Below are 70,391 nucleotides of genomic sequence, written 5' to 3' on the forward strand. Positions count from 1 at the left end.
TGATTTGTAGACATGGAAAAAAGACGTCTAATGTGAAATATATATGTGTGTGATATAATAATTAAAAAATATAGTAGTATTATATAATGTGGATTATAAATAAACTTTTTTCTTTTAAATAAGTGCAATTACGGAAGAGAGAGTAAAAGGGCCTCTCAGCCTCTGGACCAGCTCGACCTCAGGCTATTTGCATGAGCGACTAGCGATGTTTCCTCCATCAACATTTCGAATAGTGACTATGAATTTCCCTCGTTATTTTCAACGGAAAAACAAAAACCTTAGCTCTTTCCCATTTGGAGGTGACATACTTGAGTGAAAAAAATTGTGATGAAATTATCTCAAATTTGAATTCCAACAATAGTTTAGAAGCCGGCCGGTTTGAATGTGTTGTGTGATTTGTTGGCTCTTATAGAAAAGTCGAGTTGATAGCAGCATCTATCCGTACTTGTAAGGACTAAAGAAAAATCTGGCAAAACCCTAGAAATTAATTACATATATGCAGAGGCCCAATTGAGAGTGGTACATGTTTGATTGAGAGAAGTCAGATATATATGTTTATGCAAAGGAGGTGTCATTGTTATACATATATCATCTGCCAAAGCAACATGCATGATATTAATATGCATCAACCATCAATGCTACATACAAATGGAGCTTTCAATCCTCATGCATAAAATAAGCGCGTTCAGAATGAGTAGACTTTTGAATTCTTGAAGTCAAGGCTGTAAACCACAATGAATTAAAGAAGTGGTTGGGCCTCTTTAATATCTCTCAGCACATGTACACTACTACTCTTTTCTAGAGCTGCCCCACCATGTCCATTACTAAGCCTAGCTTCTTTGCTCATATTGGTTTATCTCCCAGCAGATATACATCTGTTTCATGGAGATTTAACGTTGTTAATAACGAACAAGATGAAACAAAACAAGAGGATTTTCAAGATTTAATTTGGACGTCAAAAACCAATCACCGATTTTAAAATATGTCGAACGAATTATTAACTGAATTTTAAAAAATGGAAGCAAAAAGAGAAGGATGTTTAAGGCACATGGCATAGCTATAGCTAATTAAAGGAACATAGGAGTTTGGAGAAAGTGTCGTGCATTTCTTTTTTAATTAATGTTGTATCTTTGGCGCATGGGGATTGCTTCCAACTCTGCCTTGATGTTGCATAATAGTATCAGTTTAGTATTTTTCTTTTTTTAATCTCGTAAGAATCCAACAATCGTTATCTTTAGTGGCGCTGGATAAATATCCCTTCTCATCAAATAATTTCCACACATTAGTTTAGTTGAAACGTAACAAATGATACGCGAAAGGGAGAGAGAAAAAGCCTAATTGATAAACAAAGTATTCCACAATAATGGGAATCAAACGTATACTATAATAATTTTAGCAAACGGTGAAGCCCCAAATACATGAACACAAAATCTTGGGTACACCCAGGTGTACCGTACAATCGGATTGACCCGTATTCAAAATAGTATTATTTATATGGTTTGAGTCAGGATATGGATTCAAATAAAGATACGGGTCAAACTCTAAGTGAATTGTACGGTACACCCAGGTGCACCCAAGACCACCTCATACATGAAAATGACAATATTCTTACTTACGGCCAATTTTCTCAGGAGCCACACTTGGCTTGGGTGTGCTATGGATTTGATCTATTTGTTTTTGTATGTACCCACCACTGTCACTTTTATTCATAAGAACAACCACTTTTACAATTATTATTTTTTAACATAAGAACTACTAGTATAATATTTTTATTTAAAATACAAAATTACTTTCATTTATAATAACTATTTTACTTTTATTCATAAAAACGGTCACTTTTATAAGACGGATTGAGTCAGAATTTGAGTTGAATTTTGAATCGGGTCTAGCCATTTTGGGCCCAACCCACACGCACAGTTGTGGCTACGCACCTATGCAAGTGTTTGTGTTTTGTCACCCCTTTGTTACGTTGTATTTTTATTTTATGTTTTAACATAAAACGTAATAATGTGACGTGTTAGGTTAAAAGAAGAAACATTATGATGTTCATGACTCTGCAGATCAACTTAAAAGAAAAATAAAAAAAAGAAGAAGAAGAAGAAGAAGCAGCCCGTGTAACTAATCTGTAACGTGTTAGTGCTTAATTATTGTTATATCTCATGCTTGTCTGTACCATTCGGCGTAATTGATAAGGTTGTTGGGTTAATTAATATGGTCTATTAAGTCAAAAGCAATTTCCCAAACTACGCATCAGTCGACAGTTGGGGGGCTACCTGAATATTTTAAATAACAATTAATTTTGAACAAACTTGTTATTCATAATTACTAGTAATTAATTTTGTTATTCTGAGCAGCCACTACCCCCTCATCCTATGGTCCATCCTTTACATCCCCAACCCAAGATCATCAAATCAACACTAACATATAGATGGCTGAAAACACACCTATGGATAAAAAGTTTACTCTATTAATTAGAAATGATTGAAATATGAAAATAGTGTAAGAGAAAAGGTGGAAAACAAGGTTGATTCGTATCCAAGAAGAATGAATACTCCTTATGAGAGTGGCGCGCAATAAGTGCGGCCTAACCTACTTTGGCCCTCCTATTTTGAAACTGCAAGACAAGTGCTGCGCTGCTATCCAACTCAACTGCCATCTGCTCCATAAATGCCTTTAATTTCCCCCCTCTTCCCTTCTTAAATAATAATATCACCCTCCATCTCTCTCTCTCTCACACACAAATTCTTCCCACCATGAAATCAACTTTTCTCCTTCTCATCTTGTCTCTTTGGCTCATCGCGGCCTTCGCAGCACGACAAGACCCCTCGTCTAAGGATCAGGCGGGAGGTTTCATGGGCCCGGGATCCGGCTTCGGCATACCCGGCATACCCGGCTACGGCGGAGGCTATGGAGGCTATGGAGGCGGCTACGGCGGCCCCACCGGAGGCCGTTCCACGCATGGCGTCGTGCGCCCCACCGTCGTCTGCAGTGACAAGGGCCCCTGCTACAAGAAGAAGCTCACCTGTCCGGCCAAGTGTTTCAGCTCCTACGGAGGCTCCGGGAAGGGATATGGCTACGGCGGCGGAGGCGGCGGCTGCACCATCGATTGCAAGAAGAAGTGCACTGCTTTCTGTTGATGAGGAGATTATGTCTCTCCCCTCTCTCTATATATATATACAATATGTATAAATAGTTGGTCACCGGATTTACTTGTTGCCAACGCCCTACTCATCTATATATACATATAAGCCGTAGTTGGACTCATATCATATTCCAATTCCACTGTATATTTGCTGCTTTGATTTTGTTGCATTTGCATGTCACAAACCTTATGCAGTGAATTTAGGGCTTCATAGTTTTCTCTATGATCTATCTACCCTATATAATATCGCTATTTCACTAACTCTATTTTCTTGCTTGTTTTTTACTTCTTTTTTTATACTTCACTCACCATAAATATGCATAGCTGCTTCCTCACCACTTTTAATGAAAAGTTGTTTAGAATACTGTTAACATAGATTATTGTTAGAAAATTGGAGGTGATTATATAGAGGTTTGAGTGTGGTGAGTGATTGTAGTGAAGTGGTGTAGAGAATATTGTGAGTGTAGTGTGTGTAGAAGATAGAGAGAATGATTTTAGAGTGGAGCTCTTGTCTCCAAAGAACTTAGATAATATTAGATAGAGTGATGTTTTTGAGATTGTTTGAGATTATGTTACAAATGGCTCACAAGAGCTCTATTTATAGGTGTGGGAAGATCTCTCTAGATCCCACTACACTAACTTGTATCTAGAATTCTCTACTAACATCCACTTAAGGAATTCTCTAGATACTATATAGAAAATATCTAATCTCTAGAATACTCATTCTTGTCCTAGTATTATTTAGAATACTCTAGATTAATCTAGCTAGTGGTGAATTCTCTAGAATATTCATAGCTTATTCTCACCTAGAATATTCTAGATAAATGCATCACACTTCAATACTCCTCCTTGATGCATTTATCGGTTACTCCAAGCATTCTTCGTAGAAACTGGAATCTGTCCCTTGGCAGTGCTTTTGTGAAGATGTCCGCCAACTGCTCTTCTGTTGGACAATACTTCATCTCGATAAGTTTCTTTGCTTCAACATCTCTCAAGAAGTGATACTTGATGTCGATGTGCTTGGTGCGATTGTGCTGAACTGGATTCTTAGCCATTGCTATAGCTGACTTGTTATCGCAGTAGATCTCTGTCGATGAGTCTTGCGGTTCGCCCATATCCGCTAGTATTCTTCTAAGCCATATAGCTTGACATGCTGCTTCGGCTGCTGCAACATACTCAGCTTCTGCAGTTGATAGTGCAACTGAGTCTTGCTTCTTTGATCCCCAAGAAAAAATTCCTGAGCCAAGCTTGAAAGCATAGCCTGAGGTGCTTTTCATGTCATCTTGAGATCCAGCCCAATCGCTATCGCTATATCCACTGATCTGTGAGTCAGACTTTGGTTTGTACCAGATACCATAGTTGAGCGTACCTTGCAGGTATCGGAGAAGTCTCTTTGCTGCTCCATAGTGGGTCTCCTTCGGACTTTCCATGAATCTGGATAGAAGGCTTGTTGCATACTTGATGTCAGGCCTTGTTGCCGTCAAATATAGTAGACTCCCAATCAAACTTCGATACTTTGTAGAATCCGTCGGTTTTGACCCATCTTCTTTCTTCAACTTCTCATTTGGAATGAGAGGTGTAACCACTGGCTTGCAGTCTTGCATCTTGAACTTCTTGAGTATATCTTCAATATACTTCTTTTGTGATAGGAAGATGCCTTCTTCCTCTTGACTTATCTCCATTCCGAGAAAATAGTGCATTAATCCTAAGTCCGTCATCTCAAAGGTGCTCATCATGTCTCTCTTGAAATCCTCGATCAATTTTGTGTTATTTCCTGTGACAATTAAGTCATCAACATAAAGAGAGACAATCAGGATGTCCGTACCTTGAGTTTTGATGTATAGAGTTGCTTCGTTCTTGCTCCTCCTGAATCCTTGACCGGTGAAATATCCGTCTATTTTGCTGTACCAGGCTCGTGGCGCTTGTTTGAGCCCATAGAGTGCTTTCTTGAGACGAAGAACTTTGCCTTCTTGCTTTGTGAACCCTTCTGGCTGCTCTACATATATCTTATCTGTTAGATCTCCATTGAGAAATGCCGACTTAACATCAAGTTGATAGATTTTCCATCTCTTTTGAGCCGCCAGAGCTATGAGTGCTCGAATTGTGTCCATCCGTGCCACTGGAGCAAACGTTTCTGTGTAGTCGACTCCTGCTACTTGAGCATATCCTTTTGCGACAAGTCTTGCCTTATGCTTCTGGATCGAACCATCAGGATTCAGCTTTGTCTTGAACACCCATTTGACTCCAATGACTTCCTTGTCACTTGGAAGATCCACCAACTCCCAAGTGTCATTCTTTTCTGTCATTTGTATCTCCTCCTCCATTGCTTTAATCCAAACTTTCTCTTTGGATGCTTCTGCATAGTTACTTGGCTCCAAAGAACAAAAGTTGCATATCTCATATAAATCAGTGGATTCATATAAATCTTCTAGAGTTCTTACCCGAAAAGGTGGAAAGTCTGGTGAGGAGTCTGAGTCGGATCCACTTGAGGTATTGGCTTCTGAAGAGGACCTTGGTGGGCTTTGTTGATCTTGTTCTCCATGTTCTGTGACTTCTTTTAGGAGTGTAGTTGTTGTCTGCCTTTCAACACTTTCTGTCTCCCAATTCCAGGAGGCTTGTTCATCAAATTCCACGTCTCGACTTGTCACCAGCTTCTTGGTCTCAAGATTGTAGATTCTATAACCCTTGGATTTAGAGCTGTAGCCGAGGAAGATTCCCTTCTCCGTCTTGTCCTCCAGTTTGTGTCTTTTTACTGAGGGAATGTGGATGTAGCAGATACTTCCAAAGACCCTCAAATGTTTGGCTGAAGGCTTTTGTCCTGACCAAGCTTCGATCGGCGTCTTGTTTAGCACGGCCTTTGTTGGACATCGGTTGAGTAGGTAGACTGATGTATACACTGCCTCTGCCCAAAACTTCTTTGGCAATCCTTTCTCCGCCAGCATGGATCTCGCCATCTCCATGACTGTTCGATTCTTTCTTTCCGACACGCCATTTTGTTGTGGAGTGTAGGCCACGGTTAGTTGATGCTCCACACCTTCATCTTCACAGAACTTGTCGAACTCTTTTGAGTTGTATTCGGTACCTCGATCGCTTCTCAGTTTCTTTATTTTGCGACCACTTTGGTTCTCCACAAAGTTCTTGAATCTCTTGAAGATTCTAAAGACTTCTGATTTTTCTTGGAGAAAATATACCCAAGTCATTCTAGAGTAGTCATCAATAAAGAGTATGAAGTACCTGTTTTGGTTTACTGAAGGTGTGCGCATTGGACCGCAAACGTCGGTGTGGACAAGCTCTAGTATCTCCTTGGCTCGCCATGTTTTCTCCGTTGGAAATGGTTGTCTGTGTTGCTTTCCGATCATGCATCCTTCGCATACACCTTCTCTTTCATTTAGAAGAGGCATATCTCTCATCATATTTTTCTGATGAAGTAGCCTCAAGGCATTTAGGTTGAAATGCCCAAATCTCCGGTGCCATAGACTCGTATCGTCGAGTTGAGCCACCATTGCCTTTTGTGGATATTGCCATTGAATGGGAAAGTTTCTATTTTTTCCCATTTTTACTACTGCAATATCTTGGTTATTTTTCTTGTCGTAAATTCGACAAGAATCTTTCTCAAAGTGGAGGGCATATCCATTTTCCATCATTTGGCCAACACTTAATAGACTTTGTGCAAGACGAGGTACTAGGAGAACATTTCTAATAAATCGCGTACCTTTATTAGTTTCTATGGCAATTGTACCTTTCCCTTTCGTCTCCACCAGTTCTCCATTGCCCATCTTCACCTTCGTCTTAACTGAAGTATCTAACTCACGGAAGATGGTCTCGTTGGATGTCATGTGGTTGCTGCATCCGCTATCGATGTACCATTCTTCTTCTCGTGCTTCTGTTGCCGAGTGACATGCATAGAATATGTACTCCTTCTCATTTTGATTTTCTGAATAGTTGGCTTGATGATTTCTTCTATCTCTGCAATCTTTTTCCACGTGCCCGAACCTTTTGCAGTTTTTGCACTGTGGCTTTCCTCGATGATAGCAATCCTTCTCCAAGTGATTTGTCTTCTTGCAAATTCCGCATGGTGGAAAATTTGCCTTGCTCTTCTTGTTGCTGGAGCTTCCTTCCTTGTGATTGCTTTTAAAAATTCCGCCGCTCCTTGACTTATTGCCTCTAACGTTGAGTTTGGACTGAAAGGCACTCTCAAGTGAACTTTCATGTCGCCTACTCAATCGTTGCTCGTGTGCTTCCAAGGAACCCATCAGCTCCGCGATGGGAATTTTTGATAAATCTTTTGATTCTTCAATCGCCGCCACTACTGGATCATACTTCTCGGTAAGGCTGATTAAGACCTTCTGTATAATCCTTTCATCGGAGATGTTATCTCCGTATGACCGCATTTGATTGATTATTTCCATTATTCTTGAGAAATAATCTTTTGCGGCTTCTGAATCTTTCATTTTAAGATTCTCTAGTTCTCGCCTTAAACTTTGTAGTTTAATGGTTCGAACTTTAATATTTCCTTGGAACTCCTCCTTAAGGATATCCCAAGCTTCTTTTGCAGTAGTGGCTCGAATAATTCTTGCCATGATAGAATCACTAACAGATTGTTGGAGAAGATAAAGAGCTTTAGCATTTTGTTGCTTTAATTTCTTACGTACCTCGGATGAGGATGTCTTGTCGATATCTTCTCCCGGCATGGTGATTCCTTCTTCAATGACATCCCAAAGATCATGGGATTCAAGGCAAGTCTTCATACGAACACTCCAATAGTCATAGTTTTCTCCATTGAATATTGGAGTCGTGATGGAGAGACTTGACGACGCCATAACGCCCGCTTATGATCGAACAAGCTCTGATGCCACTTGTTAGAAAATTGGAGGTGATTATATAGAGGTTTGAGTGTGGTGAGTGATTGTAGTGAAGTGGTGTAGAGAATATTGTGAGTGTAGTGTGTGTAGAAGATAGAGAGAATGATTTTAGAGTGGAGCTCTTGTCTCCAAAGAACTTAGATAATATTAGATAGAGTGATGTTTTTGAGATTGTTTGAGATTATGTTACAAATGGCTCACAAGAGCTCTATTTATAGGTGTGGGAAGATCTCTCTAGATCCCACTACACTAACTTGTATCTAGAATTCTCTACTAACATCCACTTAAGGAATTCTCTAGATACTATATAGAAAATATCTAATCTCTAGAATACTCATTCTTGTCCTAGTATTATTTAGAATACTCTAGATTAATCTAGCTAGTGGTGAATTCTCTAGAATATTCATAGCTTATTCTCACCTAGAATATTCTAGATAAATGCATCACACTTCAATAATTATGTATGGGATAAGTTATAAGAATAAAATTATAAAAAATATGTCTGAATTAGTGTCCAAAAATATATAAGATGTGCATAAATTTAGAGAACGCATCAAAAAGAAAAAGTATACATAAATATGAGGGAGGGAGTATAAGAAAAATTCGGCCAAGTTGACGGAGAAAGAAAGAAAGAATAAAAAGAAATACTATAATAAATTTACAGAAATGTCGAAGTTGTTTCTAAGTTCTAACACAGTGTATGTATCTCACAAATGGTTTGAATTTTTATTACAAATAAAGGAGCTGTCTCTTCCATTCATGGAATAAGTAGTTCAAGTATAAGTGTCGATTTTCCTGAATTATATTGCTGCTCTCCCGGCTCCTCTGGCACCTTCTCGTTTCATCGCTGCTGCTTCGCCACTGCCTCGGAAGTACATATATACTTGCTGCAAATTCAGAGGCATTTTCTCCGTCAAGGTTAAATATTTGTGAATGAATAAGCAGAGGCAGAGGAAATGATAGATGGTATACCTGTATAACCCAAAGGCTCAGAACAGTCTCAAAGCAGAACAATCCAAAACCAATGAAGTAGAACACCTGAGAATGTCAAAATATTGTAAGTCGCAACTCCAAAACTGCATTCTACCATTATAATGGATCCAACTTACCCCAACCAGAACTTGGTCGCCTATGAGATCTATGGCCGACAAGATACCTCTGCACAACACACCGTCTCAATCAGATCAAAAGCTCAAATGTGAATTATGTAGATACGGGGTTCTTGATGGAAAGAACAAACAAACAACTTACGCAAAAGATTTTCCTTTGAAAACAAAAGGGGGCGCAATCGCAGCAACGATGCAAAATCCGATGTGAAGCTGTTGTCGCATAAGATATCATCAAGATCGTATATACAATTTGAGGATAGAGTCTGCTTTGAGCCTTTTAAGGAACTTACCAAGTAAAACAGGAAAAACCATCCAAACTTGAGAGCACTTTCTTTCCTGCAATGCACAGAAAAGTTGAATGAATTGCATAATGGAGCAGCAGCTAATCAATTCTGTTACCTTTTGACTTTTAAGAATTTACTGCATCCTCATAAACAAATGACTGGTTTGCAGTCTTACATGTTCATACAATTTCTACCAACAAACTTCTCGATTCTCTTACGTGGTCCAAAGAGAAATCACGTAAAAACTGAAAACGTAAAAAGGTGGTTGGGCAGCAAGATAACAGTTACGGACCTGAAAGCTCTGTAGAGTGGACGATACCATAACACATAGGCTCCTGGTACCCCAGATATGAAGTAGATTATTGCAAGAAACCAAATCCTCACATCTAATAGATGAATTCGAGTCAGAAAAATCAGATAAAGAAAACTCAGCTTAGCAATACACCAAATGATGTTCACAATACCCACTTTCCCCTTTAATCCATGCAGAAGTCACAGCTATAACATTCCAGAGAAGTGTAAAAGAAAGTCCTGATTACCAAAGAAATTTCATCATTAGTAGCATTTATGGGTGAAGAAGCTCCTACTTAGCCTCAGCGCAACACCCAAAAAAGGAGATCGAGAAAAAATAGAGATGAAAAGAGAGAAATGAACAAATGAGTGACAAGCATGCTGTGTTTCAAAACACAAAGATAATGTACTGAATTGTAGTTGTAATGAACTTGTGTATCTTAACTCTTGACAAACTCTTGTAGCTACAAACCATATTAGAGTATAAACAAAGCCTAACAAGTATCAACCTCTCCAATCAAGTGGAGCATGCTGCGAAGCATTCATCATAAAAAATGCAAAAACCTATCGCCAAGAGGGAGAAGAACATATGTATGCACACCCGCAGAATAGGAATTCATATAGAATGCTCAAACAATCATAACCAATTCCATTGATGTGTTTGATTTCTTTGGCATGTAGAGATCATGATAACTAATTTAAAGAGGGGGATTTGGGGGAGAGGAAAAAAAAATAAGAAGAAAAAGATTAAAGCATCGGATGCTTGGCAGACAATATCTCAAGTAGCACAGAAATCATCTTGGAAACATAGAAGTGAAATTCCGTTACATTTTTACAAGGATAATCAAACAAGTAGCCTGCAAATTTAATCAAATCCCACCCTCTACAGACATGAGTTACGAGTATGGTAATAAAGTAACTCGAGGACTTGTATACAACAAAAACAAGTATATAGGAGAATTATTTTGCATACCTAAGAAGGTTGTGAATGCAACATATTGAAGCCTTTGAAGATGAATTGGTATTTCATTTGCAATATCATGGTGAATAATAGGAAAAAATGGAGGCCAATTTTTCTCCTCAAGAACAATGCCAGCTGAAAAGAGATAAAGAAATCAATGACAGGTACCAATGGTATTTTGAAGTAGTACACTAAAGATTTACAAACAGAAAGAGAGATTTTAGTTTATTTTTATAAAAAGTAATAAAAGATCGAGTTGTAGTCGGCAGAGCACCTCGGGCAACGGCCTCTTCTCTCCGCCTTATTTCCTGCATAGCATCAGCATTATAAATCAGGGCTTCGTTTTGGGATGCATACAGTAGTGCAGCTTGCTCTCAATTGAGCAAGATAAGACTCAAAAATCTTTTGAGTCCAGTACTGAATGTAGGAGCTTAAAGAGTTTTACTGTAATCCACCAACCAACTAATGCTAATGGAGAATTTCTTTGTAGCATCCATTTAAGTTCACATAATGTATGAAGAGCATAACAAGTGCTTCAAATTATTCATATTGATTAGAATTAGATTAGTTTTGTCAAGCAAATAATGTGTGCAGGGAGTGTTAAATTTTATATAACTATAAATACATATATACAGTGACAACAAATCCTCTTATCAGAGTGTGAAAACAGCAATTACCATAAATTATCAATCCAGTTTATAGAGCTTCCTACAAAACTTTGGGAGACTAAAACATGCCTCGAATCAATCTTGACAAACAATAAAATGATGTTCCTCCATAATGATAATTAGAGCATCACCAATTGTCGCTATTGTAAATCAAAAGTACAAACGAAATAATAATAATATAATGTAAAAGGAGCATATGATGTTTCCCTAGAAATATGGCAGCACATAACAATTTGTACATATGAAATGCCGAGAAATTTGTGGCAACATATTGATTCCAAATACCTGTTCTCTCCTTTTCAATTCAGCTTCTCTTGCCTGGAGCTCTCTCTCTTTCTGTTTCAAACCCAAAATTAAAAATTTTCTTGGATTACAACGCCAGCCAGCACGAATCCAAGGAATGGATATAGAATATTTGACTACTAGTTAAACAATCTGAAAAAAGAAATTGTAGCTACCGAAGTATTATCGAGAGGAATATCAACTGGGGCTGTAGGATTGTAGAAATCAGCAGGCTCCGGAGGAAGGGGTGAAAGCCTTGACTTTGTAGCGGAAGGAGCACTCCCAGTAGTCTGATCATATGAAAATTAACAATTTACACAAAAAGAAAATCTATGTTACACTTACACATAGTAGTACACCAAACTTTCAAGCGAACAACAAATGCATTCTATTATAATAGCCACAAAGATGACTAATTTAATCTTGCCAACAAAAGAAAAACAAGTTTCTCTAGAATAAATCTCCAACTTCTATAGAAGGATGCTCAAGTCGCAGAAAAAGAATATGATTAATAGTTGATTCTTGAACACAAATTCGGGTACTCGGATTTGACACACATGATACATTTTCCTTTGACTTGCTTAATTGTATTTGTCCAAGCCAAGATCCGAGCATCTCAATGCAATGATCAACTATATTTGCTTTTCCTTCCACAAGTTAGGGAGAATAACATACTGTCAGCTAGAAACTCGACTCGTCTCATTAAAAGAGGATTGAATCCTCTTTCAAGTAAAAGAGTTTCGTATTACAAATATGAACTCTTTGGAGAACCAACACCACCAAAATGATCTAAAATTCGATTGCAAGGCACAAAGAGTTTGGGAAAGAAATCAGATGCCGCATGGTCAATTTGATATCTCTACTAACATGTATGTCCAAGAACTTAGACAATTAGTTCGAAGTGTTCCACATGAACCACATCAAACTCAAAGGAGAAAGAGAGAAGAAATCACCGTTGTATAAAATGAGCCTCCACTAAACTTTGATTCTCCGCCTGTCGTTCCTTTTCTCCCTCCATCCTGGAGTTTAAAAAAACAAAAAATACAGAAGCATCAAAGCCAATACAATATTCAAGATTTCTTCAGCAAAATCGCATGAAAACAAATTGTTTGCATCTAAATTAGAAGGTCACCTAACTAAAACGCAAGCAACTCAAATGTCTAGCAATACCGCCGAAAAAGGAACATAAACGAATACATGAAATTCTCAAGCAGAAGTTTATGACAAGCACTACAGAGGAAAGAAACATCACATGAGCGTAACAGACAATCAGAATCATCCAAAACCCCCAATTTCAGGTAAACACGTTTCACAACTACAAAATTGTGTACTTGCAGCAGCATGCATATTCATTTTTTGTGAAATTGAAGGGAGAATAAGGTGGAAATTAATTGCTTGAAACAAAAAAACAATAGTGAACTTACAGCAAAAGGATTAACTTCCTCTTCTTCATCAAAAGGGTTGCTATCGTAACGGCCCGCCATCTTGCTTATGACTGTAAACCTTAATCAAATATCAATGGCAGAGACAAATAAAGGATATATTTTGATGTCTGTGTAGTGAAATTTGGACGATGTTAGAAAAGTATAAGGAAAGTGTTGAAGTTTGCAGGAGAGAATTTAGACAATTTGAATTCAGAGACGAAGACGAAGTTGTAATGAGAGAACTCAGAGAAGGTTCTTTTAGAGAGAGAGAGAGAGGTGTAGACTTGTCTATAGTCAGCTTTGAAAGAGACGAATTTTACTTTGACAAAACCAACATATAAAAACTCCATAATATGGCCGCCAAATTAGAGGGGGAACAAAAAAAAAAAAACTTGTTTTTAGTTTTTTGTAATTTCATTTAAATTTTTATGTTATTGAGTTGGATATGTGCCAAATCGCATGGATAAAAATCGTACATGGGAAGTAATGGAAGTAATTTCATCGTAAGCTTGAATTTTTATTTTTTAAATGGGTAGTACTATGATATTATTTGTTTATGATATAATCTGTATAATTTTTTGTGTAACATAGCATAGAAATATATTCCCTCCGTCCCGCTTAGCTTGAGACATTTCTTTAGGGTAGGGGAATTAAGGAATTATTGTTTAGTTATTTAAGTATGTTTGTAAATTTGTGGTTAAGTAGTTATTTATATAATTAATTAGTATTTTTTAATATAAAATTTAAATTAATTAAATCTGAATTAATCATTAATTATTATATATATATATATAAATTAATTATTTATATAATTAATTAAATTAATTATTTTTTACTTTTTGTAAATTTGTGAATAATGTGTTTGAGAGAGGAAAGTGAAAATGTGTTGAAAAATAAGGATGTAATTAGTAGCTTTAATTAGAGTATTAATTTATCTAATTTTTGCCAAAAAAGAAACGACTCAAGTTCGGTGAGACGACCTGAAAATGAATACGATTTAAGCTCGGCGGGACGGAGGGAGTAATATTTACTGGGTGCACATCAAAGGTGCTTGTAGGTTCTTTAAAATATATATATATATATATATATATATATATATATATAAAATGTGGTGAGAATGAATTTAGAACGTTGGATATTTATTAAAATTATATGGATGTTACTAATTTATTCAAATATATCGTATAAAAAAATCAATATAAATTTACTAATAAATCAATATAAATTTATGAATAAATTGCTTGGAATGCATAAATAGCCGTTTAAATCTAAGTTTGAATTATGGAGGGAGCGAAAATTTTATCATATTAACCGAATACCTTGTTCGTGCATTACAACTTTACAAACTTATTAACACTTTTTTATTTATATCTAAGACCGACCTTGACATCTCTTAATTGACTCTAAAAAAATCTAAAAATAAACAAACAAACCAAAAAAAGACATCTCTTAATTATTAACGAAGCTAGATTTCTTGTTTCCTACACTGAGCCGGTGAGCACGGCGGAATTCACTACTTCCATATCCCCCCTCCCCAACCCCCACCCTCCGCACAAGAAATATTATTTCGTCTCACATCACTTAATCTAATTTTTCTGGACACAATTATTTAAAAGAACAAAATTATAATTTAAAAATATGTGAACTCATATTTATTATAGTAAAAATTAATTATTCAAAAGTTATATATAACAAATTGAGTGGAGTGATTCAATCAAAAAAAAATACTAGTAAGTTAAGTGGGACAGAGTAAATAGATACTTAGTAGCCAAGACAATTATATAAAGCAATAAAGGTGATAGCCTCAACAGTCAAAAGATAAATGAAGGGCCATTGATAAAATTAACAAAAATAAAAAGGAAGATAATATATCTATAACCTATTTCCACGTTTCCGTTTGTTTTCCTGTGTCGTTTATATCGAAGTGCCGTGACTGTCGTTGAAAATAAAATAAATTAAGTGATAATCAACCAAAGTTTTGGGCTTTCGGCGCCTATTTGACAATTACTTATTAGAAACACAAACAAATAAAAACCGATCCCGTCGTCTACGTCCAGCCAATTGCTTGCATCCGTACATAACAACAAATGCAACTCATTTTTTTTAATATACTAGATGTATTTTTATCTTATCAATCAATGTAGGCATCAATATTTCATTCCTTTTTCATATGATCAGCCTGGTGAACACCCAATGTAGACAGGATAAAAGAAAAAGAACCAAAAAAATAAGCATTATAAATTTGATCCCCTAACACACTAGAAAATTACAAAGAGACTAACACCCAAATCGATCTTAAATAAATTTAGGCTAGTTAAACCTTAGAATCTCGTCTGTAATAGCGCCAAAACCTTCGTCTTTGGGTTGAGGAAAACGGGTCAACCCAGTTTCTGTCTTCCCTAACAGCTCGTTCCCATCGTTCCTTGAATTTTTGAAGCTCCATAGACGACTGCTTCCGAATCTGCAGCAGCAGTAACATCATCTTTCAGAATTGCTCAATCAAAGTTTTACTCGTGATCACAAATTCACTATATATTTCCAAGATCAAGCAAATGAAATACTACTTAAAATATGGGGGCTCACCTCTAATCTGACATCAACTCCATGCTTCTGTGAGATGGAATGATCGAAAGAAAAGCAGGGATAGAAGTTGCAGTTAGTTTTTAAACTGGTAAAGGTAATGTATTTATGCTGTAGGATAACAGGAAACAGTGGAGGTGTTGGGTGTACCTTTGTGGTCACTTCAGGATTCACAGCCTACGTAGATATCAAAGATTATAGTATTAGTTAACTTGAAATTATGTCATTTAGATGATATCATATCAGCATGACTTCATATTCACATCCAATCTGGCTGGGATTTTAGTCAATGAGAAAATACCAAACATAAACAGGCATGAAGATGAGTACCCATCAAACGAAATAAGATTTCATTGTAGTAGAAGTGCAATGGAAAGAAACAAAGACTACAAGAAAAAGAAATCTAGCATATATGAAGTTGTAATCCAAGGTATAAGAAGTAAATCACCTTTCTAGCAGATGCACCACCCAATGTTTGTATGCTCTGATGAACTACATATTCACTGTCAACAACTCCAATCTTCTTCGTACGATCCCCCTAGAAAGATTCAAATATATACAAGATAACAAACCATTAATATGTTAGACAACAAAATCCTTGTACCAATTTTCTTTTTCTTTTTTTAAATTAACCACTACTTTCCTGTGGCAACTGGCAAGATTATAATCTAAATGAGGAACCAAACTTCACCGCAGGGTGAAAAACATAACACTCCAATAGCAGCGTCTACATGATGTAGATAACCAAATCCTAGGATTCTAGCAGATAAGACCATAAACAAACTCACAAAATAGACTCTATTATAAACATTTTTTTTTTCTTTTTTGGACAAGACCTACAGTGATAGTGTTACCTGTGCACAATAGCCGAGTTTAATGTCCATCCCCCATCCATGAACAAGATCATTCTGAAATGAAAAAGAGTGCAGTAAGATCCACGTCAATGAAAATATCAAACTTCTTCCAAATTTGGTGAAGTCATAAAGTAAGGATCAATTTAATGACAATTTCAAGCAAACCATGTGTGCTACATTTGTTTGCTATAGTTTGCTGCAGAAAGGTTTACTGTCTCTTACAACAGGAAGAAAAAAGAAGAAGAAACAACGTAAATAATCACATAGAAATATTCTGATGGGATACTAGGGAGCACTTGTCAAACCCCAACACTTTCTTAAAATGGATATGTTGTAAGTTCTGTCAAAATACGTCAATGGACCCTTAATAATTTGTCATCCTATGCAAGTTAGAGGAATGCAACCAAGATTGTTGAAGAAACTACATGGGTTCTTGAAATATTTGACTTTATAAATTTCAAACTTAGTAACTCGAGAAAACGAAATTTTCTCAAGAAGAAAACACATAAAAGGTACCTGTATCAAATGCCAGGCACAATGCCATGCTGATCTCGAAAACACAGGAGCCATACCTTCTACAAAACTGCATATGCAAAAGTGATTAATATGTAACGAAGGCATTGTAAAAATTGTACCACAGTTTTTGGTGGGTAGCATGTTCATCATAAATAATCATCAAAACTTCATCAAGACCTAAAAGAGAACTTCAGGATGTGGATAGACAACAGTATAAACAAGCTACTTGAAATACCTACTGCATATCAGAATAAAAGATAAAACAATAAATTAGAGAGTGACGATAATTTACCCACTGCATGGAGGCCCTTCACTGTTATCTGAGCACTTAATACTACCTCTGGCATCATAGACTCTTCTGCTTAAATGTTAATGCATTAGCACCAACAGCCCCATACAGGGAATACAAAAGCCAACCTACATAGATTTTGCACATAACAATACCTATGAAATGTACTCATTCGGTTTCTTATAGTAATCCGATGATGTATGCCAGTAGAATTTGGGTCCAAAGCTGGCTGCGATATTTCAAGTCCTTCTGATTTTACAATATCCAGATACCTGATCAGAGGAGAAGCATGAAACCGAATAATTTCTGTTTTTTTGCAAACATTTATGTTTTGGGGGTCATCGACATCAAAATAGGCGTAACACATCCCTCCCAAAATTTCAATTATATATTAAGAGATATCAGGGATTATTATCCATGTGAATACATACAAATAATTGGCCCAACAAAAATCTAAAAAATATAATGACTTTAATAGAAAAAGGCGAAAGAAGCTTTCAACGAGATACAACTTTTTTATAGTATTGAAATGGTACCTTCCAGGGTGAAAATTCTTTACTCCCAAATCTTCATCCCACAGGAATATGTAATCATAGATAGACACAATAGCTGGATGCAAAAAGCGTTTTGCGAACCACCTGAATGTGAAAGGAAATAAAAGGTAAGCTATAGAGTAAATCTCATAAGAATACAATATTAGATTGCAAACCAAAATAGGCTAGTCCTAAATCGCACAAGGTAGTCCCATTGCATTACCCTTTTCCTTTTATATCCCTCAAACCAAAAGTAAAAGAAATAGAAAGGAATCAGCCATCTAGAATACTAATCAGTTTCTCTGCTGATATATGCTCCACTTCTCCAAATTTCGATAAATGTTTATAAGATAGATGGTTGAATATTCACAAAGGCTTACCATTTTGTTTGGTTGAGAGCAACTATATGTGTAGCTTGCTTGCTCCAACGCAGGTCCCACCATCCATCCAAGTTGCCATCATAGTGAAACAAAACAATTGTGAAATTTTCTGAAAGAAACTGAAGTCAAGAGAATTAATCAGTGAATGTGAGTACTTACTAAGATAGATCGTCAAATGCTGCTATCATTTTAATATCAATAGAAGCTGTACCTTCCGAACAACAGTATCAACATTTTTCTTTTGCTTAATTCCAACAGGCATAGCTAGCAAATTAATAGAGCGCTGAGCATTGACCTGAAACTTCGGAGGAACACATAGGAATTGGAGTTAAGTTTTTTTAATACAGAGTCATCATAATCCATTTGAAGACAGTGGGTATAAGTGAAATTTTATAACAATGTACAAACCAAAACAAAAAATTGCTAATAATGAGATAACTGTGATGAAGATGAAAATGGCGCACTGACTCTAAAATAAATGTTTAAGATAACCTTTGAATTGGCACTGCTTGTTGTCCATAGAGGCTTTAACTCCAGGTCTGACTTTGCTTCAATGATACCACGAGGCAAACTCTCCATGGTATCCACGCCTGATTCCTAGACCAAACCATTAATTTCACCTTCTTAAGCAAATAGAAATACTTATTAAATGGCTATACTATGTAGAGAAGTAACTGACTAACAAGATTGTTTACTAGAAGGATACCTTGAAAGTGTAAAAAGGATCCAGTTTTGACTCCATCTGATGCACATGAAGGAAAATAGGTGGAAATAATTATCATGGACAAGGACTTTGAGAAAAAATTAGTTACCATGACAGTAAAAAAGAGGTTGCATATTCAAAATCACTTTGGAATCCAATATGGTACAATCAAACTTCTTGAACATCTCTCAAACATACCTCTGTCTGTTGATACTGGAAAATTGTGGTCCTGTATATGATGAACAACATCACTGTACAGACAACTCCCATGAATGGGAGTTGTTTCATCTTCATTCCAAGTACTCTCTGCAGTTCTACCTGGAAGTCAAGCCTTTTTAGCTTCGCAAATGCTGTAGATCCAACTCCGAGTTGGAGAGCAATAATTTTTTGTGCTAAAGAAATAAAATGAAACTGTAACTCGACATGGATGTTTTGGCTCAAAAGTTAGAAGACAGGAGTAATACCCGGTCAAATAAGAAATGATGCCTCTTCATCTGCCACCTCCATGACTTGGGTGCCTTCATAGACAACTATGAATTTTCATTATCCAGCAAGAACTGCATCAATTCATATCTATGATATGTAGAATGTCACTACTGATCAAACAAAAGCTTACAACAGCTGCCAACTACTAACTAACATAAGGTTCAAGCAAATAACTTAATAATTACTCTATTTCATCAATCATATACGTGGTATGTATTGAATGTTAGTTATCACTGATCTGTGGAGGTACATAAATCTGTAAAAAAAATCGGGACAGCAACTAGCTACAAACTAACACATTGTTCAGTTGGGATAACATTCTTAGTTACTCCTTTGATCAATTTCTCATGATACTTGAAAAGAACACAGAGAGACTGGATGTGATACAATCCACAGCCCTCTCAGAAGCCATCTAACAATTTCACTTAAAAGATAATGAACGGATAAAAGTGGCTAGCTATCAGCACCACTAGCACGACATGACTTTCTGAGAAAAAACCTATACAAGGCACTGTTTGATTCTCGCGCTGACTGAATGGGAAAAAAATTAGCATATATGTTAACTTCCCATGCTCATTACTGCCCCATCCACATTTTACCAACTACAACTCAATGCATAAGGAATATTAAAATTGGAAACGTGGATCATGTGAAGTGCATTTCCATCTAGTTCACACAAGTCCTTGCATGTATTAGTGATGCAGAAATTGTGTACAAAATGTCACAAAGAGCAAAAGACTAGGAAGAATCAATTGATCGCATTTCTAGATTTTCCAACACAACATAGCAAGCTTGTACTACTAATTTGCAGTTTATGCTGCACCACAGTGAAACTTATCTATCTCTTCCTTGCACTCCCCCGTTTTACATGACCATTGATCGAACAGTAACATCTTCCATTTTCAAATAATCCTTAATTTTAGGAGAATACCACAACATTTAATCGGGCAAAAAATATATAAAAAACCAGTGCCACTTGTTCACTTGAACTAAAACATAGTAGTTGCTAACTTCCAACAGACGCAAACAACAACAGTTCAAACTATACGTGTTCCCAAACGAAATCTCAACTGAATCGAGGGTTTAATTTTTCGATTATCATTACTTTTCTACCCCACTACTATACTGCAACAAGAAAAAACCATAACAAAACCCCGTCACTCAAAAAAGGCAAAAATTAACAAGAACACGAAACTCATACCTATCTCGCCCGCGATCCGACCAATCCGACGAACACGTGTTCGGCACGGGATTCAGTCCCAAGCTGAAATCAAGCCAACTTCAAACCCCGCGCTCGTATCACACCCGCGTATCAATTTGTACATCCAAAAAATAAAACAATATACAATAATCACAAGAAAAATGATATTTAGAAGCTCATGTGTATGCAACAGTGACTGCGTGAGAGAGAGAAGTGGAGTTGGTAAAACAAATGCTGCGCTGTGGATTTTGCAGAAATACGAATGCAAGAACTCGAATACGAACTCGATCGCCACGCTTTTATTAGCACTACCTAAGATAATTAGTACTATATCTTAATCTTAATTAATACTGAGTAATAAGTAGCGCCAACTTTCACTTGTACTACAATGGTTGGACCCACACGCCGTGAGATGAATCAGATTTCTTAATTAAAAAGGATGAAAAATAACTAGATTCGGTAAACACAGCAAATATCTGGCTATATCTCTGAGGAGATTCGATTACCTTGATTTAAGCGTAATTGCTTATATTTGGGAATAAATCTTTTTTATACATAAATATTAGGGAATAAATCCTGTTTCGGCAGCACACAAAACTCCTAAATTAAGTTGTTAATAATTAATGGTTGAAATATAAACATGTTTTTGGTGCATTGTACAGGATGCAAATATTAATTTATTATAATTTGTGAATATCATGAATTTAATTACACAAAACTTGTTATTAGAGATCTATTTACGTTTAGTTATTATAAACATATACTATAACATTATATTTGTTACTTAACCTTAAAATCTAAACGTTAGTAATCAACCTTACTTATTAAATTCAAGGTGGATTATCAGAGCATATGTAGTGGAGAGTCTGTATGAGCTCTTAAAAAGTGGTACCCAACTTATCTCTCTCATAATGGAGAGCCCCTATGAGCTTTTAAAGAAAATCAATTTTTTTTACAATTCAACTATTTCAATTTTTTTTAAAGAAAAAATAGTTGTTTTTTTATTGGGCCGTGTGTTGCATGCGCCCAATCATCTCTCCTTCAGAGTCCGGTGCGCGGGCAAGTATCCGGAGCGCTTTCACATAACGCGGTATTGGTGTGGGCTCGATCGAATCGAGCGAACGTCGCTCGCCGAGCCCCCAACTACGAATGCTCTTAGATTCATGCTTAAATTATTGAATAACTATAGCAGCCGATGTGTTTTCAGTTAAAATCTTATCAAATGAAATGAATACCTTTTACAATTTAGTTATGGTTAGAGGCTGGTGGTTAGAATCGCTGGCTAAATCGCTGATTTCTCAATTTTTCAAATTTATATAGGTGATATTTGGGCCATTATTAATTAATGGGACGAAGAGAGTATATGATGATTAATTATTCGAGTTATGTCTTTAATTTGGATCTACATGCTATCTCTTATCTTCTCTATTTATATGTATCTTAAAATATTTTTAATCCAGAAAATATTTTTTTAAATATTGAATCTCACGTCGAATTTTTTTATTAGCCATCAACGATCAAAAACCCAATATAAAAATATTAAAATATAATTGAATCATTTATTTACATGACATCTCATATATTTTTTTTTCTTATTTATCTAAATTCTCAATTTAATCTCTCTATAATTTGAATATATTTAAATCAATTTTAGTTAGTTAATTAGTTTTTGTATGATTTTAAGGTTGCGTTCTCTTTTATTGTAAATTTATCATTGAAAAATGAGAGATAAACAAAATTTCACCCTTTAATTTCTTCTTTTATTTTCTCTCATTTCCTACAAAAAAGAATTTGACCCTTATTTGTTCCTCTTCTTTACACTACAAAGGAGAGATAAATATTATCACATCAAAAATTGAGGGATAATATTATCCCTCATTTGCAGTGAAAATAAGGAATTAGTAAGGATTAAATTCTATTTTGTAGGAAATGAGAGAAAAGAAAATAAGCATTTAAATGGTGAAATTTTGTTTATCCCTCCTTTTTCAATGATAAATTTAAAACCAAATAGAACACACCCTAAATAATTATATTGATTGATATAAATTCACATAATAAATATTTATATTTAATTATATAGGAGTATATATAAACATTTATAATATTTACACTTAAAGAAAATAGGTCTCTAAAGTTCACTTATTAGGTCAAATAATGCCCGCGGTCTAATTAGGAGTTAACAACAGTTAGACAGATTTGTGAACGTTATAGACTTATTTACTCTAATTTTTATTAATATAAAATATTTAATTATATAAAATATAGCATTAAAAACTTTATCTACTTTTCAGTAAAGATGGTGGGTATTTATGCGGTATTACCTTAGATTTTAACATTACATTGACACGTGTCAATGTTGCCTTGTTCTAGTGGCAAAGTTCCTTTGAGAGAGGTTTTAGGTTGCGTGTGGTGAAATTTTTTCACTTTTAGATGGTGTTGTATTTTCATCTGCGTGCGATGTAGCTTTTCCACAATTGTGTGGTGTTGAAGTTCAGCGTGTGTGCGAGTTTGTGATTTTGAGGTCTCGCTTGTGTACAGATTGCATAACTAATTATATTCAGATACTTACTTTGACACGTAATTCTATTTCAAAAAACATTACTTTGACGCGTAGAGGTGTGCAAAGTTGATGACATCAACAAAATGCAATAGGAAAATACGTACTGGTATTATAATTGTACTACTCCCTACGTCCACGAAAGAATTTCCTATCTTTTCTTTTTGGGACGTTCACAAAAGAACTTCCTACCTATTTTTGGACTATACCCCACCACTTATAATCCTCTTACTTTTCACTTTTCACAAACTCTCAATATTAATTATAACACATTTTCACCACTCTCAATACACTCAATTACCTTTATATCCACACATGTGACCTAGTAATGTAATTCTACCGGTAGACACGAACTGCATTAACTAATACCTTACCTTATAATATTAATTATATTATTAATAAGGTACGGCAGTTGGTAGATCTCCTTTGGTCGCTAATTCTTTGCGTTTTACTTTCTTTTGTATTTTAATGTATTGTTGAAACAAAGGTCTTCTTTGGGCACTAATTAATTCTTCGCGTTTTACTATATTTTGTATTTTAATGCCTATTTCGAAACAAACATTATAAATAGATAATGTGAATAGTGATGTATGCTCCTTTAAATTTATAATTAAAATACTACAAACATGCAAACAGTTGTTGGTCCTTAATTGATATATTTGGTTTTGTGGCTGCTGCAAATTTACAAGATTATTAACTAGTAGCACTAGGTAAAGATGTTTCCACAATAATCGAACTAAATTAAATTTCAGAATCTCAGTGTTCCTCTAGCTAGCATATATACTTTATGGATGCACTTAACGCAGCTGCAATTATTTATCTTAATGTTTGATTAATGGTCTTTATTTTAGTAATAAATGTGATTTTTTTTTAGTTGGATCTAATATTATTATTTTTCTTGAGTTGAATGCGACATTATTATTAAACACACCCATATGCAGATAAAATAAGGGTAAATATTAAATGTTCAAATATATTTTTAGTTCCAAAATATCATGAACTATCAAAATAATATTAAATCAAATCCCCCTAAAAAGTATCAATTAAAGCCTAATTAATCATCGAGATGGTAATAAGTATGATCCGGATTACAATTTTTGTCACGGAATAATAATAGTATATATATATTCGTTTTTTTTACTAGATGCTAATTAAGTAAAACATTATCGTTTTGATCCAAAATTAGAAGAAAAACAAAAGTGGAAGTGCCCTAAAAAGGCAATTCCACAACAAATTCATCTTGAATTTGAAACACAAATTCAATTTGCAGAAATACCTTCAACTCTCAGGCAGCCATGGGCGGGGAGGATACTAGTCGAAAGACAGCAGCGTCTACTACAAAGGTAGCCGTGCCAATTGCGAGGATAAGACCGTGGTTAGTTTTTCTTTTTTCTTATCCTAGATTAATAATGATTCAACGTTCATATGAGGTCTTGGGTTTGAGTTCACTGTCCTGCTGTTTTTAAATTTCTTTATTTACTTGTTTAATTTATCAAAAAAATAAAAATTATAACAAATAATGATTATTAACTTTTATTATAAATTTTATTATATAAAAAAGTTGCATTTTCAAAAATAAATTAATTATTGCTTTCAAGAAAAGTCTTACTTCCTTCGTTTCACAAAAACATGAAATTTTTGTCATTTTGGGTTGACACACCAAAAACATGAACATTCTATTTTTGTATACTACCCCACCACAATCCCTTTACTTTTTTTTCATAAAGTGAGACCTCATTTTCACTTATAAAACACTTTTATCTAGCTTAAAACTCGTTTCACTCACAAATGTTTATGTTTTTATGAGACGGAGAGAGTATCTGATTTTATAAAAAATATTATTTGCATTCAAGCAAAAGTTTTATTTATGAAAAAAAAATCTTATGGCGAAAAGAAGATATTTTAATGTGTATATAAGTATGTCAATATTAGTGCCTATTCACTACTGCAAAAAATTAAAATATATATATATATATATATATATATATTATTTTATTCAAATGAAAAATTCATTTCACTCTCTTTCATATACACAATCTACAATTAAAATCAATTATACAATCTTTGTATTTTATGAATGACTCATTTCAACCTAAAATGTACTCCCTCCGTCCACAATTTAAAGCCCTACTTGTCCTTAAAAAACTGTCTACAAATTAAGTTCTATTATGTTTTTTGTACCTTTTTACTCTGCCTCATTATTAAAATTACTACTCTTTGTCATTAATTATCTCACCCCACTTTTTAACTCACTTAATTAAACAACTAATTAACCTTCTAATTTAATTACTCTCCCCTCATTTAATCAATTAATGAGTCGGCCCATTTTCCATCTTAAATCATTTGGGCCGATTTTATTTGTGTTTTACATCACTTGTTCCCTCATTTCTTCCAAGTTCTAGAGTATTCTCAAACCCTAATCTACATCTGGATCATCGTCGCACATCTCTTCATTTCTTCATTCTCTGCGATCTCTCTTGTCTTCACTTTCCATGAATTCGCCTTGCCTCAAAAATTCCTCCATCTTCATCGATGGAGGGTATTGTTATGGATTATGTGTCCTCGATTTCTCTTGTGGGACACGATGGTGTCAGAAACGGAATTTTCAGGCTTCGATCTCTATGAATCAGTAGAGTTCGTGCTGGAATCCAAAGTGATGTGGTTCCCTCTCTCTGGATCGGAGCCGAACCTGCCGAAATCCAATGCGACGGCTTTCGATCTCTGCCAAATCCTCCATATGATCTTCAAATCCACTTTGAAATGAAGGGTTGCCTCCTTTTTTGCACCATATTGAAGCTTACCTCTAGTGTTGTGTTAAGAAGCCATTGTGCTAATTTATTTCTGCCATAATCTTTGATTTTAGGCCTTTCTATAGCCATTTTCAGTGTTTTACTTGTAGTTGGTAAGAATTGAATGCAATATGAAGTTATTCTTGTATTTATAGAGATTTTTGATGTTAGGTGGAGTTTGATTTTTCCCTCCAAACTTTTGGAGGGACCTCTGTACTGTCACTGTACTTTTATGCAATGAAAGATCATTTTGCCTCCATTTTTTGGTCCAACTTTTAATCCTTTACAAGTAGGGGTGAGCAGAAATCGAACCGACATTGAAAATCGAACTGGATTGGTGCGGTTCGGTCTCAATTCTATTGTTCGGTTTTCGGTTCGGTTTGAAAAGTAAAAACCAAAAATTTTCTGTTTGGTGTCGGTTTCCATTTTTGGTTCGTTTTAAATCGAACCGAACCGATACATTTGGTAAAGCATAAATAAACGACGAACGTTTGTTTGGTGAATTATCGGTGAATTACCTAGAGTTTGATCGGAAAAAACGAGAGAGGATTATGAAATTGCTGAGTGTTGGAGAGAAAGCTGTTGTAGTATTGAGAGTAAAGATCACGTAAAATTACAAAGAGCACGTAGGCAGCTATTTATAGATTACACGTAAAGGGTAAAAGAGTAAATTCATCATTAGAGCATGCGCCTTGCGTTGGTCAGGGGCAAAATAGTAAAATTGCCCTCACGCGGGAGATTTTCCCGCGTTTCTGGTGATTCCTCTGGCGAGAACGGCTTCTCTGGTGTAGGTCGTTCCTCTGATAAGGTCTATTCCTCTGACTTCTCTGCGAGAGCCCGTTTCTCTGATAAAGCCTACTCCTCTGACTTATATAATTTCTCTGCTCTGCACATATTACTCCTCATCAATATTAATATTTTATTATATATAATTATTTTTCTAGTTTTTAACCTAAAACTAAAACCTTAATACACAATTATAATATATAATTATTTATCATGTTCATGTTGTGAGGATTTTACATTTGAAATTGTGTATTTTACAATTTTTAATTAGTATTTTCGAAAAAAATAAAATAAAAAAATTGCATCGTTACCGATGGTTTTATCGGTTCGGTTTCGAACCCCAATTGGTGCAGTTCGGTTCCAATTTTAACCATCGGTTCGATTTTCAGTTTTGAGTTTTTGGTTCGATTTTGCACCGAACCGAACCGATGCTCACCCCTATTTACAAGTGCTTCGCATCTGCCAATTAATTGTGTAGCTGACAGATTATAAAAGGAAATGAAAAAAGACATATTAAAAAAAGAAAAAAAATGAAATTTAAAGGCCATAATTTCATATTAATAAACTGAAAAATTGAAAAATTAAAGCAGAAATAAAAAACGAAAAAAAAAGAATGAAAGTTTGCTGTCAAGTAAACAAGAAGGAAAAAAAAACATAATTCCAAATACATATAAAAATAAATTCAAAAATTAAAAGCAACCTCCTAATCAAAGATTAGTAAAAGTAATCTAATCTTTTAACCACTATCCTTTTATTTCATCCACATCATCTTTTTCAACTTTCTTAGTCTTCGTGCCCACACCAAAGTGGGGCATTAAATTGTGGATTGAAGGAGTATTAATTTTCTTTTTTCACTATTTATTGTGTGAACTCAATTATACTCACTCCGTCCTACAAATGGGGCCATGAATAGACCATAAACTTCCCATAACATAAAGGGGTTATTGTTGGAAAATACCCGAAGATTGTCAATTTTTTTGTTTATATCATTTTTTTATATCAAAAAATATATGAATTTAAGATTGATTCTGAATCATATCACGGTGGACAATTTCGTCCAAATTCAAGTTAATGTCGTAGTGAGAATTTACAAATCATTGTATTATTCAGATTAGATTTTGGCGAAATTTCCTCATTCAGCCCTATTACTATTTACTGGTATGCAAACATTACTTAAACTTGTGCGAAATTATCGTCAATGAGACGATTCAAAATTAATCTTAAATTCATATATTTTTTGATAAAAAAAAGGGATTATATAAACCAAAAAATTGACAATCCTCTTGTATTTTCCAACAATAACTCTTAACCTAAATGACATGTCAAGAAGCCTAAATCATGCAATCTCTCTCTTTTTTTTTCTTTTTTTTTTCTTTCTTTTTATTTAATAATATGTAGTTTGTTTTTTTCGAAACAGGCCAGGGCAGGCGGGGCATTGGTGTGGTAAGTCACCGTGACATCTTTCACCACATCTTAAAACTTGGTATTTTTCTAGTCGTGCATCAAAAAACTATCTAAATAAACTTTAAACACATTTTATTATAGATTAGTTTTTATAAAAATTATAGCATTAAATTTTGTGTTATTTTGCCTCTATAAATAGAACTTAATTTTGTTATATTTTCTCAAACAACTAAATCTCTCATAAAATTATGTATTAAAAGAGAATCTTTGATGTCTTAGTTTTATCGTTTGGGCTAGACCTCCTCGACACAAAAATAATCACTATTAAAAGTAGTTTGACAGGGAAAAATGGAGGGTTTGGGCCTTCATTCATGAGAGAGATAGAGAGTGGAGTGAATAGTAAGGAATGCTGCCGATTCATATCTAGTACGGTATTGGACCATTATCACTAGGGATGACAATCGGGTACGATGGGTACGGATAGTGACTATCCATACTCATACCCACGAACTAAATGGATAGTGATTTTTAACCGCGAAATTATCCATGGATATCAAATGGTATCCAAACCCGCCACCCGCGGATACCCGCTATCCGTCGGGTATCCGCGAACCCGCTACCCGTCGGGTATTCGTCACCCGCTATCTGTCGAATACCCGCCACCCACTATCCGCCGGATACCCGCTACCCACTATCCATTGGATACCCACGAAATAAAATTTAATTATAAATTTATAACAAATTTAACGGGTAATTGACGGGTATTTCACGGGTAATTGGCGGGTATTTTCGCGGATATTTTTCGCGGGTAAACGGGTTTCGTGGGTATGGATAGTAAGTATCCAAATCCATATCCATGAACTAAATGGATAGTGAATTGCAACTACGAAACTATCCGTGGATATCAAATGTCTCTCAAACCCACCCTAATAGGTTCGAGTTTTCGCGGGTATCCATTACCCGCGGGTAAATTGTCATCCCTAATTATCACCTTTCATCATTTAAGTCTTCGTAATTAGGTTTTGTTCCTCCCATCACTGATTAGGATTTTCCTAATTGTGAGAAAACTTGGAACTACTTTGTAATTTTATTTTAATTTTCGATTGAAACAGCGACCTTTTGTCCAATCAGTATTTCATAAAAAAATCCAAAATATACATTATCATTGTGTGACAGAATCGTAACCTATATCATAACTTGTTATCATTTTAATTTGGGTCTTTTGTTGATATAACGATAAGTTAAGATATTTTTTAGATTAAATATAAAATTTGAATCTTGGATTAATATTTACCCATAATATAATATACACTATTACATTGACTTGAAACTTTGCATTTCGCAGCTCACGCTTCTCAATTGTTATTTGATTGAGCATTTTAAGAAATTCCAACAAATCAAACATACTGTATCTGCATATGATTTAACAAAAAGAAGAAACATCTATGACAAAAAAATCACAAGGAAAGCATTATCCTCTATAACTTTTCCAGATTATTTCACATTTATACTAAAGTTATTCTTCCAATACTCTCAACAATTTTCGATCATGTTTTGTACAGCGCAGTCTCGTATCATAGGTTAGGATCTATAAAAGGGCAATTATATGTTAATCCAATCACAACCAGACAACAACAAATTTACATATATGTCACTGAACATGGATTTGGATCGGTACATATTTACCATCTCACCGATCTTGACCTATGAGACGATCTTAAACAAAAAATCAAAACCAGCTCTTTCCCACCCCGGGAAAGTTTGGCCCAAGATCTCTTTTTTTCAAACAAGATTCATAAACAAGATCGCTTTGAAACTCTTCCTCGTTTTACAGCACCACTTTTAGGTTGTGTATCAGCAGATTCAAGCTTAACTTTCTTAGCCTTAAACATGGCATTCATTGAAACATCGTAATTGGAATTACACAATTCCTCCGAAGCACTAGAATCATTGGCCGGAAGAATATTGATGTCGCTAGTGATGATGAAGTCACGGCTGAAGCTGTTGCTTTTATGGATAAATTTGATCGTTTATTTCAGCCTAAGTCTTAGGCATTTCTATTTTGTTTTGTCAAGTTTGTGTTGGACATATTTTGTTGGGCTTGGGTCTTTGCTGACTTTGGGCCCTTGCATGGGCTTTAGGGTTTAGATTTTGTGTATATATTCGGTTTTTGTCGTCACTTTCAGCAGCTAATTTGGGAATGAAAATTCAGAAATTGAGTGGCCTCTCAATTCGCCAGCAATTCTAAGCTTTCGCTACGTCAGTTGGTATCTAGAGACCAGTACGATTCTTCGCGATGCCACCCCGTCGTCAACCACAGAACCAGGCAGATGCTCGTCGTGACGCCGACATTGCCCTGTTGAATCGACAGGTTGAAGCCCTTACGGCGGGCTTCGAAGACCTACGGGTTGCTGTTTCCAACGCGTGGCCTGGCCCGCAGCACCATGCCGCACCAGAGCATCCTCGTCGCGCCGGTGGCCACCATCGGCATCGGCCTCACCCACCAGTTGAGGAAACTGACCTCGATTCGGACACTATGTCTGCTACCCTCTCCGACGTCAATCCTTTCGCTCCTGAGCACACTTTTCATGGGGACGACAGTAGGCGGTGGGAATCGGGATTCAAGCTCGATCTCCCGGAGTTTACAGGTAGCCTCGACCCGTCGGACTTTTTGGACTGGATCAATGCCGTGGATGAGTTATTGGTGTTCAAGGCTGTCCCCGATCATCGTCGTGTGGCACTTGTGGCAACCCGATTTCGTGGGCGCGCGTCGTCCTGGTGGCATCAGTTGAAGGTCACCCGTCAACGGCAGGGTAAACCTCGTATCACGTCTTGGTCGAAATTCCGCAAACATCTTGAGCGTGAATTTCTTCCTTTTAATTATGAGAATACGCTATATCAACGCCTACACACTCTTCGTCAGAATTCTCGTTCGGTTGATGCTTATACCGAAGAATTCTATCAGCTATTGTCTCGTTTGGATATTCGTGATTCTCCTGCTCAATTGGTGTCTCGATATATTAGTGGGTTGAAGTTATCATATCAGGATACTTTGAATCTCTTTGCTCCCGTTTCTGTCGCAGATGCACACCAGCGCGCTGTTCTCTTAGAAACTCAAGCAAGTCGACGTCCTGCTAATGTCTCTACTTCCTCGCAGCAGCGTGCCCCTGCTCCCTCAGCGAGCTCTGCCACAGCCACGACACCACGTCCGCCGGCTGTTGTCGGTCCCACTTCTGATCGTTGCTTTACTTGTGGTGAAACCGGACATCGCCGCGCTGCCTGTCCTCGCAACCGCAGCCAACACGCACTCCTTACGGAAGACGTGCAGCATGATTATGATGGCCCACCGCATTTTGATGTGGAGCCTGTGGTACCATTGGTCGAAGAACACGTCACTGGTGATAGTGGCCCCCCTACTCATGCTTCGTCGTTCTTATCTCGCTCCTCGAGCCGACGATCTGGACCCACAACGCTCACACATATTTGCTTCTACTTGCACAATCAATGGTAAAGTTTGTCGTTTTATTATTGACTCTGGCTCTTGTGAAAATGTGGTGGCAGCAACTGCTGTGGCTAAGCTTAATTTGCCTACTGAACCACATCCTTCTCCTTATACTCTTGCTTGGATTCAACGTGGCAATTCTGTTACCGTGGACCGTCGTGCTTTAATTCATTTCTCTGTGGGTTCTCGTTACAAAGACTCCGTATGGTGTGACATTGTTCCCATGGATGCGTGTCACTTGTTGTTAGGCCGACCATGGCAATTTGATCGATCGGTGTCCCATGATGGCCGTCTTAACACGTATACTTTTATATTTGATGGTGTCAAGATAGTGCTTCATTCTTCGTTGCCGAGTTCTCCATCACCAGGCTCTTCAGTGTTCCTCATTTCTCGCGCGGACTTATGGCGCGAGCTCTCTGCAGCACCTTATGCTCTCTTTCTCGTGGGGATTGAACGTCCTAATCAAGCCACATCGTCCTCTCCTGAGCTTGCTCGTCTCTTGCAGGAATTTTCTGATGTCTTTCCGGACGAGTTGCCTTCTGGTTTGCCCCCACTCCGTGACATCCAACATCACATTGACTTGATCCCAGGAGCTTCTCTACCGAATCGGCCTCATTATCGCATGAGCCCTACGGAACATGCCGAGCTCCGCAGCCAAGTAGAGGAACTTCTTCAGCGAGGTAGTGTTCGCGAAAGTTTAAGCCCTTGCGCTGTCCCGGCATTGCTCATTCCAAAAAAAGATTCTACATGGCGCATGTGTGTCGATAGTCGCGCGATAAACAAAATTACGGTTCGTTATCGTTTTCCGATTCCACGCCTAGATGATTTGCTTGACCAACTTAGTGGTGCAGCCATTTTTAGCAAGTTGGATCTCCGTAGTGGCTACCACCAGATACGTATCCGGCCTGGTGACGAATGGAAAACAGCGTTTAAAACTCGGGAAGGCCTTTTTGAGTGGCTCGTCATGCCGTTCGGTTTATCTAACGCGCCGAGCACCTTTATGCGGATAATGAACCAGGCACTCCGTTCCCTTATTGGTGTGTGTGTCGTCGTTTATTTCGACGACATTCTTATCTATAGCCGCTCGTGGGAGGCTCACTACGATCACCTCCGAGCAGTGTTGCTTATTTTGCGCTCTGAGAAGTTTTATGCTTCACCTCAAAAGTGTATCTTCTGCGTCGACGTTGTGCTATTTCTTGGTTATGTGATTTCTTCTCAAGGAATTCGGGTCGATGAGTCTAAGGTCGCTGCCATTCGCGATTGGCCGTCCCCTTCAACTATCACAGAGGCTCGAAGTTTTCATGGCTTAGCCTCTTTTTATCGACGTTTCATTGCTCACTTTAGCTCTATTATGGCTCCAATTACTGATTGCATAGGCCAAAAACCTTTTGTTTGGACGCCGGGGGCGGAAGCTGCCTTTAACGTTATCAAGCACCGCTTGACCGAAGCCCCGGTTCTTCTTCTGCCAGATTTTGATCAGCCATTTGAGCTATCTTGTGATGCTTCCAAAGCAGGAATTGGGGCTGTCCTTAGCCAAGCCGCACGTCCTGTGGCTTTCTTTAGTGAAAAGTTATCTGGAGCCCGCTCTCGCTACAGCACATACGATGTGGAATTTTATGCTGTGGTTCGGGCTGTCCGACATTGGAGGCATTATTTGTTTCAACGTGAATTTGTCCTCTTTTCTGATCACGAGGCGTTGCGTCATCTCGCCACTCAAGATAATTTATCTGCTCGCCATGCATCATGGGTTGCATTTCTACAACAATTTACCTTTGTGCTCAAGCATCGATCCGGAGCGTCTAATCGAGTAGCGGATGCACTCAGTCGCCGTTCTCTCGTCCTCACAGATTTGCGTGTTATGGTTCCTGGTGTTGAACTGTTGCCCGAATTATATCCCACAGATAGCTTCTTTGGACCGATACTTCTTCGTGTCCATGCTGGAGAGGCAACAGATTTCATTGTTGTTGATGGATTCTTGTTCAAAGGGACTCGGTTGTGTATTCCCGATGGCAGCCTTCGCTTCAAACTAGTGGCAGATTTACACAATGCAGGTCATGTTGGCCGTGATCGCTCTATTGAGCTTGTGCAACGCTCTTATTTTTGGCCTTCTCTTCGCCGTGATGTCACTCGTTTTGTCGAGCGTTGTCGAGTTTGTCAAGTCTCTAAAGGGACAGCTTCTAACGCCGGCCTTTATAGGCCTTTACCTGTTCCGTCTGCGCCTTGGCTAGCCATTAGCATGGACTTCGTGTTAGGCCTCCCACGAACTCAACGTGGCCACGACTCCATATTTGTGGTGGTGGACCGTTTTTTCCAAAATGGCACATTTTATTCCATGTCGCAAATCCTCTGATGCTCTTCATGTCGCTCAATTATTTTTTCGCGAGATTTATCGCTTACATGGATTCCCATCGTCTATTGTTTCTGATCGCGACACTCGTTTCCTGAGTTTCTTTTGGCGTAGTCTTTGGCGCATGGCTCACACTCGTTTGGATTTCAGTAGCGCTTATCATCCCCAAACTGATGGACAGACGGAGGTTGTCAACCGCTCCTTAGGCAATCTATTGCGTTGCCTTGTTGGTGAACATGTGCGTTCGTGGGATTCTCAGCTTCCTCAGGCTGAATTCGCTCATAACTCTGCTGTCAATCGCAGTACAGGCTTATCTCCTTTTCAAGTTGTCTATGCTGTTCTTCCTCGAGGTCCAACGGATTTACTCTCTCTCCCTTCTCCTGTCCGCGCCGAAGGTCGTGCGGTGGATCTTATTCAGAATCTGCGTCGTACACATGAAGCTACCCGTGCCCAGTTAGTTGCTGCTAATGCTAAATACAAGAGTGCTGCTGATCGTCGTCGCCGCCATGTTGACTTTGAGGTGGGTGATTTTGTTTGGGCAGTGCTCACCAAAGATCGTTATCCCGCACATGAATATAACAAGTTGGCGGCTCGTAAAATTGGCCCCGTGGAAATTGTTGAGAAGTTGAACCCAAATGCTTATCGTTTGAAGCTTCCCCCTCATCTCCGCACTTCCGATGTGTTTAATGTCAAACACCTCGTGCCTTTTCACGGTGATAACTCGGCTGATTCTGATGGTGGTTCCTCGTCGAGGTCGACTCGCTTTTTGGTGGGGGAGAATGATGTCGCTAGTGATGATGAAGTCACGGCTGAAGCTGTTGCTTTTATGGATAAATTTGATCGTTTATTTCAGCCTAAGTCTTAGGCATTTCTATTTTGTTTTGTCAAGTTTGTGTTGGACATATTTTGTTGGGCTTGGGTCTTTGCTGACTTTGGGCCCTTGCATGGGCTTTAGGGTTTAGATTTTGTGTATATATTCGGTTTTTGTCGTCACTTTCAGCAGCTAATTTGGGAATGAAAATTCAGAAATTGAGTGGCCTCTCAATTCGCCAGCAATTCTAAGCTTTCGCTACGTCAAATATTCTTAACATTGTACCATTTACCCGGCAGCCTGTCTTTACAAGGCCGGGGGCGAGCACTCCGCGGCCTCACAGGTGGATTAAACAGAAGAAAGGCCGGAATAGCTGCTTGTACTCCTTCATGGCAAGATTCCCTGCAGTGCTGCTTGTACTCCTTCATGACCAGGTTTCTCAGAGACAGTGCTGATCTGTATTCGAGCGTGTTTCTCGAATAGAACACCAAAGCATTACTTGCCAGCAAAAGCAAGTCCCTAAAGAGTTCTTTAGCTGATTTTATGGAGTGACTGATTATTCTTGACCTTATCATGCCAATGTCTACATGGTGTCTGATGATCTTCCTATATCTTTCTTGTTTCTGTAGTTGTCCACAAAAATCAGAAGCTCAATTCAATATATGGAACAATGTACCAAATGCTTTTGGTCCTATTTTATCCATTTTGCTCATACCTGACTGTCCATGCGATGTTTGAAGACATGAGCTGCTTCACTATGTGCGATGCATCGAAATATCTCCATCAAATTGTTTGTTTTGATGGTGTAAGCATCATTTACACTGTGACTCTTCACAGCAGAGTGCCTATTCTGATTGTAAGGTGTGGCTGTTGCTTCCTTTTGTGAAGTGGAGCCAGCATTAGACGAGCCTAAGTTGTCTCTCTCACCAACACTCACTTCTGTAACTGCTTGTTTGCAATCCTTTTTCCTCTTTCGACCTCGTCTCTTTCCAGCAATTAGTTCTTGACCAGCTTCCGCCAGCTTCTGAATACCCAAGTCTTTATCACCCTCGTAAGAAACTGAGAGGCTGGGGCTTGTACCTATCTCCATCTCTTGATGGTGGCGTTTGCAGGGCAAATCTGTCCTTGTCCTGGGGTCCTCTGTGTAGCTTCCAGCAGAATGTTCATCCTTGGAAGTGTTTTGGCTGGAAGGGTCGGTGCCATCAAAATTTGGTGATCCAGTCTGGCTCCAATCACAATCAGCCTGATAGGGATTTTGTTTCTCTGACTCCAGATATTTAATTTTTGATTCAAGAAACCTGAGAAAAAAAGACCAAGAATATGTAAAGAACCACACACAGTTACAAGTAGTAAAAGCATGTTGCAAGTCAAGGCTCCTATTATGCTACATAAGCAAGCCTCGTGTTTTTTCATCTTAAACCCAAGTAACAAATTGATGTGCAGACATGATTTCCAGAGGTCGGAACACTATTGCTCAGCAACATCAAATAATGTATTAACGCAGCTAAGTTAGAGCAGAAGGTATATGTGCAGGCCAAGCAGTATTGGCAATAAGCAAAGTAGTAGTAGTAGTAGTGATGGAGTATGCATATTTGTGCTAACCCTATTGAAGCTTCAGATCTTGCCAGTTGTTGCTTCAGCTCCGCCACACATTGCTTTCTCAGCTCTTCAAACCAGACCCTACGGTGTCCATAATCATGTTAGTGTTACACCAAGTCAGCATGTTTGGTTTTGGTGTTAAAATGAAGCTTATCTCACCTGGACCCAGAATAACGCTTTTGCAGCTCATTGTACTTGCTTTTGCAAACCTGCAACTACACATTTCCCACAGGGAAAATAATCAAACGATATGCCCTTCAAGTAACTCCATTATACAATCTTGGATGTATCAAGTTGGCTATGACTACCATTTTGCCTTAACTATTAATTATGCAGGCTGACCGCGTTGTGTTGATGCCCAAAAAAATATACTATTATGCTTTTTTTCTATCAAACCATGAACAGTAGCAAAATTTTGAAAACCAATCACCCACTAAAATTATAAGAGCATTTGTTGAATTTTTATATGTGAATTCATGATTAAAATAATAGGGGGCACGACATATGATCCATAAAATAAAGCAGAAGACGAATTGAGGCACCTTTGTAGCAAGCATGCATGCATGAAGTAAAAGTGTTGTGAGAAGACAGACCTCGGGGGTGAATAGCGTGGGGTCGCGGGAACGGGTTCGGAGCTCCGAAGCAACAACGTCCCAGCGGTGTTGGCCGTGCCTCAGAACGGCGGCTGCCAGGATAAGCTCCGCCCACGAGTTCCAACCATCCTCTGCCCCCATCCAATTCGCTCGATCGCCGCACAATTAGAAGAAGGCAAAGCCCTCGAAACAAATTAGGGGAAAATCAAAGGAACTAATAATTCACAAGAGCTAGGGCGGTAGGAATTTAATTTGGTTGAATTTTTATGGAAGGAAAAGAGAGCAGGAGAAGATTCTGGAAATCAGAGGGAAAATATTGGATTTGTATCGACGGGAGACATAGACAACATAAGCAAACCAAAAGAAAAAGGAAAGTTACAGACACCTAAAAAGAATCGAACCAGCCTTCCTCTTCTAGATTATGAACAAGGAACTTAACAAAGCAAGCCCCCTCCCTCCTACACCTACTCCTACTCGGATAATAAAAACACACACAAACCTTCTCCTAATCTAATAAAGATAGCATTGTGTTTATATGTTGTTTTGTGAATTTAAATTCTTATCCGATCAGGCGACCACTTGATAGGCTAAATTTCATCACTCATCATTATTTCCCTTTAACAAGATCAAGCATTCACTATTTTATCACGAGAGCACACAACGCATACCAAAAAAATTGAGTTAAAAGTTGAGACTACTACCAGATGATAAAGAAGTATAAACTTTTATTACGTCTATGGATACAACAAAGCATATCTATCTTTTTATAAAAAAATTACTATTAAGCTCTTACAATTGTTATGTAGTACAATATTGGGTCTTACCAAATGACGATTGATTTGGCTAATATTTTTATGTATGTTGCAAGAAGACGTCAAGAAAATCAGGAAAAAGTTGGGATCTTTAATATGTAGGAATAGATCAAGTGTCCAAAACTGAGTATTCCACTATAGATTTTATCTTGGATCTCATTTAACATCTACAGCTTGCAGCTCCTATATTTTATATATATACCACTGCACATAATTAATTACAGAGGAGCTGGACAAAGAGGATTAACAGCACCAGAAAGGCCCATGGGGAAAATGGAGATTAGCACCAAAAAACTGCCACATGCCCACTGCAAAAAGCCATGTATCTCAAAGAATTCTTAGATTCTTGTGAATTGGCAAACGAGCTAACTATAACTCTTCTTTTCCTTCATCCAGTTGAATATAGACACTATGTTTGTTGGAGAACCATGTTCAGTTGTTGTGCATATCTTGCTAAGCCACCTCCCCTCCTACACCAAAGGACAACAGTTATGCTCGCGAACTAAATCAATGACATAAACCATTTACGAAATTGGAATGCTTCTAGACTGAGATACTCACTTCACAAGTTCCGGAAGGATGTTCTGTACGTTCTGGAGATGTGCAAAACACTGTCTGCAACATTCAAGTCTGCAAGCAAAAACATCAATATCTCGGAATCCAGTAGAACTTACATCCAATTTGATTAAAAACGAATGAGTAAATGAGATAATACCTCTCCTCTGCATGAAGATCAACGCCAACTGAACGAGGTGCTGAAACGGTTGTACGAACTACTGTGCCAAAGACTGCTACCAGCTTCAGAAGCACTTCCAAAGAAAGACTAGCATGCCTACAAATGAAGAAGGTTATAGTTTTCTACCAAAGAAGGACAAATTTCACAGCCAGCCCAGAAGATGATTTTCCAACATTGCCGCTGCTCCACCAGAATACCAGATCTAATAAATTTGGTTTAAGAAACTCTAGGTGGGGTCTCTTCTAATCCTCTTTGTCAATTGGAGAAAGAAAGTCACAAATGTTGCAGGTAAATGTTGCAGGTAAATGTTACCTTTCTGCTTTGCTTTCCAATAATCCTAAAAGCACAGGAAGCAAGCTAGAAAATAGGTCCAATGTAATAACCTCCATCCTCTCAATGAGAACACCAACTACATCTGCCTGTACCTGCACAAGTAAAATAAGTTTAAAAAAAAAAATTGCAGATACAAACAGTTAATACTTCTGCACTGCAGCAACAAATTCAAAATTCCTCAAAAAAAAAAAAAAAAACTGACAGAAAGGTCAGGCAGTCTCTTCACAGCATTTATAGCACCCTTAACATCATTCCTTTCCCAAAAGTGTCGCACCACCTGCACCAGGGAAATTACAGTTCTCTAGTGAGAAAGCTCAGACAAAGAAAAATTGTATTGAAGGGGCTTAAATAGAAAAAATACAAAGAGGACAATGATAGTATTATGCAAAAAGAAGAAAATGAAAATAAACAGAATATAATCACTGATATATTAACCCTAGGATACGCTGCTTACAAAAAGATCTCATGACTCCAGCAAATAAAAAACCGCAAGCAACGAAATATTGAATTCGATTGGAGTTAGACATGAAGAATCTTTTTGAGAACTACCTGTAGCTTTGTCAGCCTGGACCGGAATGTACTCAATAGCACATCATGACTCTGCATAAGATTCTCGAGGACATTATTATCATCCAAAGTAGGCTCCATTCTCACATCAATTTTCTGGTCAACAACCTGCAACACGGTCCAATCATTAGACTAATATATAAAACAATAATAATGAAAGTGGAAAACTAGGTAGCATTCAGTAATACCAGTTTAGGCACAAAGTTTTTTACATAGCGAAACATACAACATAGAACAGTGTACGGCACTCAAACTAGAGGAAGACATTTCTAACTTGCTAGAAACTCATCTGATCTTAATCTATATAATAGTGTTCCACAGGAAAGGTGCAACTCAAGACAATTGCATCATTAATTTGGAGAAGACAAATTTTGGCACTTCATGAAAAGTTTAACTGAATAGACAATTGAGTCTCTTTAAGAAAGGAAGAAAACCAATTTTCTGAGTTTGTTCAATACCATTGGCCGGGCTACCCGAAACATAAACTCCGAGTTGGACAACTTTGGATTTTAAACAGCACAATGAAGGACAAGATAACATCTTCTAGTTTATACTTAATTCTGGCATGTAGTCTATCAGGGAGCAAGGGAGCAAACACGAGTAAAAGAACAAGTGTTTAGCAATAAAAAGTTACTCTGGAAAGTAAAGAACACAAATGATTTTGAGGTTATGAGTTGCTCAGTTAGTAATTGTAATCCTAGACAGAGTATAAAGAATCAGTGGCCAAAACTTCATACAGAATGAAGTGGTAAAATTCTGTTCCTCGTCCATTTTCAACTTATATTGTGTCTCTATCCACTAACAGTGTATTAAAAGGCTTAAATCTAGAACTTGCTTTAGAAACCAGAACAGCCACATCGTTCAAAGATCAGGTAAAAATCAACTGAAAAGGTACATAAGATCCGTGCAGAAGAGGACAGTTTTACCTGGGGGGAGGGAGTTTCCGCAGGCTCAAAAACAACGCCATGAGCCTTATCAGAGGTGCAATTGTCACCCACATCAATTTTTTCCTTTCCTTCAAACCTCTCAACCAAACTGCGAGTCCTTCCATGCACAACTGCCACTGCCAGTGGGATAGCACAAATGTAAGTAAAAGATTATGCTACTATCGTTTCTCAGTAGTAATAAGATTAAATAGCAACCTCCATTGACAACTTTAACGGAATTCGCCCCTTTGCTGGAATCAAGAGCCTGAGCACCTAAAGAAATTGAAACAAAATTGAGTTGAGGATTAGAACTGGCCTAAGTAGGAATAGAAGTACTTCACAACACACAACAATAATTGCTTGCTGGAGATGAAAGAACTATAAGCATGAAAGGAAAACCAACATCCTAACTTCGTTGATGCCAAGAGAGGACCGACTTTATATTACCATCAACAGATAACTATGTTAAGCAACATGGTTAGACTTTATATTACCATCAGCAGATAATTGTATTCAGAGTTCTGGTTTCATTCATCATACACACTATCATGAGAAGAATTCTTAAATCAGGATCAGTTTCTAACTGGAACCAAAATCCATAAATACAATTGAACAATATGGCAGAGAAGTAGGTACTTATGGCATTTCCTACTTTTGTAATCTGTGAACTCCCCACAAAGCAAGCGAACTGATTACTAGTAGGTTTTCTTCTTTGACTTTACCAGCACATAGAGAGAGAGAGAGAGAGACTTGGGTCAAGATTCCCCGTAACACCAGATGCACATAAAGCAATACATATAGGTTTATGGGCTGTAATAATAGAATGATAACAGGCTTAAGGAGACATAGCTCGGAGCATATATACAGAGAGAATTAAGAACTGTACATACTTGATGTTGTGGCTGGCAATGAAGTTCTGTCAGGCTTTTCGACAACAGTATCTATATTTGATTGTTTCTCCTCAGAAGAGTCCTTAGCATTTGCATCAGCGAACAGCCTATTACGAAGGCTTGGATCCTTTCTACTAACAACAGGTTTTTTCACATTATCAGGGGGCAGAGATTCAAGGGACACTGACATTCTTTCCATATCTAACCTACTGCTTGACTGCCTCCGTGTGTGAGGTGGCTTAGAATTCATGCCACTGCTGGCCTTAGCCAAGGCAATGGATTCCCTTCTAGACCCAATCGAATCTTTTCCAGGGCCATCTCGTGGTACTATGCTTGGCATGATAATAGATCTATTAACAGATGGCACATTAACTTTTGCTTGCAAGCTAACTGCAGGACCACGCTTTCCAATAGTGCTAATTTCCTTGGATTCAGATGGAGGCAAAGTTGCTGGAGAACTGTGCTTCTGAATCCTAATGCTGCTGATTTCCTTGGAATCAGATGGAGGCGAACTTGATCTAGGATTCCGCTTCTGAACTCCAATAGTGCTGATTTGGCTGGAATCAGATGGAGGCGAACTTGATCTAGGATTCCGCTTCTGAACTCCAATAGTGCTGATTTGGCTGGAATCAGATGGAGGCGAACTTGATCTAGGATTCCGCTTCTGAACTCCAATAGTACTGGTTTGGCTGGAATCAGATGGAGGAGAACTTGATCTAGGATTCCGCTTCTGAACTCCAATAGTGCTGATTTGGCTGGAATCAGATGGCTGTACAACCTTAGGAACTTCAACTGGGTCAGTCGTCTTGGAACTGACAGAATTTACACCTGCAGCTTCAAAAGGGTCGAACATTGACTTTATTGCCAAGAAGTTAAGAGACAATTCTTGAAGGATGGAGAGAGCACACAAATACATAATAGAACTTACGGTCAACATAGATAGTTTTGATGTCCTTAGACTCACTATCTAGCTCTGTAGACTTAAGATTGGACTTTGACTTTACATGGCTTTCTTCCTTCTCCAAAGGACTTCCCTCACTCTCATGTTTCAGCTCAGAGTGGCCATGCTGCTCCGGAGCCAATCTTGTACCATAAGGCTCCATAAGCTGATGCACAAATGGCATTTTTTATTGTTATGGAAAGAAATATGGGGTTTTAAAATACAAAAAGGAGATTAAAGACAATTAATTAACAAAAATAACTGGAAAATACCGAAACATCTGCTATCCAAACTGCAACGGAGTTTTCATAATAAGCGCCGCCTAAAAGTTTCCCATCTTGAATGCATAGATCACCAAGTGTTGACCATCCCATATCAACTGAATCATGGCAAACTACAGGCTCCCACGAGTAAACCTGCAGTTGAAGATAAATACCATCTCAACAATTGTTTTTCTATAAACCAGCAAGCCAAGAAATGAATGCTTCAAAGCCAGACCTTTAAGCTATCATCAAGTCCACAAAAAAGGGTTCTACCATCAGGGTGAAAGGCAATAGATCTCACTCCTGCAGCCTGAGGGAAGACAAAAACAAACTTGACCATGCATGATATAGAACTAACAATTTTTTAGAACTATGATCAGATAAAAAATAAACATATGAGAATATACATCAGAAACAAACTAGATTCAATTTCTTTCCATTTTTTCTTCCTAATTTTGGACACTAAATACAGAAGAGTGAATGACGACAGAAGATTAATATCAACCAGATAATGCCCATGCTTACTGATTTTGAAATATGCAAAAACAGTACAAAACATGTATAATATTTTCTTCCTACATGATAAATTATAGTTAAGGTAGACAAGAAATTTCCAAACTTCAGTTCCACCAGCAATTTCACAAGTGTAAGGACTAAGGACAGAGTATTTACATGATGTGGGGTTCAGAAAGGTTTGCTTACTCACAGAAAATTCAAGAAGCAAACACAAGTCTGCTTTGAGCTTTACGCAGATTAATCACCCCAACTGAGAATGCTAGGTAATAAAGCCTACTAAAAGATGCACAACTGTATAGCACTTCAGTCACGAGACTTAAAACTACTTATTCAGTATATCCCAATACCTATGGTGTTTGGGGTCTGGGCACAAGAAGCTGGTCATTATTATAAATGTAATTTTCATCTTTCTCATTTCTGCTTTAACGTGAGAGGAAGAGGACAATGCTTACAGGCAGCTTTAAACATTCTTTAGTGTGAAAAAAATTCTGAGGACAAGTTCGACTACCTCACGCCTGGCAGATCCAATCATCTCAAATGTCTCCAGATCCCAGAATTTCACTGTTTTGTCTGCTGAACCTGATTATACATTATCCCACTAATTAAACCATGAAGTATGAAACAGTACATTGGCAGTTAAAGTAAACCATAGGCATATTTTTACCTGTTGCTAAAAGAAACTCAAGCGGATGAAATTCTATGGTACGAATATGTCCTTCATGGAACTTGAAATCATGCAAAAGCTTTCCAGCAGTCAGGTCCCACACCTTGACACCAGAAATTGGTTTTTAGGACCAAACAACACAGATCAGAATTATTCTATAAATCTCATTTTCCAAAAAATCCTCACGGCAATACCTTTACAACATTATCAAATCCACCAGACACTACCCAGCGACCATCAGGAGTGAATCTTATTGTACTGATCCCTCGAGTATGGCCCTTATATGTGTGGATGCACCCTTTCTTTCTGATATCCCATATCTTTAGATTAGTATCCATGGAACCAGATGCAAAAAACTCACCAAATGGGTGAAACTCAACGGCAGTGCAATAGGATCTGTGCCCGGTAAGAGTGCGAACCACTACATTTTAAGAGCATTAACAACATCAAGAGTGATATCATATGGATTTATTTATAAGCATGGGTCAGATCAACAGAGAACTTACATACATCAAACACTAGAAATAAAATGTCACATTGATTTGACATGCAGCAGCACTCAACTCTCTAAGAAACAACTAGTATATTCAACTTAATGACATATAAATTTACAGTCAGTCGTCAAAATCCATATTGATAATTTAACTCACTTAAAAATAAGAATCTATTTAGAGTTCCAAATCCAAATCCAAAATGCATAGGACATAGAAGAAAAAGTACACTAACTTTTAGTTTCTTCCAGATCCCACAATTTTATGGCCCCAGAAGAAGATCCAGCTACCACTAAAACTTCTGCTGAATCAAAGGCTGCAGACTCAACCGGACTAGTGTGACCACACAGGCTCTGCATCATCAAAAGGTTGGCATAATGTGTTAAAACTAAAAAGAGCATGGCAGTTTAGGCAGTACTTTCCCAAAAAGAATAAGCACAATATTTAGGAGATGTATTCAGAACTTTGCCAATTTAAAAATATCATCCAAGTGACACTGTAGCAAAATATACAGAGAAAATATTACAGCTACTCAAGTACCAGCATAAAAGAAATTGTATTATCATCTATCATAAAGAACAATGCAACTAATTAAAGTAGCAGGCAAGAGTGATCTAGAGTGAGAAACAAGCATGCTGCTCTTTCAACATAAACTGGTGTAAAAGTCGCTGCCAGACCTACATACCAGCAAGATAAACCAGGTAAAGTGTGTAGGCTGTCTATAGTCATTTATCGAGAAACCTCTGCTTCCTTTAAATATCAAATAGCGCATTTACTTGAATTTGAATACATACAAAGAACAACAAATTTAGCTGACACATACTAGGAAATAAGTCAATCTTCAATTACAAAAATGGAGTCACAACGCTCATTAAGCAATTTGCATGAAACACGTGTCTACAGCAGTGCACAGAAATTCCGTTAATTAGGCAGTGCCATCTGTGAACTAACCATTAGAGATGTGGGTTTGCCAACGGACCAAAGATTCACTTTCTGATCATCTCCACCTGTAATAAATACGCGGCAATTCTTTTTCCCAAAGCTCAAACAATTTACATTCCCCGCATGTGCGACAAATTCCTCTACATTACATACAGTCAAGGATGGACGATTTACTACAGAAAAATTATAGATGCAACTCATCACCTGACACCTCAAGAAGTTATTATTTGTTTGACAATGGATCCACCAAAGAAAATCTAGAAATAAAGGTTACACATGTTACATTCAATGAAATCTCAATCTTGCTTCCCTCCCAAACCACATCCAAATTAATAATGAAATTGTCAGATTTACTCTTCCAATTCAATTCCGGAAAAACGAAAAAAAAAAAACATACATTATTATAGCTATAAGAATCAAGACCACTGTAACAACTGAGTAACCTTTCAAATTCCCTACAGAAAGAGATATATAGAACGAAAGCTAAACAACAATTCTTGGTGAAATTCTCAATTCCTCTCTCTAACTTAATTGCCTTGCACCGAGAAAACAAAACAACTTACCAAGAAAATTAATGACGAATCAGCTTAGATCACTAAATCCCTAATTGAAACCCTAACTTTTCATTCCGCCACCGCGCATTCGACTTCACCGACATGCACATTCACATTCCGCATACAAACAAAAACAGCAAACACGCGTAGACAAGAAAAACGAAGAACTTAAAAGGATACGCAGCTTATATCCGCGTTTCGCCATCTCCCTTACTCCAACTCCCGCAGTCGATGCTCGAAATTCCGCCTCCGGCGCCGGCGCCGCGCAGAAACACCGATCGAGGCGCAGAGGCAGAAAAATACAACTTACAGCTGAGAACTATACAGCTACTGATAGTTGACGTATACACGATAAAATTTAGCGACAGAAGATAGGAATAGATTTGTCGAGCGGTAACCGGAAAAGGGGAAAAGAGAAAAAGGAAAATTTTCAGAGCAGATGACAGATTTCAATAGTGGACCTCAAGAAAAGAAAGTATGGCGAAAGCAGAAATTTATTTTTTTTAAAACATTATATATTTCCCACATATTTTTAATTTTCACCGACAAAATTGGCCGTAAATAAATGCAGATACTGTAAATTCTTTTACTGTAGGTGTCGACTACTGTGAGAAACGAGTGCTGACATGGATATTTTTACCGCGACGGATATGATTACCAAATCTTTGTGCTGAGAGAGTCCTGTCTTTTAAAAAATACATATATATATTTGACATATTTATTTTATGGAATGAGAGTTTTTTGTTGTATTGAGTTGTGGAGACATTCCAACCACTAACTTGTAAGAAATGGTAGGGGCTAAGTAATAGTGGTCAGAATATATTTGTTTCTTTCTTAATATTTATATATGTCGTATTTTATTTCATGTACTATAATAGATTTATTTCACATTAACGCCAACACGTAGGCTTATTCCAAACATAGATCACCTCATTGTCACACTTATGCACATCCATTTATTTGGATGTGGATCCATGATTAACACAATAGATGAGATTGTAGTAATAAATCTTTGTAAAACTAGCCAACTCGTCTCTCCTTTGCGCTTACCAATCGCTTATTAATTTGAAGTTAAAAATGATACTTCGTGACTCCAATTATAAGACGAGACTAGTTTATTGGCTTAATGCACTTATTCGTTCTTTCATGCACCCAATAAAGCATATTATGTTGTATGAGACTAATTTATTGACTTAATGCACTTATTCGTTCTCTCACGCGCCCAATAAAACAAAAAACATGGATAGTTGATCATACCTTATTGAAGATATCGTTACATAACCTGATAAGACAAAAAGAATTATTTTTCAGACTTAAGTGAGAGAAAACGGATTATTTCCTCGTTCGCATAGATAAAAGTATATATTTTGAAAAAAGCATGTGTTATATAACATGTATAGTGAAAAATGGATAAAAAAAACATATTACTAAGATCTTAATCATTAATGTCATTGATAACCAACTATAAATAAATTCATCTTTGTTAATGAATCGTACAAATTAAGTAAACGCAAACTACAAAATGTATCCATATATTATTGGTTAAAAAAAATAAATTGTATAAATTACTGATTTTTTTTATAAATTAACAGTATTAAATAAATAAATTTAAAAATCGCGTCGCAAAGACTCGAACCCAAGACTTTTTGACCTTCGGCATTTACCCTTTACCGCTTGACCAACACACGCACACTACAAATTACTAAGTATTATGTATGGAGACCATTGATAAATGGCGGTGGAATTGGATGGTTAACTATCTTATACTATATAGATTTGTCAAAATTCTAAAAGAAGTTAGATTTGTCCCTAAACACATTTTAAATTTAATTAAATCTCTATTTTGAATCACATTTTTCATGTTTTTCTTTTGCTTTTTTCATTTCTCTCCACTTTTTCTTCTCACCAAACACCATTGTCGTCCTCTGAAAATCCGGCAATATCGTTGCCATCACCTGTGTCGGGTCATCATCATCTTCTTCGTTTCATCAATAGCAAACACTTTCATCTGACCTGACAAAAACATCATCTGACTCTTCAGAATCCAATGAACTTTGTTGTCTACCGTCACCACTGCGTCGTCACCTTAATTATTTCTATTATAAATCTGCAGATCTGACTGAGATATATGAGATCTAGTTCGAGGTCTACGAAACAAATAATTTATTTTGCTATAATGTAAAAATTGATTAGAAATATATAAATAAATAAGAATGAATGGGAATTGAGGAAAATTAGAATAGAGTGATTATACGATGTCACGTAGGATAAGATTTATTTTGCTATAATATATGTAGGATACCACAAACTATTTTGTCAATTAATATGAGACGATGAGAGCACATTACCGTGATAAATTTGGTTTATTAGCGTTCTATATACTTTTTAATAGACAAATCAAAATTAATTATACTTAATATTTCTACATATAGTTGGCGACAAAATTACCTGACTTAATTTTTTAGTTTGAAAAAATCATAATGATGGACGACAAATTACAGTTAGTTGATAAAATACTTCTAATTCAACTAATAAAAATCAGGGTTAATAGCCGTTAAATCCTATAACTATTTTCATTTTCGCGTTTTGCATCGTTTTCAGAAATTCTGCCTCAGTATATCACAACTAATTAAAGAGTCGCGATTTGCATCCGGCGAAGTTTTCCGGCAACATAAATTAATCTACGTGACATTTTATTTGCTGACAAGGGCGATTATCATCTACATGGCAATTAGTTGTTAATTTTTTTTTCTTTTTAATGACGTGTCTCACCCTCTCTATCTCCTCCCTCACTCTCGATTTCTCTCTCTCACAGAAACCCTTTCTCCCTCTCTTCCCCTTGCTTCGCCGCTTCCATCTCCAGCGAGGGCCGCCATTGGCAGCCACTCCGCGACGCCTCCTGCCCCCTATTTCTCCATCGCTCGGCTCCCTCTCTCTTTGTCTCCATTATCTGCCGCGGTACACAGCCACGACCCCGCTGCACAGCCAGCGCCGGCGTCCGTCACCGTTACTTTCTTAGCCCGGGCCGTCCCTTTCACCGTTTCTATTTCTTCTCAGACCCTCCACCCTAAATTTTCCAAATTTCAGAAACACTTCCCCCCTTAATCTCAGCCCAAAATCTCTCTGAAATCCCCGCTCTTTCCTATCATACGACAAGGCCAACGGCTGCCGCCGCTTCACCCTCGATTCACGGCGAGAATTGTCGCTCACTCACATCCGACGACAACAACACCAGCCCCCATGCTCACTGTCATCGCCGCCCAGCTCCCTCCACCGCCTCTATTTCCCTCGCTCTCTCATCGGAACGGGCAGCAGCCACCTCCGCTGTCCCAAATCCAAAGGAATTCGCCATTTCAGCTGGATTGCGAGGAGGACGATGAATTCGCCATTTCAACCAATCTTATGAACCCTAATTTCAGCTCGAAAATTATGAGATTCAATCCAAAATAAACCCTAGTTATACGATTAGGGTTGTTAATTCTAAGAAGAACAAAAACGCCGACGTTTAGATATTAATAAAATTAAATAAACGTAAGGCAAAACGACATCGTTTTGCCTATCGGAATTCTATGCCACGTAGATTAGTCCGGCTGCCAAGTCATCTTTAATTTTGCCGAAAAACTTCGCGTGATGCAAATCGCGACTCCTTAATTAGTTGTGATATACTGAGACAGAATTTCTGAAAATGATGCAAAAACGAAAATAGTTATAGGATTTAGCGGCTATTACTCCTAAAATAAATTGAGGGTTCGAGTCATTTTGTGTGTGAATTATAACTATAAAAAATGAAATTAAAAATTAATTCAAGTTATATATATTTAGAATATTATTGAACCTGGATTTGTTGAATAGTATATTTAAAAATTAAAAATCAAATTAAAAATTAATTCACATTAATTCAAGTTATATATATATATATATATATATATATAATATAAACCTCTACCATATATTTTTGGGTCTGAATGGTGTTGAAATTAAATGATTTATTCGAACTTGCTTTTGAATTAATTAAAATATAAATTAAGTAAAATAAAATAGGGTAAAGTACAAAATACCCTCCCAACGTTGGCGTCCTTATCGCGTACAGCCCCCCATAGTCAGGGTAAGCGCTGTTTACCACCTCAACGTGGCAAAATTGTAGCAATTTCCCCCCTGCGTTTTAACACCGTTAAGTCACCGTTAAAAAAATTATTTTTTTTTTAAATTTTAATTAAGATGGACTCTCTTTCTCTCTCTCTCTCTCTCTCTCTCTCTCAACAAGAAAAGAATCGATTCAAGCCAAGAGAAAACACTCCAACAATGGCGAATCAATCATCGGAATTCGCCGGAGACGCCACCCTCAACGACCACCCTCATATTGCCTTAATTAACACCTTCCGCGAGATCACCGATTGCCCTTCCAAATCTGAAGCCCTATTTTTCCTGGAGTCACACAATTTCGATGTGGACGCCGCGGTCTCCACCTTCCTAGACGACGCTAACCCCGTGGAGCCCGCCGCAGCTGGTCCGGCCTCCCCGGCGGCGCAGTCGAATGCTCACTATTCGCCTTCCGAGTCACTGTCGCCGTCTCCTTCCCGCTCGCGATCCCCGCCGCCGCCGCCTGTGTCCCGCCCGTATCGCCTCCGCTCCGCCGCTAAAACTGGTGCTGGTGCTTCTGCTGCTGGAGGCGCGAGACGTGGAGGCGGTGGTAGTGGAATTAGGACTCTCGCCGATCTGAATAAGAACCCTAATAATGAGGAATCTGATAGAACCCTAATTTTAATTAAGTCACCGTCAATTTGTGAGAAAGGCCAATGGAGACAGAGGCGGTGTACGTTGTCGGTGAGGGAACAATGAGGGAGAGGCAGATGGATGGTCGGCCGAAGGGTTCTTGCAAGGAGGGAAGTCGCGGTGGCGGAGCTCGGGTGAGAGAGATTTGCTGAGTTCGAGGTGGGGAGGTTCATTGGGGGAGGGGAGATGTCGACCGTGTACCACGGTGGATGGGCGATGTTCTCTCGCCAGGAAAGGATGCTCGATGGGGGGGGGGGGAGAGAGAGAGAGCCCATCTTAATTAAAATTAAAAAAAAAAAATTAACGATGACTTAATGGTGTTAAAACGCAGGGGGGAAATTGCTACGATTTTGCCACGTTGAGGTAGTAAACAACGCTTACCCTGACTATGGGGGGTGTACGCGATAAGGACGTCAACGTTGGGGGGTATTTGGTACTTTACCTAATAAAATATATTAGGTTATACTTCATTCGTCCACGAAAGAGCTTTATAGAAGAAAGTGACACGGGTTTTAAGAAAAAAGTTGTTGAGTGTATTGAGAGCGAATAAAATATTGTTGAGTGCATAGAATGGTGAAAATGTGTTTTAATTAGTATCGAAAGTGGTGAAAAGATGAAAATTAACGATAAATGAGATTTTTATAAGTGGTGGGGCATAGTCCAAAAATAGGAATACAATTATTTTGTGGACGTCCGAAAAAGGAAAAGTATGAAGTTTTTTTCGTGGACGGATGTAGCATATCTTAAAAGTGATGAAGTCTAATATGATATAAAAATATAATATTTTTTAGTTGTTGATTTAACGATAAAGTGATTAACGTATTCAAATTTAAATTCATTGTGACGTCGTCTTTAAATTTAATGTTATAATTATTATAAAAAAAAGAGAGAAGAAAAAAAAAACTGGCTTTAACTTTAGTCTTATCTGGCTTGACCTCATCGAGCTTTCGACTATTTTCATGTAATTAAGGTAGGTCAAATTAGTACTAAATCAACACCCAATTGCCTAATTATTGACCATCCTACCGCTACATATGCACTCGGCAGTCGAAATCGAAAGCGACAAAGCATTAAACAGTTTTCAATTAATTGCAAAATGATAAGGTCAAAATGCTCATAAAATGAAGCAATGTCATTTGTTGGTATTGATTATAAATTACTCCAAAATCATATTGAATTATGATACTACAAACAATCATTCAAAACTCTGCCCATGAAAATAACTAGTAATTAAAAGTTCGTTCGGATTCATTTCGCGAAACGTAACAAACACCGTTGAACTGCGTTTTCTTTCTTTATATATCAATATAAATAAATAAAAATCAGATCGAGCTCAGCTCACTTAATAAAGTAACTAGTATTTTTTTCAACCACTTAACAAAAAAATACTATAAAAGGACAGTATATATACGACTTGTAGAAGGGAAAAAGCAAAGTTGGGATAAACAAATAACAACTATATAAAGCGAAACATTAAAGCAATATAGTTTAAGAAACTAATCCTATACACGTATGTTTGGTGTATGTGAATATCGTAATTTCATATATGACGACGCCATTGAACTTGCTACTTTTGTGATCATGCGACTCTAACTTTAAAAGCCTACTCCTATCTTTTTTTTTCTTCTTTTTATGTGTTCATATAAAAATGTTTAATGATGGGTAATCAATGTATTTCTTTCAAAAGAAAATGTATTGCTGTTATATATTTATAAAACAAATGTATTGTATATTGTAATTTTTTGTCTCACAGAAATCATTATTGATCATTAAAAAAAAATGGTTTGTCTTGTACAATTTGTTTCTATAAATTACCCAGAGCACAAGTTTCACCGTACCGGGCTAGACTAGCCAATGAAATGAAAGCACTTTAATTAGAATAAAAGAATAGTGAATGAATAAATTGGACACAATGATTAGCCATCTTTGTGTGATAAAGACACTGCACTAAATAAATAATATAAGTATTAGACTATTAGGCATCTCCCATTTAGGATTGGAAAATTTCTCACTTCTTTATCTTTTATTTTCCTGATTAATCTCGATCATAAGATAATTAGTAATGAGCTTTCTTTAAGAAATTGGACGTGTTGTCAACTTTATATACATTTGATGTAGACAACAAAACCACCCACTACTACATACTACTAATACAAAATGAAAAACAACAAATTAGAACCAAAAGAAAATCCAAGGCCTTAATTGAGAGGAAAGAAACATGGGTACGATGAGTTATCATAATAATGGGATTGCACATGTGGAGCACCAACCCCCAACTGTTTTTTGTCCCAACACTGCATTTAAATATTACTAATCCCTCAATAATCAAACTATTTAGCTTCTGTAAATCTAATTACAGAAATACAAACTCTGGATTTTATCCAACAAACACATACAACACTAACATCAAAGCCACCGGTTAAAATGAAGAAGAAAAAAAAATGAATAACTACCCACACTAAAAGGAAAGAAATGCAGTAGCATTACTCTTTGAGAAGCAGCAGCATACACTTGAAAAATTACAAAGATGTGAAGAGCAGCAAGCAGCAGCTCAGATATCGACCCGTTGGGAAGTCTCCAGCTCGAACTCAGGGGTTGGGATGTCTCTGTATAATGCTTACAAGCTTCTGCACGATCTCAGACATCGGTGGCCTAAACTCGGGCTCAGGCTGTCACACGAAAATAACATAAGTACATCATCTGAATATGCCATTCTATGATTAATGTCCGGCTGAAAATAGGACGGAAAGTATCACCTGAATACAAAGCGAGATTATATCTGCCACCCGAGACAAGGACTTGGATGGATAGGCGCCTTTCAGGGAAGGATCAACCATTCTGGACAATGCGTCTATATCATAAAGCTGCGTGAATGCCCATCTAACCAGATATTGCTCTCCCCGGGGACGTGACCTGAGTTGGTACTGAGTACTGTTAGCTTCACTTTTAACACAATTTTCACTGTAAATTGCCTATTTCACATCATTTTGAGGTTTTAATGACCTGTCATAAGCTTTTCGCCCTGTTAAAAGCCGCAACATCACAACTCCGAAGCTGTAAACATCACTCTGGTAAGAATAGCTTCCAAAGTCAAGCTCTGGAGCGCCATATCCAGAATTTTGCAACTAAGAAAGGACTAGTAATGTCAGTTAAAGTTCAAGATTTTTAAGAAAAATATCATTGTTCGGTTCCAAGTAGAGGATTAGAGATTACCTGAGCAATGGAATTGGCTGGCATGAGAGAAGCCAAACCACAGTCAGAAACTTGTACGGAGAGATCGTCATTGAGCAGCAGGTTGCAGGACTTGAAGTTGCGGTGCATAATGGGAGGGTGCCGCGTCTCATGCAAATATCTTCACAGTAACATGAGATAATCAGTCTCCTAGCAAAAATGTTCTAGAAATTACTCAAGTTAAGGTGACAGCAGATTAAGAGAAAAGAAAGAGGGAAAACAATGAAATAGAACATAAACGGGTGAGTTTGCAATTGTTGTAGCAGATTCTGTATTAACACCTAAATCAACACATTAGAAAGAACCACTTTTGTAGAATGACAACGAAGTTTCTCTCTGGACATACTCTAGGGCTTTGGCAGCTTGAAGCGCTAGAATCATGCGAGTATTCCATGAGAGCTTTTTGTTGATCTCATCATCCAAATTTAGTGCTTCATCAAGAGTCCCATTTCCACAGTAGTTGTAGACAAGAAGGCGCTCTCCATGCTCAAGGCAATAACCTACAAGTTCGACAATATTTGCATGCCGAAGGTTAGAGATACTTGACACCAGGTCAAGGAACTCTTGGTCGTTTAGATGCACTGATGCAGCCTTATCCAGCTTCTTGACAGCTAGAACCTAGTGATTGAGAGCAGATGAACATCATTTCAGAACGGCTGAAACAGGGATGCACAGTAAATGATTATGCAAATAATCTCATAATTATGAAACTGTTGCAAGCTAGCCTATTGGTTCAGATAAACATAAATGATAAGCATCAAGACAGATAAAATGCTAAACCGTGATGTTGCATCATCATACATTTTCGTATCAATTGAAACAAAAGATGCCTTACTATCACTACAACATCCATTGCTCAAGCAAATGATGGGCTATGAAATCTCAAATTCCATCAGATAGAGAGAGTATGGTTAAAAACATAAAACTCTAAATTTGTGAGGTAATCGGTTACAAAATTAGACTTGTTCACGGTAAACATTTACCAAATCAGATTACATGCTTTGATATACTGACAATCACGGGAATCCTAGATGAACAATATCTCAGCAAACCAACATGAACTATTAGATGCTAACCTTTCCTTTAGGAAGCTGCGCGCTATACACAGTCCCAAGCATGCCTTTCCCAATAAGATTTTCTTGAGAGAAACTATTTGTGTACTGTTGAAGCATTCCAATAGTGAAGAGCTTCACAGATTCTACAATTTTACCAGCACTTCCTGTTGGATTCAATGAAGTAAAAGTAGGATCCGCAGCAATCCTTTCAGCAGGAAGAAGCGGAAAAGGAAGAGGGCTTGGCCGCGGATCACTTTTACTCAATCCTGTCATATCTATACTATGATCCTTCCCCTGCTTTAGTAATGCATTCCTCGTCTGACTGGCTTCAGCTGGTTGCAAATCCACTTTTTTGAGACCTGCTTGAAAGCCTCAAAATGGTTATTTATTTAACTATTAACTGAAAGAAATTACAATAGAGAATGCAATAAGAAGTTCATCACCTTGGGGTACTTTATGAAATTGTGAAGTCTCATCTTGCTTATGTGTTTCTGACAGGCTACCATAACCTACTTCATTGCTCTTGAAAATTTTCTCCATCGATCTCCTTCCCTTACAACAACGGGATATAGAAAGAAATAACCCCAAAACAAGTACCAAAATCAACACCAACCCTCCAACAGCAATCCATGTGATTTTGTTTGATGTATTTTTCTTCTCTCCACCAGATTGTGGTAACGGAGAAACAAACTGGCCATGAACATTGGATCCAGGACTAGAAGCAAGTTGAGGTGAAGGTGCCTTAGTGGGGGATACGGGAGGCGAGGCGGGCGGAGAGGGAAGGATAGTAGTGTTAAAAGGGTTTCCAGCTCTCCTGCCACAAAGAAAGAAGTTAATGAGCCACTAAGTAAAAGAAGACATAGATGAAAAAGAAGTGAACTCTTTGTTCACCTGAAACTGGGAATATTTAGCAGTTTGCCAGGAATAGGTCCCGAGAAGAGGTTGTTCTCTACGTTCCTATAGGAGCAACAGAGAAAAGATCAGTATATGTGTAATAAATCGATAAAACGAAGTAGAGGGATCCCAAATTCAATTGAAATAAAGTACAAATCTGTCAGGGGAAGATCTTGAATAACATCAAGCACTCCTATAAGTTGATTATTCTGCAAATGCCTGCATGCAACTTGTAGGTGTGAGCACATGGAATTAAGCATGAATAAATGATAGATTATGATTCTACATTGATAAACCATTCAATTAGCAAGAAAAAGAAAAGGAATTTTCTACAAATCTAATCAACTTAAAACTTATCGTAATGGAATAAAATAGAAGCATGTATACAGAAAATAGTTACTTACAATGATGTGAGAGATAACAAACTCCGCATTGAAGGTGGAAGCACACCAGTCAAGCTGTTCCAGGATAAATCCCTGGATTGCCAATCGAAATTAATCAAAACAATGCACTCCAACTAGGTTTCAGAGGCATCTGGTGTTGCAAAAAACACATACATGTTAATCAAACCCGTAATTGGTTCAAAGGCATCTGGTATTGCACCTGTTAGTTGATTGTTGTTCAGAGACCTGGATACAATTTTAACAGCTCAAAGTTAGATGGAACTAAGAAAATAAATCAATAAAAAGATAGAGACAGAATATAGCTTACAAAGATTTCAATTGGCCTAACGAAGATAGAGAGTTTGGAATGTCCCCTGTGAACTGATTATCTGAAAGAAAACTAGAGTTCGTGGTCTCCAGGAAGGAGAGGAGCATTATCAGACTGATATATTTATAGACCTTCAATTAAACTATTATTCGTAGAAAGTATATCTATAAGATCACTCTGAAGCAGATTTGATTCGGAAACATACAAATTCTGAAGAGTGATTGGCAAACTGGTTGGTATGCTGCCTCCAATGTGGTTGTTGCTCAAATCTCTGCATTTTAAAATCACCAAAATCGTTTAAAAGTAGGCACAATAAATAATTGGCTATGAGGAGAAGGGTTTACAGCTGCAAATGAAATGAAGACAGCTAGCTATCAAGACCACACTTACATATCTATAATTGAGGCAAACATTCCCAAATCTTCAGGCAATTCGCCTCCCAAATTTGCGCTACTGAGCTTTCTGTCAACCAGAGCACAGAAACTCGGCTCACGAAAGTGTTCACTCGTCATACACAAAAACGGAAAGGTGAACCTTGAAAGCTTACAGTGCAGTTATATTAGCATTCACACATTCCACCCCTTGCCAACTAGGCGGCCCACAGGGATCTCCTCCCGGAATCCATCCAGGAAGCAACGGGAGGCCCAGAGAAGCATGTAACTGAGTTATTGCAAAAACTGACAAGAAACAGTCCAGAATAGACTATAAAGGCAAAATCTTGATCATAAAAAAGATAAATTCCACAAACTGAAAGGAAAGGGAACTCTCCAAATTGACTAGTTATGCAATTATAAACTTGACCAGATTATTACATTGTAAAACATTCTGGTTCTCAATGAGAAACAGAGTACATAGTTAGGCATCCAAATTTACAGGAGAGAACGCAACAACACCAATAATAGGAACACACACACACACACGGCATACAAATAGGAACGAAAAGCATAAAAATCGACTACAAGAAATCGGTAAATTAGAAAGCTTACCATCACGAGGATCTGTAAATCCATGGTGGAAGGGAACTGCAGATAGAAGTATGAAAAGGCAGAGAACCCACTCATCAATCTTCAGAAACGAACGAGCCATCATCCCTTATGGCCACCTCGAAATCAAAGATTCTCTGCAGCTCGTTTTTTTCACTAAAACCCCTCAAATAACCTTGCAGTAAAAAGGAGCCAGCCAAACAACAATGAACTGCAAGAACTTAAAACACAAAGCTTATTAGTATATTAAAGTTCGCTCACGATAAATCTAGATTTTAAAAAAATGAAGAAACGGAGAGCCCCGCATACACAAAGCTCACTAAAGCGAATTTGGTCAAGCACGAACCCCGAGTTTTAGTGGGAGAGGCAATGCAAAAGGCTTCAAGATTACACCTTTAATCGGAAATCTGACAAATAAAAAATTCCCTCTTTCTTTTCAAACTAAACAAAGCAACAAATAACAATACTGCGGGTTGAAGGGGAAAGAAAGAAAGAATGAATGAATGAATGGGATATCCAAACAGTCGGTTAAAAATAGTGGGTTTGCTTCTGCTTCTTGCTTTATCTCAGAGAAATTAAAAAAGGCATTTATATTTTCAGGTGCTTATCTTTTCTCTCAAGAACATACAGCTATATCACCTCCCAGGAGATAAAGATTGCTATAATATGATCGTATACAAAATTATACAAAGCCAAAAGCGATAATTATGGAGCTTTGCAGAGTGGCTTGACTTTAAATTTTTTAAATTAATTTGAAATACTTACTTCAGTGTACCGTTGAACCATGACGATGGAGTGAAGCAAATTCATATATGGGCTTCTTGATCCCCGGCCCGGCCCATACTTGTATACAAAATTCATACCTTTTAATTATATTACTAATTTTTAAATCAGTACACATGTATTTTTCACAAGAAAAAAAAATAAATCAGTTTACACATGTAACAATTGTAGGCATCGGAAAAAATAAAATTACAAAACCACAAAAAGGGAAGATTGATTATTGTAAAAGTAGTTTTTACTCCTATATAGTTTATGGCAACTAGTTGTAATTTATTCTCCTCGGTATAAGAAGTGTGAAAATTCCCCTCTTCTGTGAGGAGTATCACTATCATTGGTGTGCACTTTTTGCTCCCTATTTTCGGCTGGCAATATTTGTGTTTAGTATTATGATTATCAAGATGAGTACTAATTCCGCCTCATATTAGAATTAAAAAAATTCAACATCCTAATTATCGAATTCTCCTAATACAATAACTAACTAATTAATCTAGCCCAACAAAACTGTTGTAATTTGCTCAAATTAATACAATATGTATTTTGTCCCTTGCCCATGTGTAACCTAAACCAACCACTCTATCAAATCCAATTCTAAATATGGTAGCTAAACATTAAATGCAGATGTAGACGATATTTATGATACGAATCAAAACAGTTTTAGAAAGATGCCAAAAGGGTAAAGTTATTTTCATATTGAGCAAGAGTACGAAAATGTTTTAGCACTGTAGTGTAAAAGCAAAAAATATTCATTTTAAATTAAAATTTATACTATTATGAAACCAATTTTTATAGGTGAATTATTGTAGGAAAAGTTGAGATGTGATGTCACAGTCCACAATTTTGTAAAGCAGTAATTCAGTTGAATCGTAAATCATGCTTACTAATTCTGCTCCTTTTCATGGAGACCTTTAAATTGCACCTCCATTATTGGCTGCCCAAATACTTTCATGCTACTTTTAATTTTTATAGTTTCACTTTATTATATTTTACTTTTGTCTAGGTGCATTATTTGGTAAATAGTTTATTTATCAAATATAAGAAATGTATTTGTGGAACGTGGTCTAAAAATTTTCCCACGTTAGATGAATAACAATTTTTTAATTCTAATAACCCTCTTTATCAAATTAAATTATAGGAAAAGATGAACCAAATGGTAAATGGAAAAGCTGGAAAACTTATCTTCACAATCACAAGATTGGTTATTTAATGGATAATTAATTTATGTAGGTAACGATGACATTTTATTCCACGGAGCGGGCCACGGGCACATGCTTTGTTTAATTAATATAGTATGTTTTTTAATCACGTTAATCTTGATTAGCTTGTACAATCTTAATTTGGATGGATTTATCATAGGGAAAGGATTAAAATTTGTAAAAATGTGATAGCGACAAGCTTTTGGTTGCTTATCGAAGAATATTTGGTTTGTACAATATGATAGGTGAGTGGGATCCAACTATACCATAAATAAATTGGGGTAGTAAATTTGAAGGTTGCCTTATTATTTTATTTTAGACCCCTTTCTCTTCCTTATACTTGGGATATATGAGAGTGTGTAATACTTATTCACACTGACGAAATCAATTTACTTATTACTTAGTTGACTTCATAAGAAAAGTAACATTGAATACAATGGGTTGTGAGGAAACACTCCTACACACATGTTTTGCCTAGCGTTTATTTCGTATGGAGCAGCGTGTTTATATAGTAGATAAACAATAATGTATCTATAATATAAGAAAATATATCTTTATTTGTCACTATTTGACATCTTTAATAGATATCCGCCAATGTGCAAAAGCTAAAGGCGAACAATCGGTGTCGTGCAAAGAGGAGATTGCTCATATTTGGACGGCTCCGGCTCCGCAAAAGACAAGAGTTACGGCATGGAGAGTTGTCTGCAACAGATTACCAACTTGCCAAAACTTAATCAAAAGAAGAGTCCCGATTGGAGAGGAAGAGAGAGAATGTAATGCGTGCATGACGAGGGAGGAAACAGTTGATCACATTTTTCTCCATTGTCCGAAAACCGACCTTGTTTGGGATCAGATTCAACAATGGATCAAAACCGAGACGGCAAAACCAAGAGGTATCGTTGATCACTTCAACTCGTTCCTTGGAGGGGGTAAAGGCAAGAAAAACAGAATGTTCCTTAAAGCCCTTTGGATTGGAACTATTTGGCTGTTGTGGAAATATAGGAACGATAGCAGATGGGGGAACAAGAACTGGGAAGTGAACTCTTTGGTTTATGAGATCAAAGGTAGGATGTGGAGTTGGAATAAGTTGTATCACATGGTGGAGTCAAATGTTCCTTTTTCCAAGTGGTGCTCTAACGAGTATTCACCTTTGGTTTGAAGTGGTCCGGTACTCCTGGTACCAAATTCCTTTTTCTTGAATAAAATTTTAATTGATAAAAAAAAAATAGATATCCGCCAATGTATGAAAAATTAAAATAAAATATAAAAATTCGGTGGAGGAGGTTTAAATCGATCTAAATATTTTTCACATAGAAGTAATAAGAAATGTAACATATTAAGTTTGAATAGTCAGTCTTGCTTTAATCGAATAAAAGGAGTTTAAATCTCGTCGAAAGAGACCCGATTTGATCGTAACAATTGAGAAAATTTGAATTTGTATTGATTTTGACAGCAATTTAGTACATATGAAATTGTCCATTACAATGAGATATTTCCCTTCTACTATATTTTACTCGCTAATATAATGCCTTTCACAAAATTAGTTGTGGTATGGGAAACTCCGAAAAGATTTATTGGGTCAAACAATAAGAACAAGCCTAAAACATACTCCCTCCGTCCCAGCCCAATAGGCTCGCTTTCCTTTTTGGGACGTCCCACTCCAATAGGCCCAGTCTAAAATTGGAAATAATTAGGGCTCTAATTAAAATTATAACTACTTCATTAAAGGGGATATACACCCCTAATTAAAACCCTAAAAGCTCTCATTTTTCCTTCACTCTTCCGCCTTTTCCCTTCTCTCTCTCAACAGAGAGCGCCGCCGTGACTCTCCAGAGCTCCGGCCACACAGACCCTAGCGCCTCTGCCGACTCTTCAACGGCCACGAGCGCCGCTGCTGTCCATACTCACAACCCCACCGTCATTTCCCAGCGCCTCCGCCGATTCTTCAACGGCCACGAGCACCGCTGCCGCCATTTCCACCGCCTCTGCGGCTTTCCTTCGTCGGTGGACTGTTCGCAGTCTCTCTCTCTATCTCGACGGGAAACCTTCCCCTTCCCCTTTCCGTCAATTCCCCTTCCCCTTCGCCATTTCCGTCACCGCCTCCCCCTTTTGCCCCTTCTCTCTCTCTCAACGACGGGCGGCGCCGCTGACTCTCCAGAGCTCCGGCCACACAGATCCGCCGCCGCCTCAAGACTACAACCCCTGTTGTGCCGCCGCCGCCTCTCCTTCGTCGGTGGACGGTTCGGAGCCCCCATCGCCGCCGTTCTTCGTCTACGCCGCCGCCTATAAGCTCTTGATTTAGGGTTTTCATTCTCAGTTCTGAAAGTTGAAGAAGAAGGAAATAAGGGAATTTTTGTTCTTGATTTTTTCGATTTCTGCAGTATAGTTTCTCATGAATTTTGTTCTTGATTTTTGTTCTTGATTTTTTGTTCTTGATTTTTTCGATTTCTGCAGTATAGTTTCTCATGAATTTTGTTCTTGATTTTTTGTTCTTGATTTTTTGTTCTGAATTTTTTGTTCTTGATTTTTTCGATTTATGCAGTATAGTTTTTTGTTGCTTGATTCGTGCAGTAAGTTCCAAGGTGAAAAATATGATTAAGGAAAAATAAGTGAACACTTAAAACCTTAATTATTGGTGGACCACACCATTTACCTACCAAAAAATGAGTTTTTTAATCTCCGTGCCAAAAGGAACTGGGCCTATTGGCCTGGGACGGAGGGAGTACTAGTCAATGAGTGATTTTGTTCACAGTCTTCATTTTATTTACTCACTATATCTCTATATTTAAAATAATAATAAATATTAGTTATAGGCTTATTGCCTCCAAATTCAATAGTTAGTAAGTCCATTTTACTCTTCACCGGTAACGTTCATTGAGTTTGAGACAAAGAAAATGATGATTATATACATAACCCCCATTTTACCCAATATAACCTCTAATTTAAAAATAAAAAATAAAGATTATTAATGCATGTATTATTTTGCCCTTATAACCCCAAAATTAAAACCTTTAAAAGAGGAAGAAAAATTTAACAAAATCTTGTTAAAATATAACTTTTGTAAGATAAATGCTATAGTTAGAAAAAAAATCGAGATATTTCTAAAATGATCAATTTATTAAATATTTAATACGAGGGTCATAAATTTTAAAGTAAAATAATAAATCCATAACTATTTTTTAATTTATTATTTTATATAAAAGGCTATAGGGAATAAATAGGATTATAAATAAAATTACCCCTAATGAATAAATAGGCCTATAGTGAACAATATATATTGGGCCTAAGAAATGCAAAGTTTTAGATCGAAGCCCAACCGTGACCAACCATGCGCATTTTTTTATTATGTTGCTGTAATAAGCAGAAAACATAATTTAGTTCAATCTAAACTAATAGATCGCGAAAAAGTTTAGCAAATCATATTCACAATTTCACACACATGCTTTACCAAAGCTTAACTCGAACTAAACTCAATCAATAAAACGATAATAATTCATCTGAAAAAAATATAGTGTTAAGTAATTTTAATTTGATGAAAAATAGTTTCGACTCAAATTGGTTAACTGCACTAAAACAAAATTTCCAAGTTCAAAAATAGATATTCCATCCATCTACATAAAACTTTTATATTATGAACGACATGTCACGATTTTAATAAAATGTGAATACAATTATTAGTGAAATAAAGATCTCACTTTAAATAAGAATGGAGTTGTGCGGAGTGCGGACCCTACTATAGATAGAAGTGACAAATTTTTTATGCACAAATTAATAAAAAATATTGTGACAATATTTGTGAATGGAAAGAAATATTTAAATATATGTATATCATATGTAGTTCTAGTAAGCACTATATAATTTTAGTGAGAACCATTAAAATTATTGCATCTACTGTAAAAATTAATGCATTCACTGTTAAATTTACTTTATTCAGAAGGAAAAAAAAAATGCTTCCTTCAAAATTCGAATTTAGTTGTTGATTTTGATGATCGAATAACTGAAAATAATACTTCTTTCGTCTCACTTCAAGTGTTTTGTTTCTTTTTTGGCACAATCATTTTTTGGTTGGCTTAAATGCATTTATTGTTGCCGTGTTGTTGATTATGGTTGTTAAAGGCACTGAACTTTAGAGAGAGAAGCTAAGAAGCTTGAATTCATTTCTATCTTGAAAAACTAAAGACTGATTACATTGTGAAGAGAATAGCCTATTTATACAACTTACAACAGTGGCAGTTATAACTATTGCATAACAGCTGTATAACAACTATCTAAAGATATAGTGACGTGGCAGAGGCTGGATCCTTAGCTTTGAGTTGCATACTTCAATACACCCCCATTGAGACCTGGCCAGGAGTTACGGCAACAGATTCAGTTTATCACGAAGTGCACAGAACCTAGTGTCAGCCAATGGCTTGGTGAGGAGGTCAGCAATCTGATCATTGGAAGGCACATAACCTACTTCAATTGTTCCATCCTTTATCTTATCACGGATATAATGAATGTCAACTTCGATGTGCTTAGTTCTCGCATGAAAAACCGGGTTGCCAGCCAAGGCAAGGGCACTGATGTTGTCGCACCACAACTTGGATGGAGACTGCAAAGTAAGCCCAAGTTCACTGCACAAAGCATGCAACCATACAATATCAGTCGTGGCATTGGCCAGGCTTCGGTATTCTGACTCCGCACTACTTCGACTGACTACATCCTGTTTTTTAGCTGACCAAGTGATAAGATTAGACCCCAAATAGATGCAGTGACCACCTGTTGAGCGACGATCATCCACTGAGCCCGCCCAGTCCGCATCAGAGTAACCTATAATCTGAGAGGTAGCAGAGGGCTTAAATGATAGACGAAGTGAGGCTGTACCCTTTAAGTACCTGAGTAGCCTCTTGCAGGCAGACCAATGGAGAGTGGTGGGAGCAGCCAAGAACTGACTAAGCTTATTTACCGAGTAAGCTATATCAGGTCTTGTAATGGTAAGATATTGTAAAGCTCCAACAGTGCTGCGATACATAGTTGGATCATCAAACAAAACACCACCTTCTTTTGATAACTTGGTAGCAGGTGTCATAGGTGTTGCACATGGTTTGCAGTCCACCATCTTTGTTTTAGTAAGAAGTTCTTGGATATATTTGTGTTGGCACAGAAGATAAGCATCAGCATCACAAAGAACCTCAATACCCAAAAAATAATTGACACCACCAAGGTTTTTCACTGAAAACTTTTGATGAAGATGATTGATAACTGAATTAACTAGAGCAGAATCATGACCAGTAATGAGGATATCATCCACGTAGACAAGTATAAGAGTAAGAGATGAACCTGTTCTCTGATAGAACAAAGAGAAATCGGAGTTAGATTTCTTGAAGCCCATACTGCAGATCTCATTAGTAAGAGTATCATACCAAGCCCGAGGGGCTTGTTTCAAACCATAGATTGCTTTGTTCAACTTACACACATATTCTGGATGAATGGGATCTTCAAATCCAGCAGGCTGCGCCATATATATAGTATCAGTCAACTCCCCGTTCAGAAACGCATTGTTCACATCTATCTGCTGGATAGGCCAACCATTTGAGGCTGCTAAGGAAAACATCAGCCGGATAGTAGATGCTTTGACTACAGGGCTGAAAGTCTCTACAAAATCCACTCCGGCCATTTGTTCAAAACCCCGAGCCACCAACCGAGCCTTCAATTTAACTAAAGTGTAGTCTGGATTCAATTTCACTCTAAAAATCCATTTGTTGCTGATAACCTTCTGAGTAGGATCAGGAGGAATCAGAACCCAAGTGCCCTTCCCTAGTATAGCATTAAATTCTTTGGCCATGGCCTCAAACCAACCAACATTGGAAAGAGTTTCTTCGAGTGACAATGGTAAATCAGGAATAGAGGTGTGAAGTGGAGGCTCATCAAGTTCAGCAATGTATAATTTTGGTTTGAAAATACCATTCTTGGACCTAGTAACCATAGGGTGAGAGTTTTGTGGGGAAGGAGAGAAGGCTGAACTAGAAATTGATGATGGTGGAGTATTTGAAGTAAGAAGAGGAAGAGAAGATTGAGTTGAAGCTGAAGATGACGAACTAGAAGCAGGAGAGCTAGAGCTAGGAAAATGAGTAACTATATGGGAGTGAACTAGTGCAGGAGTATTTGATGTGAGAGGAGAGGATAAAGACTGATCTGGAGGTATGGAGTGTTCTGGAGAGTAAGATTGATCTGGTGATACCGGAGTGAGAGAAGATATGGGAGTGAGAGCTGGTACAGAGACATAAGATTGTTGAGAGGGAGAAGAGGAGCGAGGGAACATAGTAGAATATGGAAACTCTGCCTCATTAAACCGAACTGTATCAGAAATATAAATTCGACCATTTGAAGTTAGACACTTGTAACCCTTATGGTGGCTGCTATATCCCAGAAAAATGAACTTTGTAGATCTAAATTGAAGTTTGTGAGTATTATAAGGCTTAAGGTATGGAAAGCATGAGCAACCAAAAATATGGAGAAGGGAGTAATCGGGTAAGGTGTTGTATAATATTTGAAAAGGAGATGTCATATGTGTTGTGGGAGAAGGGAGACGATTTATGAGATATGTGGCAACCTCAAACGCATACCACCAATAGTCCAGAGGAAGTGAGGCTTGACTTAACAGTGTCAGTCCTAGGTCCACTATATGTTGATGCTTTCTTTCATCTTTACCATTTTGAGTATGAATATATGGACAAGGGTGTTGAAAATGAACTCCTAGTTGTTTGAAAAATGAGACTAAAGGTCTGTATTCACCCCCTCAATCCGACTGAAATGCTTTAATGGTACAGGAAAACTGACACTGAATCATTTTAAAAAACAGCTGAACAATAGCACTTGCCTCAGATTTAAGGGTTAGGGGATATATCCATGTGTACCTACTGTAGTCATCGACAAAGTGGATGTAGTATCTATATCCTTGTGTAGAAGGAACATGGGCATGGCCCCACAAATCTAAGTGGATAAGCTGAAAGGGTTTGGTGGTCTTTAGTGGCTGTGTAACATGAGGATGTTGATGTAGTTTGCCTATGTTACAAGCATCACAGAAACTAATGGCAGAATTTTTTACTGATACATTAAGTTTATTAAGCACAGTAGTTAACACATTCAAACTAGGGTGACCCAATCGTTTATGCCAAAGATCCACTTTATTAACAGAAAAACCAGGTGGAGTACAGTATTTCTGAGGAGTACAAGTAGAAATCAAAGCACTAGGTACATTTGGAGATACATCATTTGTGTACAGAGAAGTAGTGGATCCTGACCTAGGCTTTAGCTGAGATAAATCGATTTGATATAGGCTTTTATGGAGTTTGCCCATCAGGAGAGTTTTGTGACTCTGCTTGTCCTTCACAAGGCAACAATTTGCATGAAATTCAAATAAGACATCATTGTCTTTGGTAAATTGAGATATGCTAACTAAATTCTTAGTAATTTGAGGAACAAAAAGAATATTGTTAAGAAGAATTGATGTTTGAGGAGAGAGTGCAGGCTGAATTAGATTTTTACCTATGGATGAGATAGTGACTGATTTACCATCACCAACTGTCAGATTTTCTGTTCCAGTGTAGGGAGTTTGAAGTTGCAAATTACTCATGGTGTTGGTAATGTGATTGGTGGCTCCACTGTCAACATACCACATGCCTTCATCCTCATCATATTCATAGTATGACATCTGCTGGAGATATGTGAGGTATGCTTGAGGTGTGGAGATTGGAGTATCTGCACCAGTAAAAGTAACATCAAACCTTTTATAACATTTTAATGCTAAGTGACCTGGTTTGCTGCACAGTTGACAGATGATAGAGGTTTTTCCAGATGGTTTGAAGCTTCTTCCAATCATGCCACGGCCTCTAGAGCCACGACCTCCTCTTTGCACAAAGTTAGCCATAGGATCAACAAGATATGTGGAATGTTGAAGGCGAATCTCATGTGACTGCAGAGCATACTGCATTTCCTGCAGTGAGGCAGGTTCTGCTCGATGCATGAGACTGATAACCACAGCTTCAAACTCAGGTCCACAGCCATTCAGAATAAAGTCACCTAACTCATCATCATGAATATGATGACCTGCTGCACTAAGCTGATCAGCGTAGCTTCTCATGCGTAAGAAATAATCATCAATGCTAAGAGATCTTTTTTTCTAAGTGTGTAGCATTTTCTTCAATTGAAGAACACGAGCACGTGACTGAGATTGAAATAATTGCTCAAACGTGTGCCAAATTTCAACTGCAGAAGTGCAGCGAACAATATGCCCGAGCATGCTTTCGCCGATCGAAGAGAGCATCCAGCTCATGACGAATTGATCCCTGCGGATCCAATTCAGATACTCTGGATTAGATCGAGGAGGTGTACGCGGTGTGAGTTGAGCGGTGGGAATGAGCTGTGGTGGTGGAGCAGCAGTAGGAGAAATGAGATCTTCCAATCCGTGAGCACGGATCGTGCTAAGCACTTGGATTTTCCAGAAGGCATAGTTGCTTCTGTCAAGGCGGAGAAATAGAGGATGAAGATTTGGTAATGGTGATGATTGAGCGGAAGCAAAATTGTGATTTGTGGCCATTGCCATGAGAGAAAAATAGGATCGAAATTGTGGAGGAATCAAATTGTAGTGTGCAGAGGATCAGAAAAAAAATCGCAAATCATCAAAAATTTTTGCAGATTAGCTGAGTTGATTCCTCGAAAAAAAAAATGAAGCTCATGATACCTTGTTAAAGGCACTGAACTTTAGAGAGAGAAGCTAAGAAGCTTGAATTCATTTCTATCTTGAAAAACTAAAGACTGATTACATTGTGAAGAGAATAGCCTATTTATACAACTTACAACAGTGGCAGTTATAACTATTGCATAACAGCTGTATAACAACTATCTAAAGATATAGTGACGTGGCAGAGGCTGGATCCTTAGCTTTGAGTTGCATACTTCAATAATGGTAGAACTGTACGGGTGATGGGAAATTGTTGTTTTTGTGGGATCTAGCGAGGAAAGGTTGCCATCAGTGATGTCAGGAGGCCAACCATCGTGTTCGGCGCAAGCCGATAAAGATCCATCCGTTCGACAATTTGTTGCAATTGGGGAAATTGTAAAACTAGGGGATTTGGGAAATTAATGCCTTAATTCTATATTCTGGAAATTCGAATTTAATAGCAAAAAAAAAAATCATGCATGCCTGTCGCACCAATTAATTTTTTTTCGGCGTGTATATGTGGCGTTTTTGGCATCTACATCATTTTTTCAGTTGGTGGTTGGCTGACTATGTGCAATTCCAGAAGAAAAAGAAAAGTTATGTATTATGAGGCGGATTTTAAAGATGATGTGCAATTCCAAAAAATGAAAAAAAGTAATGTAATTAAGGATAATTACCCCATATATATATATATATAAGTTCATTCTCATTTTAATTCGTGCATTTCACTACGGCAGTGGTAGCTTGAAATATCTATACGTAGAAATACATAAGATTTTGATATTATGTAGTGTTAAAATGATTAGAGTGACGTGAGACGGTGAGGCCTACCAAAATCTAGTTTGCTGGAGTAAATCTTTAGGTTGAGGCAGTGCAATAAAAGTAGCGTGAACCACATTTACAAGTTTACTGTCATGCATAAAGAAGTGGGCCCATTTTTTTTATCACATCAATAATCATCTCTCTTCGCTCTTTTTTACGTTTTCACTGCTCCCTCGCACTTCTACGGCTACTCCCAATCACATTTAGCATGACTCATTTTTTTTTTTTTAATATAATTATTTAAAAGAGTAAAATTATAAAATAAAAAATATCTAGATTCAAGTTCACTATTAGTATAAAACATGTACCAAAAAAAAACCATACCAAATTAAGTAAACTAATCTAAAAGTGAATATATATAGAGTAAACATAGACAATAACAATGACAACAAAGTGCAGCTCAGTTGATAAGACATTTTTCCTTCAATCAATAAGTCGGAGGTTCGACTCACTAAGAAGAGAAAATGAATAATTATTATTAATCCTCTTTTTTTAAAAAAATAAATAAATAAATAAACAAACATCGACAATAACAATACTTGTAATAAAATAATGCAATTAAACAATGCAATTGAGACCACAATAATCTTCTTGTTCAAAGAGACAATTATTTACTAGTGTGCGCGATTTTATTGTTTTGATCATATTATTTTTAATTTAAACTTCAATTTGCGATTTGTTTTGTCCACAAACTCGTATCAAGATGTTTTACAATTTTTATTCATATCATTCTTTCTAATTTAGTTTCAATATTTTTATATATTTTATCAGAGTACGAACAAGTATTGCATTTCATAAGATAAAATAATTCAAGTACAAAACAATAATTAAACACTTAAATGTTGTTTGGCTAAGCTTCTTGAAAGAGTTTATAATCCCCAACAACTTATTATATGATGTTTCAGGAACTTATAAAATATAGCGTCTTAATATCTTATAAGTTGTCAAAGTGTTTGGATAATTGAGCTTGAAAGTTAGAGAGATAAAATTTTTCTGATAGAGTGATAATTTTTTTTGAATAACATATGATGAAAATAATAAATTATAGTTGAAAAATATTTGTAAAATGAATGTTACATATAAAATTATACTCCTTCCGTCTCATTACAAATGTCTCATTCTTTTTTGGACAATATATTCTCTCTCTATACTTATTATTTAAACAATTTCCCCCACCCCCCCCCCCTTTTTTTTTACCTTCTACACATTTATTAATCTTCGTGCTAAAAAATAATGAGACATTTGTAATGGAACATAGGGAGTAAAAAATAAGTTGGAGTAGAATAATTTATTTTTTGGGAGCTTATAAGCTCAGCCAAACACCCTCTTAATCCCCTGTAAAATTGACATCTTAATAACATTAAAATCACAAAAAAAATATTATTAAATACTCCCTCCGTCCCGACTTTTGGTATCCAGTTGAGAACGACACGAGTTTAATAAAGTGATTAATGTGTTGTGAGTGGAATAAGGGTCCCACATTTTATGTGATAGTTAAAATAATTAAAGTGGAGTAAGGGCTCCACCTGCTTTTACTAAAAATAGAAATGGATACCAAAATGTGGGACGGCCAAAAAAGGAAAGTTGGATACTAAAAGGTGGGACGGATGGAGTACGTAATTAATTGAGTCAACTTTTGAGATAGTCACATTGAA

The 70,391-nt window shown here is 37.2% G+C and overlaps 6 protein-coding genes across 23 annotated transcripts; 1 reads left to right on the forward strand and 5 right to left on the reverse strand.

Moving 5' to 3' along the window:
* Positions 1-2,733: 2,733 nt before the first annotated feature.
* On the reverse strand, positions 2,734-13,349 carry LOC130985529 (secretory carrier-associated membrane protein 2-like). Its single transcript, XM_057908545.1, has 14 exons — positions 13,024-13,349; positions 12,553-12,618; positions 11,776-11,889; positions 11,603-11,653; positions 10,924-10,957; positions 10,662-10,784; positions 9,866-9,928; positions 9,690-9,783; positions 9,404-9,449; positions 9,256-9,323; positions 9,114-9,162; positions 8,977-9,042; positions 8,452-8,891; positions 2,734-3,506 (listed from the first exon to the last, which is right to left on the reverse strand). The coding sequence occupies exons 1-13, from the start codon at positions 13,081-13,083 to the stop codon at positions 8,805-8,807; spliced, it is 921 nt and encodes a 306-aa protein (XP_057764528.1). The 5' UTR covers positions 13,084-13,349; the 3' UTR covers positions 2,734-3,506; positions 8,452-8,804.
* LOC130985531 (glycine-rich cell wall structural protein) lies at positions 2,754-3,403 on the forward strand. Its single transcript, XM_057908546.1, has one exon. It carries the CDS (start codon positions 2,754-2,756, stop codon positions 3,135-3,137), a length of 384 nt encoding a protein of 127 aa, XP_057764529.1. The 3' UTR covers positions 3,138-3,403.
* A 1,879-nt stretch (positions 13,350-15,228) lies between the features above and the next one.
* LOC130985528 (uncharacterized) lies at positions 15,229-21,089 on the reverse strand. 14 transcript variants are annotated; one of them, XM_057908532.1, is made up of 16 exons: positions 20,566-21,089; positions 19,343-19,435; positions 19,077-19,196; positions 18,882-18,917; positions 18,668-18,772; positions 18,387-18,476; positions 18,176-18,294; positions 17,799-17,900; positions 17,418-17,534; positions 17,266-17,331; positions 16,974-17,040; positions 16,458-16,511; positions 16,052-16,141; positions 15,754-15,780; positions 15,607-15,633; positions 15,229-15,484 (listed from the first exon to the last, which is right to left on the reverse strand). In XM_057908532.1, the coding sequence occupies exons 2-16, from the start codon at positions 19,400-19,402 to the stop codon at positions 15,338-15,340; spliced, it is 1,227 nt and encodes a 408-aa protein (XP_057764515.1). In that variant the 5' UTR covers positions 19,403-19,435; positions 20,566-21,089; the 3' UTR covers positions 15,229-15,337. The 14 variants fall into 14 exon arrangements, with proteins under 14 accessions (XP_057764515.1, XP_057764520.1, XP_057764518.1 ...); XM_057908537.1 differs by having other exon boundaries at positions 19,343-19,396; positions 20,566-20,992; XM_057908535.1 differs by having other exon boundaries at positions 18,387-18,470; positions 19,343-19,408; positions 20,566-20,926.
* An 8,486-nt stretch (positions 21,090-29,575) lies between these two features.
* On the reverse strand, positions 29,576-37,691 carry LOC130985533 (uncharacterized). The gene is made up of 6 exons (XM_057908549.1): positions 36,954-37,691; positions 36,520-36,575; positions 36,364-36,441; positions 35,477-36,059; positions 35,028-35,384; positions 29,576-30,062 (listed from the first exon to the last, which is right to left on the reverse strand). The coding sequence occupies exons 1-6, from the start codon at positions 37,092-37,094 to the stop codon at positions 29,895-29,897; spliced, it is 1,383 nt and encodes a 460-aa protein (XP_057764532.1). The 5' UTR covers positions 37,095-37,691; the 3' UTR covers positions 29,576-29,894.
* Positions 37,692-37,836: 145 nt separating this feature from the next.
* On the reverse strand, positions 37,837-46,087 carry LOC130985532 (katanin p80 WD40 repeat-containing subunit B1 homolog KTN80.4). 2 transcript variants are annotated; one of them, XM_057908548.1, is made up of 18 exons: positions 45,768-46,087; positions 45,043-45,173; positions 44,327-44,444; positions 43,795-44,021; positions 43,601-43,703; positions 43,445-43,515; positions 42,656-42,730; positions 42,430-42,573; positions 42,146-42,323; positions 41,218-42,045; positions 40,544-40,600; positions 40,328-40,464; positions 39,384-39,509; positions 39,037-39,111; positions 38,814-38,926; positions 38,481-38,597; positions 38,327-38,395; positions 37,837-38,235 (listed from the first exon to the last, which is right to left on the reverse strand). In XM_057908548.1, the coding sequence occupies exons 1-18, from the start codon at positions 45,790-45,792 to the stop codon at positions 38,175-38,177; spliced, it is 2,655 nt and encodes an 884-aa protein (XP_057764531.1). In that variant the 5' UTR covers positions 45,793-46,087; the 3' UTR covers positions 37,837-38,174. The 2 variants fall into 2 exon arrangements, with proteins under 2 accessions (XP_057764531.1, XP_057764530.1); XM_057908547.1 differs by having other exon boundaries at positions 41,218-42,051.
* Positions 46,088-52,562: 6,475 nt separating this feature from the next.
* Positions 52,563-57,920, reverse strand: LOC130985534 (protein STRUBBELIG-RECEPTOR FAMILY 3-like). 4 transcript variants are annotated; one of them, XM_057908554.1, is made up of 17 exons: positions 57,581-57,920; positions 57,238-57,445; positions 56,799-56,928; positions 56,642-56,713; positions 56,457-56,522; positions 56,252-56,323; positions 56,098-56,169; positions 55,945-56,016; positions 55,694-55,759; positions 55,538-55,603; positions 55,090-55,460; positions 54,668-55,005; positions 53,938-54,209; positions 53,574-53,712; positions 53,364-53,485; positions 53,117-53,273; positions 52,563-53,029 (listed from the first exon to the last, which is right to left on the reverse strand). In XM_057908554.1, exons 2-17 carry the CDS (start codon positions 57,338-57,340, stop codon positions 52,949-52,951), a joined length of 2,199 nt encoding a protein of 732 aa, XP_057764537.1. In that variant the 5' UTR covers positions 57,341-57,445; positions 57,581-57,920; the 3' UTR covers positions 52,563-52,948. The 4 variants fall into 4 exon arrangements, with proteins under 4 accessions (XP_057764537.1, XP_057764535.1, XP_057764534.1 ...); XM_057908552.1 differs by having other exon boundaries at positions 57,238-57,454; XM_057908551.1 differs by having other exon boundaries at positions 57,544-57,920.
* Between the last annotated feature and the right edge of the window lie 12,471 nt (positions 57,921-70,391).

This window comes from Salvia miltiorrhiza, chromosome 5, assembly GCF_028751815.1.
Source record: "Salvia miltiorrhiza cultivar Shanhuang (shh) chromosome 5, IMPLAD_Smil_shh, whole genome shotgun sequence".
Taxonomy (NCBI): Eukaryota; Viridiplantae; Streptophyta; class Magnoliopsida; order Lamiales; family Lamiaceae; genus Salvia; species Salvia miltiorrhiza.

What these genes read in the sequence shown, in the direction of transcription:
- LOC130985531 (XM_057908546.1), top strand. Translation starts at nt 2,754, where the DNA reads ATGAAATCAACTTTTCTCCTTCTCATCTTGTCTCTTTGGCTCATCGCG.
- LOC130985534 (XM_057908554.1), bottom strand. Translation starts at nt 57,340, where the DNA reads ATGATGGCTCGTTCGTTTCTGAAGATTGATGAGTGGGTTCTCTGCCTT. An exon ending in TTGTTATCTCTCACATCATT is followed by an intron (nt 55,760 to 55,944) that starts GTAAGTAACTAT and finishes AGTTGCATGCAG; the next exon opens with GCATTTGCAGAATAATCAAC. An exon ending in CAGCCAATTCCATTGCTCAG is followed by an intron (nt 53,486 to 53,573) that starts GTAATCTCTAAT and finishes GTCCTTTCTTAG; the next exon opens with TTGCAAAATTCTGGATATGG.
- LOC130985529 (XM_057908545.1), bottom strand. Translation starts at nt 13,083, where the DNA reads ATGGCGGGCCGTTACGATAGCAACCCTTTTGATGAAGAAGAGGAAGTT. An exon ending in GAGGCTCATTTTATACAACG is followed by an intron (nt 11,890 to 12,552) that starts GTGATTTCTTCT and finishes TCATATGATCAG; the next exon opens with ACTACTGGGAGTGCTCCTTC. An exon ending in GGTTTTTCCTGTTTTACTTG is followed by an intron (nt 9,324 to 9,403) that starts GTAAGTTCCTTA and finishes ATGCGACAACAG; the next exon opens with CTTCACATCGGATTTTGCAT.
- LOC130985532 (XM_057908547.1), bottom strand. Translation starts at nt 45,792, where the DNA reads ATGGCGAAACGCGGATATAAGCTGC. An exon ending in TTTGGATAGCAGATGTTTCG is followed by an intron (nt 42,324 to 42,429) that starts GTATTTTCCAGT and finishes TTTGTGCATCAG; the next exon opens with CTTATGGAGCCTTATGGTAC. An exon ending in CGTTAAAGTTGTCAATGGAG is followed by an intron (nt 40,465 to 40,543) that starts GTTGCTATTTAA and finishes TCCCACTGGCAG; the next exon opens with TGGCAGTTGTGCATGGAAGG.
- LOC130985528 (XM_057908532.1), bottom strand. Translation starts at nt 19,402, where the DNA reads ATGAAGGCACCCAAGTCATGGAGGTGGCAGATGAAGAGGCATCATTTC. An exon ending in GCTCTCAACCAAACAAAATG is followed by an intron (nt 17,901 to 18,175) that starts GTAAGCCTTTGT and finishes TTTCACATTCAG; the next exon opens with GTGGTTCGCAAAACGCTTTT. An exon ending in ATCCTGAAGTGACCACAAAG is followed by an intron (nt 15,634 to 15,753) that starts GTACACCCAACA and finishes TCCATCTCACAG; the next exon opens with AAGCATGGAGTTGATGTCAG.
- LOC130985533 (XM_057908549.1), bottom strand. Translation starts at nt 37,094, where the DNA reads ATGGGGGCAGAGGATGGTTGGAACTCGTGGGCGGAGCTTATCCTGGCA. An exon ending in AGATCTGAAGCTTCAATAGG is followed by an intron (nt 36,060 to 36,363) that starts GTTAGCACAAAT and finishes TTTTTTTCTCAG; the next exon opens with GTTTCTTGAATCAAAAATTA. An exon ending in GGTACAATGTTAAGAATATT is followed by an intron (nt 30,063 to 35,027) that starts TGACGTAGCGAA and finishes GACATCAATATT; the next exon opens with CTTCCGGCCAATGATTCTAG.